The sequence below is a fragment of the Crinia signifera genome, chromosome 4 (assembly GCF_055691185.1).
Source record: "Crinia signifera chromosome 4, ASM5569118v1, whole genome shotgun sequence".
In the NCBI taxonomy this organism is placed as follows: Eukaryota; Metazoa; Chordata; class Amphibia; order Anura; family Myobatrachidae; genus Crinia; species Crinia signifera.
Window position 1 is genome coordinate 184489867 of NC_139220.1, and position 72089 is coordinate 184561955.

The window sequence follows — 72089 nt, forward strand, 5'->3', positions numbered from 1 at the left end:
TATACAACAGAAGAAAAAACAAATATTACAGGTCATCATCAATATGTGTGCAGAGATTTTAGGGCCATTTCTGTACAGGCAACATACTGTACCTAGATTAGGTATGTATTGCAAATGCAGATAAAAGCCACATAAATACGTTTGAAGAGTTAACCGTGATGATTTTCATACGGATTTGATTTTGCCCGTAGCTTGATCAAAAGTTGACACACACACATTCAGTTAGCTGAAACGGAAATTCTTAGACCAAATTCTTGAATGAACATGAAAGTGCCTAAGAAGTATTGAATAAGATTTACTTTATTATACAAAGGTGCACATATTTCAAACAAAGATATCTGTAAAAAAGACATATCTGCTGTTTCATAGTCTATTATTTTATTTGATGTATACTGAGGGATTGTCTAATGTACACAGGCAGGAGGGAAATAATTGAGAACTCAATCAACAGGTTATATCTTAAAATGGTTTAATCATAAACTTGATGCAAGTTTACAGATTACTGTACATTGCCAAATAAGTCTGCAATGGAAAAAAAAATAATTAAAAACAAAACCGAAAAAGCATGCCAAGTCAGCAAACCTTCTACACCCTATAAAAAGTCAATATCAGTCAAATAGTTTTTGGGATTTTGCCTCTTATTCATTGAAGCAGATGTTAAACAAGGCCTTCTAAATTATATGCACACGCATAAAATATATATAATGGGGCATTTATATAACGGGTGGAATCTCGTTTAGCCAAGTCCTGAAAAGTACCACAAAAGATATGATGTGCAATACTAGAGACTGGAATTGGGGGGGGGGGGAGTATGGTTATTTTATGGAATAATTTGTTCTACCTCCAGGAGAAAAGGTTTCCTCACTTAAACTACAGATTCACCTCTATTAAAACAAAAAAGGCATCAAATCAAGCAATCCTCACCTTTAAAGTCTTACTATACAACAATAAGTAATGTTTACTTACAGACTAAACAAATTTGGCAAGGTTTAAAGGGGAAAAAAAACAAAACAAAGAAAAAAAAAAAAAAGTGAAACTAGGCCAGGGCTAATGTAAGTCCACAATGTCTAGAAAGCTCATTGTGCTTGGGGTTTAAGTCATTCTGAACACTGCTCTTCAGAATGACATCTTTATTCGTAAATGTACACACAGTTGCCCATTTCAATTCTTATGTGCCAATTTTCATTAGTTCATAGAACAATTGCAACAACCCGTTAATAAAAAAAAAATGCAACACTAGGAAAACAAGCTTAGTACTCAATTACTTCAAGCTTCATAGTGATGCTCTCCCGTGGGTTAGAATCAGATCCAGCACTAATAGCAAAAGGGAACAGAGGGAGGGTGGAACTGAAAGAAAAGTTCTATCTTTCTATTTCTGTTCTGCCTGAAAAGTTAGTCCAACAAAAAGGACTATATTGAAATAATGACCGTGCTAGAGAGGCTTCGATTGGATCACCGATCTCCAGAAAACTGAAAGAGGATGGAGATGACCAGCATATCTATATAACATCAAATACCATTGTATTCCTGCGATAAATGGAAATACATCCATATTTTACATGTACCCATTTAGAAATTGGCCTGAAAGCATTCATTCTCAAATCGGAAAAACAAAAAAGCAGTTGTAAAATGCTAAACATTTGTTCTTCATTTTTTTTGTTTGCAAAATCATGGCTAATAACTGCAATTTACCACCACACCGTAGAGGTCAAATAGAAACCTAAAGAATTTCAAAACCTTAACCTCAATGATCCTACCATATTATAAACCTATAATGGCTTTTGTAAACCACAAACCCTCCCACAACAAATTTGGCAATGCTCCAACAATGGATTTCAGATTGAGAGCTAGTCAGCTGTTTAACCAGATATTAAAACTGCATTCTTAATCGTAACAAACATCGGTTTGGCTTTAGGGAAACTATACAAAAGCAGTTTATTTTGCAGAACAGTCTGCAAAGAAAAAAACAAAACAAAAAATAGTGAAAGCAATTTACAATAGTCTAATAAAAGTGGAATGGATGTAACTAAGCTATATCTTCTGTTTTAAATAGGACGTTAAAATATTTGGAGTGGCCTCTTCAGTAAAGGCAGCTGCTCTCGAATCCAGAGAAGCAGACGTGGTCTAATATACAGGTCTGACAGTTCTTTATCTAATAACTAACATATGCTGTACAGAGGACCAAAAGGGCATCATTGGATCTGTTTTGGAAAGAAATAGAAAATAAGTTTGTTTAATCTTGGTCCAAGGTGAGTTCAAGTTACCCATCTTCTTTTGGGGGAGTGTACCAGCCTACAGAGAAGAGACAGAAGTCATTACAGAGGTTATGATTTGTCACACCACATCTGCACTAAGAAAGTTACCATATTTTATCAACATGAAAGACAGTCAGAGCTATTATACCAAGCAGTACCGTTTTTCTCATGGATCTGTACTAGTGATTTGTAGGATTGCTGTGCTCGAGCAAGATTATACTGATTCTGGAGGAAAACAAAAAAACAATTAGGATTGTATATTATTAATTTGTAACACACCGTTTACTACAATTAAGTCATACCTTGTTGGCTCCAAATTGCACACGTGCTTTTCCTTTAACCAGGGTCGCGTTGATTTGCATGATAACAGACTCTATTGAATAGGCACTGCTCCAGCCCTAAGACATCAAATCATTAATATATGCACTTTAAAGAGTTCAAGACACAAAACTTTCACAAATTATATTTACGTACTCAGAAAATAAAAAGCTCACAGATAATGGGGTATATTAAATGCAGGGGGTGAGCTGCTGACGGCGAGCTATACGGATAGAAGTGCCAATAAGCTCGCCGTCCGAGTATTCAAATTCTTGAATCCCCCCCACTCAGTTTCCACCTCGCCTGCTCCCTGAGACTAGGTGGAAACGGCAAGTGCGGGCATCAAAATGGCGAGGCTCGCTGCTAAATGGGAATCCTCGCTGCCCTGTGACGGCTAGGATTTCCTCGAAACATAGAATACAGCGAGCAGCCGGCGAGGGAACTGGACAGCTTTTCCTAGCTAACAAAAGCCATCCTCGCTGTACAAACCCCCCTTGCCGCCGCTCACACCGCACATTGAATACCGCCCAAAATATAGCTGGTATAGTTAATTTTAGGTTAATAGCTGTAACGATACATCAGATCTAAAAAAAAAAAGAAAATATTAAGATATGCCCTCCTCACGGTTTAGGATGCTAGAATGAACACTACATAGCCCTAGCCCAGAGTGGACTGGCAGAGCCTTTGCCACAGATTACTCTATCCTGTTTTCCATAGTAAATGGTAAAGGCGGTGCTCCATGTCTAGATTTTATCAAAAAATAAAGAGGAGGAGATCTGCCGGTGCAAGCCAGAAACCTGTTGAAAGCTTGACTATGCCAATTTATTATTCTTCTATTAAAATGTAATTGATTCAAAATACTTGACATTGAGTTTCGACATGCAACAAGATCATTTTTGGCTTCATATTCATGAGAGAAAAGGACTCGTCTTCACTTATCTACCTGTTTAGTAAGCAGCTCCATGCACAGCGCACCCCCACCAAGCACATACCTGGAAAAGAATTAGAAAAGGGAATGTAAAAATGAACATTGGTAACCTGTCCAGGTTTAGCCATTATAACGCTCGGAATACCATACTAGTCCATAATATGAAGTGGAAATTGTTTATGAGGATGGTAATTTTCTTTTCATGTAAACTAGAGGATGCCCAATTACATATCATGGATATAGGGTATATACATTTGCAGGCCCAGATTAACCTACCATGGCTGAAGAAAAATTATTTGCCAATGTAGTTCTAGAATTACAAAATTTTTCCATAATTCTACACATTTTATATGCATGACATCACCAAGTGTCTGGTAACAGCAGCTTGTAGTCATTCACCACAGATCCAATCCAAATCAGGAAGCATGACTGATTAGAGCAGTGATGGCTAACCTTGACACTGCAGCTGTTTTTGAACTACACATCCCAGCATGTCCTGCTACAGTTTTACCATTTGGCCATGGTAAAACTGATGCAGGGCATGCTGGGATGTGTAGTTTAACAGCTGGAGTGTCAAGGTTAGCCATCACTGGAGCAGAGGATTTTAGTTTATTTTAATTGTCACTTTTGGCTAGGCTTCTGCCATGTACTGTAAAGCTTCTGAAACTACACAATTGGCTATAATATAGATTGTATTGCTCTGTTCAATTTTTTTTGCACTCTAACAGCATCTTACAGTCTCTACATATGTTACACAACAATTAAGTAAAAAGGTAACATGTAACCATGTATAATCTAAACATCTTGTAAGTCAGTTGATCCAATACCTGGCAACATGAATACTCACCCTCCAGAAAGTACAGGAGATACCACTCTCACAAACGGAGGGTCAAATGGAAAGTTATCCTACAGTGGAGAGGGAAAAAATACATTATATGGATTACAAAAACAGATCAGTTGGCCATTTAATTTTGAATCGCCATTAAAGATGGATTACATTATGATGGTACATAGTAAAGAGCCCATTGTAAAATATATTGGGAGGGAATGGCCATTTCCACAGGTTTAACCCCTTCCCGCCGCAGCATGTTTTTGCCTTCCTGACAGAGGCCTTTTTTTCAAATCTGACATGTATCACTTAAGTGGGGATAACTTTTTTTTGCTTTTACTTATCCCAGTGATTTTGAGATTGTTTTCCCGTGACACATTGTACTTTAAATTAGTGGTAAATTTTGGTCGATACAATTTTTTTTTTTTTGTGAAAAATACCAAAATGTCGTAAAAAAATGGAACATTTTGCTATTTGCAAAATGTTACATTTTCTGCTTGTGAGACAAATAATCATACCACTCAAAATAGTTAATAACTAACAAAGACCATATCTATACTTTATTAAAAAATCATTATTTTAACCTCCTTTAATTTTTTTTGGACACTAGGGGGCAGCAGCGTCTAATTTTTACACTACACGCAGTTTAACGCTGGTTTTGGCTGTTCATGTTTAAACAGCCAATCACAGCGATCGCCCATGATGGGGGGCATAGCTGCCCCCCCTGGGCAATGAGGGAGGATGTCTGCTGTCAGGGACAGCAGACATCATCCCTCTGTCACCGCGTCTCTGGACGCGGTGGCACTTTAAAGTCATGACGTATATATACGTCATGTGTCGGGAAGTACATCCCGGCCATGACGTATATATACGTCAAATGTCGGGAAGGGGTTAAGAGTGGATAATTGGTCTAGGTGGTAGGGAGGCAAAAGGAAGTAGTGTCTTAAAGCAGACATCCTCAAAGATAAAAATGTCTCAAGTACAATGCAACCATTTGTAATTCCTCACTGTTAAATTTTTTGGTGACTTGCACATCTTTCCCACAATAACCTATGAAATGTGCCCCAGATGGCTGCTTGAAATGGTGCTTTCAAGCCAGGATACACAAGATACTGAATAATTTACACAGTATATCTTGTTGGAACACAAATTATTGTATATATGTACTGTAGATCTTTTCTCCATGTAGTACTTATTTGCACACTAACAAATGCAGAGCACCCATCATGGCTGTCTCATCCGATTCTCTGAAAAACTCATGGTTCTTGTAAGGACCTTGTCTAGAATTTTTCTCATTATGCATCCTCCGTTCCAAGTTTTGCCTATCTTGCCCAATGTATTACCTTGCAGTGTGCCTAAAATGGCTGCCTCACCTGGATCCTTCATTTGTAGGATAAATCATCCTTGCAATTGATAACTCAGAAGCCACACCCTCTGTATTTTCTCCAGTGTCTGTATTTCACACAAAACTAAACTTTCTAAACGGTAATATACTTTTACTATTCTGTATGTTAAGTGCCTTATAAAAAGCCCTATATAAATGATCTGAGATGCGTCGTAAAAACAATCTGCAGGGATCACTAAAGCCTTTTATAGTCCAGTGGTGACCTCTTGTATACTTCCTACGCTTGACCGAACCAGGATATACTGTAGTTTAACAAAAAATTACAGTGTTTGTCTCATTCAGGCAGGTGATTACACGTAACACTGGGAGGTTGACTGAAAGGCATTCAGGGGAATTAGAGGTCTAGATTTTAGCCTAACCGTGCAGAAGTCCCCCCAGTAGAGATTAACATCAGGATAAAGTAGTTATTTAGATTAGTTATGATTATATTAGCACTATAAAGCCACTGAAATATATATATTTTTTAAAAAGGCGATACATTTGCCGCAGTCTCCAAAAATCCAATCTCTAATGCTTTTGCTCTCTAATTGCTCTCGGTTAGAAAAAAAGGCAGCACATTTACAAAACAGTTTCAATTGAAAAACAATGCAGGTTATGTTTGTGATGTGTCAATTTCAACAAGTTTATTTCAGATATTCTTATTGGAGGGGTGATGCAGGGAAATTTTTTTTCAAGAACAATACACCCACCTGACATCTACACATGCTTTACCTTAAAGGAAAAATTCAGTAAAATGCAGTCTATGCCCTCCTTTTCTTTTAAGACCAGAAGGTCACTATGTAATGGGCTGTCTGGATCAACCCTAAAAGAAAGATTATATTAAAATTTTCCAAATTCCATGACACTGCAGTAACATTCCTCATCCTATGTCAGACACTTAACTTGTACATGACTGGACTCATGGCACTACTAGCCTGCCCTTGTCCTCTCTTCCTGTCACCCTTTGACCATTAATATCTATCTAGCCCTCAACTCTGCACTCTAACCTCCCAGTCAAGCCCTTCCCATTCTAGTCACCTCCATATATTTACATTTTTATTCCCTTGCTTACTCTGGAGGCAACGGCTACCTTCATTTACTCTCTGGTCATTCCTTGACTTGATTACAACTTCCTGTTCTCTCCACTCCAACCCATTCTTAATGCTGCTGCCCTACTCTTTTCACTCTAACCACTCTGCATCTACTGCCCCTCTCTGTAGGTAAGCTAGTGTAGCCTCCAACAGAGTCCATCTGAATTAAGTGCCTCAATCTCACTATAAAGCGGTTACCCAATCCTCTCCCATACATCTCTGGCCTCCACTGTCACCCTATCAGATCACATCTTAACCAACCCTTTTATGCCCCAGCATACAGACATTAAGTCAGGTTCTCTATGGTTCCTCACTTTTGCCACTGCCCCCCATGCTTCAAGCTGCTCTGAATGTACGTGCTGCAAACATCAACTGGGGTACAGGTTTCACCCCATGCAGACTTAATATGCACAATAGGTACCTGTGTAGTTTCACGGTGGCAGTTACGTAGTTAGCGTAGCGTCCCTGTCAGAATCAGCATAGTGTTCCAGTGGGCAGCGTAGTCATTAAGCTACGCTAACAGCGTAGCTTAAGCTGCCGCCGTTAAACTACACAAGTAGTCAGTCAGGCGTCCCTGTTAGTATCAGCGCCATGTTCCTGCTCGTTCGCGGCCAGCCGGTGCTTACGTAGTTAGCGTAGTCAGTGAGCGCTTATTACATTGTGTGGGAACCATTGATCATTTGAACCTGCCTGACATGAGAGGGGTGACTGTTCCTGAAAACCCCCCACTATCCATGCCAACCCGAAGCGTGGCGAGCGCAGCGTGGGGACGCGTTACGTGTCCTCACAACCTGTTCATACCCCCACTATCCACGTCGGCGTTGAGTTGATTTTATAAAGTGTGGCAAGCACAGCGAGCCCCGTGACGGGACGCGGAATACATGTGAAGTAATCCGCGTGCGCTCGGCACTCTTCGGGCTCAGTGGCTCGCCACACTTTATAAAATAGAGTCCACGCTGATGTGGATAGTGGGGGTATGAACAGGTCATCCGCTCGCCACGCTTCAGGCTGGTGTGGATAGTGGGGGTTTGAAATGGAGGCATTTGCCAGTATGTAACATGGAGCACTGGCAAATGCCTCCTTTATTGTGCATGAGAAGCACTTGCGGCCGTACCCCCCCTTTGTGCAGGAGACTCACGCTCTACCGAACCCCTAACCCTGTCGGCAGGGTTCCGTACCCTGCCGCAATACTTGCTGAGACGCTTAAACGTCTCAGACAGATGGCGCGCCTCTCCGCCGACATGATCCCCTCTCCGTCTGCATCTGCCAGCAGAGAGGGGATCATGCGGGTGCCGGCGCTGTGAGAGGTGCTCTGTAGACTTTCCAGGGATAGAGCTGCAGCTCCCGGGGACAGTACGGTGACTACGCAGGGCTGCCGCGGAGACACTACGCTTACTACGCTAGGCAGCCGTTGGGCTACGCAGACAACGCAGCTTAGGCTGCAGCCTTGAAACTACACAAGTACAGCACAATTTGTAGATGCATAATTGTTTTTTTATCTAACTTGCTTTTATAATATTCTGCACATTATCTTTATTTGAACTCCATAAAGCCTGTGTCCCCTTTGTGGTGCCCTATAAAAGTTTAATAGGGTACACTTAGTAGAACTTTATTAGATAGAATAATGCTAAATTAATAAAAACAATTAAAGTACAAATGGGTCCACATACAACGATCCTCTATGCTATACAAGTCATACCATACATAACAAGATTTATTTGGACACATCAGTACTGTACTTTGTGTGATAATCTTCATTTCATTAAACATTTACTTTGTATAAAATGAAACCTGTTTTTAAATACTGTATTTGCTGGCGTATAAGACTACTTTTTTCCCCTGAAAAACATGCCTCCAAGTGGGAGGGTCGTCTTATACGCTGGGTGCACTTATATAACAAACTCTATATTTTGAGTGGAAATGTTGGGGGGTCGTCTTATACGCCGGCAAATACGGTAGTTATTTAGCTATCCAAATATAATGAACTATCACGTAACTGAGTAAAATGGGTGTATAAACAGTGACATGGTAAACAGAGCCAGGATACTACTTTCTGTATGACTAACCATTAACAAATAGTATCAGTGCTAGAGTTCAAATCATATCAGACCTTTAGGACATCATAAAGGAAACATCCAACGAGCTTATTGGTTACCCCAAAATCAAACTAGACTCCCCAAAAAGTGCATTTAGCAACAACCAGTTAAATGATCTTACTTTAGCAGCTTAACGTGCCACTCATACAGACTGTCATTTACAAGCTCCACTGAATAAATTCCTGCAAGAAAACAGAACAAAAGTTATTCAACAGTGTCCTGAAAATGAATGATCACCAACAAAATTGTTCTGTAGGAGACTATCTACTAAAGCAATGCATTGTGTAGTCTGTAGAAATGTAGGTTTTCCCAACATCTGGATACATTTAAAACCCAGCTGAATTTAGGACCAAGGGCAGGATCTATGGTCCAGGAAGACCGCAAATGTGCACACTATGAAGGGTAATCAGACACATTGCACTGAATTTGTGGTGGTTTAAAGAAAGCGTATCTGCATTGTAAGCTTGCAGCAGGGCCCTCCTACCTCCAAGTCTGTGTTACCCAGTTTGTTTTATCACTGTCTACTTTTGTAAAGCGCAACGGAATCTGCTGCGCTATATAAGAAGCTGTAAATAAATAAATAAAATAGACCGCACTGCCAATGGCATATAAAAGAAAAAAAAGAAAAGAAAAAGGTTTTGTAAGATAATTTGGGAGTAGTGTTCATAATCTGTACCATGCAGAGATCTTAAATTTTATGTAATGAAGACAACAAGGCAAACATCAATCTCCAGAGTGACCAATAGGTGTTTGGGGTGGAGGGAGGGACAAAACATGAAAAACATGGACTGACATACCCGTTTTATAACTCTGTGACCTGTATATATCCCTGAGCTCTTTCATTAGACGATCAGAAGCTTGTACAGATCCGGACACTGCACCCTAACATAAGAAAAATAATAATTATGCACTTTACTGCCAACGCATTCCCTCCACCAGAGTATTGCAATTTAGACATGCCATGTTGAAATACATAAAACAGCCCAATAGAAAGGCAATTACCATTATGCCACAGAAAATTATTTAGGTAGCTAATTTTGGATGGCCAAGATGCTACATGTTGGCCTACCTCCTCCCACATTGTCTACAGCTTGGACTAGCCCTGGCCAACAGGAGGTAGAGTTCAGACAGTGTACAAGCTCTTTATAAACACCAAACAATTTATGGTGCAATCTTGTAATGCTCACATTTTCAGTTATGAATTTGGTCTAACAATTATAACCTGTAGCTCTTGTATTCCATTGCTCATAATGTTCTTTAACAAGCAGGTTTTACACTGAAAGGCTGGTGATGACACAGTGTATAGATCTACAGTATACAGTGCTGCCACTTACATTAAGATGGTCCTGCCTTTGATTCTTTCGGATCTTCTCCAAGATGGCAAGGTTTTCTTTTTCAATGCCTTCATCTTCTGATTTCTTGCCATCAACTGGCTCCTCTTCCTTCATGTCATAATGGTCCAGATCTTCAATATCCTTAATTATATAAAATGTTAAACTGATTTAGAGCTGATTACTTGACATTGCACCCACTAGTATCCAATTTATAGTAGAGATACTGCTCTAGTATCATTTCTCCCTAATTACGGGTCTAAATTAACTACAGCAGTTTTCCTTTAATGCCAATAGATATTAAACGGTTGTTGAAAAGCCAATTATCCAAACTATCTTCCTAGCTGTCTGGATGCTTAGCAGGTGATCAGGATTCACTCCTCATGGGGAGTGCTCAACTCGAACACTTTAACAACTCCATTGACCAGAAAACCTGTAAGGCTCTCAAAACTTTACAGCTAATGAACAATGATGGTGCATTGTCATATCGTTTTAATGTGCCTCAAAAGGCCCAGTACTTCAGAATTATTCTTATTTCTAAGAACACTAAATGGCAAAAGCTGTGGTAAGATTGCCACTTTCAGCCATTGTGCTACAGGGAAGCTGTAGCCCAGGCAAGATGCTCTTTCAGAGAATTCATGTGGCTTTATGTTTGACCAAGAACATTAATACTTTGGCTAATAACATTGTATTTGTTCTTACTTCGCCCATGTCTTCCTCCTCTTCCTCCTCCGAGGTAACTTCTTCTGTTGTGCCATTCTGCAAAAAGATTCCAAAATTGCTAGAGCTGCATTGCTTGAAATTATAAACTTTATTCATTAAAAAAAAGCAAATCAGGCTTTCAATTGTTTTCCATTATTATTGCAATATGCAGTATATCCACTAGATGACTCACTAGTTAATGTTATGATCAGTACATTCGGTGTGCTACTCCATAATACACTGGTAGACAAATATAGGGACATATGGTACTGGGAAGGGGAGTGTAAATGTAACACATACATTGCAGTTTTTTTATTTCTTTTATCTTATTTTTAAACCCCACAATCATAAGAAAATAAACTTGGGGGGGGGGGGGGGGGGGGGGGGGGAGAGAGAAGGAATTCTTCCCCTCTAAAGTCAGGCAGTATGAAATTTAGCTCCTCTTTCCCAGTGTCCAAGTAACTTCACAAAATGCTTTAAAAGTACACATTAGGTCAGTGGTTCTCAACGTCGGTCCTCAAGGACCCACAACCGTGCACATTTTTCAGGTCTCCACACAGAATCACAGGTGAAATTAGCTCCACCTGTGATCTTTTAAAATGTGTCAGTGAATGAGTGCACCTGCATACCTGCCAGGTGACCTAGAAAACATGTACTGTTGGGGGTACTTGAGGATCGAGGTTGAGAAACACTGTATAAGGTCATCCAAAATGGATGAGAGATCAGTGCTTCCATAAAGATGACTGAAGAAGGAATACACTATAAAGATAATTTGATGTATATAGAAGGGAGTTTCCAAATAATTCTGTAAGTGCACCTAAAACTAGTGTAGCACTTATTGTGGCCATACACTTATGCGATTGGGTGCAACAAGGCCGCCCACCAAAAAAACCACATGCATTCGCTCATGTAATTGATAAATATTACATGCAGCACATAATATCTATTGATAACTCATTTGATGTGCATGCGATTTATCGCACCGATGCAGTCAAAAATCAAATGATTGTATGCAATATCGCCCTAGTGTATGGGCACCATTAGGCTTCGGCCACAGCTAGTAGTAGCAGATGGGAGTGTTTGGGGATGACTGCTGCAGGGAGTGGTAGGGGGGAGAGAGTTAGGGTATGTATGGAGCCCCTGTTGAGATTCAGGATGCTGGGGTTGGTCATTCTGATCGCTGGGATATCGTATGTAACCTTATATTTGCAGGTCAATTTAATTTAATCTTAAATTCTTAGACAGTCCATATTCACCCCTAGTGTGTCTGTTTATGTGTCCACACTGCAGCATTGCACACATAGATCTGGTGTATAACAGACTATTACCTCATACCATGTGGTAGTGTGTGTGTGTGATGCTGCAATGTGGACACATAAGGACAGGCAGGCCAGGGGTGGATATGGGCTGCCTGAACAGTCTAAGAATTGAAAATCAAAATTGAGCTGCAGCAGCTCAGTAGGTCCCCCCCTACCTGACAATGAGGTCAGAAGGGACTGCTGTGGAGAGAAATACCTGTGTCTGCACCGCTCTTCCTTCCTCTCTCAAGCCAGGGGCCTGGACGTGTAGGGAAGGGAAGGAGCTAAGCAAGAGGGGAGAACAGAGCTTGCTGATTACCCTAAATCCGGAGGGGCAGCGTCACTGAGGGACTACGGGTGGGTCTCGTAGCGGCATCATGCAAATGATCAATGTGACTGTCCCTGCAGCTGTCCCACTGTCTTCTGCAGGGACCACCGCTGGTTCTCCTTTTTCCCCATCTAGTGTCCTTATGCTGGCCGCCATTGCAGACAGTGACGTTCTATTTGCGGCCTCACTATCCACTGGATGAGGCCGCAAATAGACAGTCACTGTTGGCCATGGATCACCCACTGAAAGCGGCTCTTTGGTGCAGACCTCAGCTGCCGGTGGGGAGGGGTGGGGCAGGCCGCAGAATGCACCAAGTCTGCATGGCTCCACCTCCTCATCTAGTTTTTTCTAGTGAGTCCCCAGTCCTTATTTTTGAGTAAAATACGCGCTATAGCGTGTTTTTGGGAACCCTTACTTTATATATGACAGCAATTGGCGTTTCTTCCCCCCTACAGGCTCTACAAGAGTACTGAAGAAATGGGCACTGCCACTAAAAAGTATTCACAGTAAGAGCACAATCAAAGTCCACTTTTGGCCACCTAGCCTCTAGTATCTGGTGCAACATAGTGCATACACATATGGAGACCAACCATTCATCATGCCTTTTGAATTGCAACAACCAGAAATATACCAAGATGTAGTAGACTTGATTCCAGCTTTCCTACCCAAAAGGCATGTTAACGGGGCCAATGCATGACCTACTTTTCTAGAAACAGGAAGAGACATAGCTACATTATAAAAGCCTATTTCAGAAATTCCCAGACTACACAATTATAGTCTAGGTCAGTGGTTCCCTAACTGGGGTACATCAGAACACTTGCAGTGGTGCCTTGAGTTGGTGGTCCAGGACCAAAAAAACAGTCCTTAATATATGTGAACAAATAGAAGCAAGTCCTGTCCCTCACCACATAACGGTCCCTAAATTATCACATAAACACAATTTACTTAATTTTATATTTCTTTCTGAAAATTCAAAAATAAATGTTTGGCCTAGGGGTGCCTTGATACATTTTTGATGCTCTAGGGCGCCGTGATTCAAAAACAAAGTGGGTACCACTGGTCAAGGTCATTGGTTCACAAACAGTGCAGTGGCACAGTGGGGTGTCTCGGAGCATTTGCATGGGCGTACATGGTCTAAAACTAATTCAAACTATTTATGGCCTTTTTTATATAGTCAATAGCTTGACAATAGGAAAAAAAACAAAAGCTTAATTTAATGTGTAAAAAAAAAAAATTAAATATATACACACACACACACACACATATAATATATTAAAGTGTACCGTACACTCCTTCCAAAAAATAATTGTTCATTTAGTGGTATCATATGGAAAAACATTCCGGTCATTCATTTCAGCCCATCTAAAAATGATTCTTTCACCCTTTCATGCACATCACTCAGGTAACACAATATTAATGTGTAACATTGCCACAGTGCCCACGCCTTGCAGTTTCTAATTGAAAAGTACAGGTTTGGAAGTGCAATTTTCATCAAGTGTGTACTTATATAACACAGGACTACACATTACAGGACTCATGGCTAATTGAATTACTGCATAAATGGCTCACCACGAGTATGTCATGAGTGTTTGAGTAAAAAAAAAAAAAAAAGTTTACATAGAAACCAGTTAGCTGCTGCTCCCCTATGCTGCTGGTCATTTATTCTGGAAGCATTACCTTCTCACAGTATTGTAATGCGAAGGGCTTTTAATACTAGATACTCTAATTCTAGTGGTGTACTTTAACATGGAAATCTGTTTTAGCCTGCAAAAGATGTTAAAACTGTAGGAAAGAATATTGAATACCTGTCCTGTAGGCAGAGGCTGATCAAGCATTTCGACGTCAGGATGCTGTGGAAGATTATACAATCTGCACAGGTCACAAATCAAACGCTTCAGCTGCTGCAGGAGCTACAGAGAAAAAAAAAATTGACTACTAATCAATTATAGGGAAAATACAAAACATCAAAGTAATCTCTCTATATCGCTCTCCGACTTTTGTAAAAAAAATTATGCAGTTTACAACGTTACATTGGTATTTTAATGCAGCATTTTCATCAGGCTAATGATATACATAAAGTGGGGCAATAAAAGTATTTTGACAGTCACCGATTGTGCAAGTTGACCCACTTAAATAGAGGAGGTCTGCAATTTCCATCAAAGGTACATTTCAACTGTGAGACAGAATGTGGGAGAAAAAAAAACAAAAAACAGACAAAACAAAAAACACAAAAATCCCATTGTATGATTTTAAAACCATTTGTATATTCTTGCGGAAAATACATTTTTGAACACCTACAGTGGAGGCGCCCATACACGGTACAATTATTGTATACAATCTGAACTAGATCGCATAGCATAGGTTTTGCAATACAGTGAGAGTATGTGCAGCACATACTTTTTAAGCTGTGCGATGAGATATGCGACGGGAGTGCACATATCATCACACCCAGCAATTGTACCATGTATGGGCACCTCAACCAGCACGATTTTGGGTTCTCACAAACCAGTTAGTACTTTAAGAAGCTCTTCTATCCTCCAAACTTTACCTGTATTAATGCCACCAGTTTGAACTGGTTATCTGTATAAAATACACCGGTCCACACCCTCAGTCAGATTGAAACCATGGCCAAGATCAGAGAGTTGTCTAAGAACACCAGGGACAAAATAGTAGAGCTGCACAAGGCTGGGATGAGCTACTGGACAATATGCAAGCAGCTAGGCGCAATTATATTTATAAAAAAAAAAAAAAAAAGGGGGGGGGGGGGAATACAAGATCACTGACCATCTCCCTCAACCTGGGGCTCCATGCAAGATCTCACTTCATGGGGTATCAATAATCTGGAGAACTGTGAGGCTCAGCCCAGAACTACACAGGGGGGGACCTGGTTAATAACCTCAAGAGAGCTGGGACCACAGTCACAAAGGTTACCATTAGTAACACTACGTCATCATGAATTCAAAAACTGCAGCGCCCTTAAGCCAGCACTTGTCCAGTCTCATCTAAAGTTTGCCAGAGACCATCTGGATGATCCAGAGGAGGATTGGGAGAATGTCATGTGGTCAGATGAGAGCAAAATAGAACTTTTTGGTATAAACTCCACTTGCCATGTTTGGAGGTAGAAGAATCATCCCAAAAACACCATACCCACTGTGAAGCATGGGGGTGGAATCATGCTTTGGGGCTGTTTTTTTTTTTTTTTGCAAAGGGGACAGGACAACTGATCCGTATTAAGGAGAGGATGAATGGGACCATGCATCGTGCGATTTTGGCTGAAAATCTCCTTCCTTCAGTAAGAGCATTGAAGATGGAATGTGGCTGGGTCTTCCAGCATGACAATGACCCCAAACACACCACCCGGGTAACTAAGTAATGGCTCTGTAAGAAGCATTTCAAGGTCCTGGAGTGGCCTAGCCAGTCGCCAGATCTCAACCCAATCGAAAACTGTAAAGGGAGTCGAAAGTCTGTGTTGCCTGGCGACAGCCCCAAAACATGACAAATCTAGAGAAAAACTGCATGGAAGAGTGGGCCAAAATACCTGCAACAGTGTGTGCGAACCTGGTCAATAACTACAGGAAACGTTTGACCTCTAATTGCCAACGAAGGTTATATTATAAAATACTGAGTTTAACTTTTTGATTGTCCAAATATTTATTTTCGGCAAGAATATACAAATAAATTGTTATACCAATAAATTATACAATGTGATTTCCTGTTTTTCCCCACACATTCTGTCTCTCACAGTTGAAGTGTACTTATGGTGGAAATTGCAGACCTCATCTTTTTAAGCGGGTCAATCGGTGGCTGTGCAAATACATTTTTGCTCCACTGTATAGAAAATTCTCTTGTAATATCCCAACCAACCAATATGTCATATGCCTGCAGTATGATGGATTGGTGATGTATATTATGGATTATGTGGGCACAGACTGCAGTATTTTGAATACAGGCAGTGCTAGGTCATATTAGACATACACAAAAGTTAGTTCTTCTACACGAAATTATGTCACCTATATTTTAATCCATGGCGCAAACGAATGAAAACCGGGAATAAAAAACACAAGTTCTTGTGACATATGCATCCTAGTACAGACAAGTGTACTGAGAACGACTGATAAGATCAGTATTTTATAAAAACTGAAAAAGCACTTATTAATTAAACAGGACAAGGCGCCTGAAGGCCACACCCTTAAAGCATGCAGTAGAAAGAATTCTGGAGGGACAAAGATCTAACATTCAAGGGATTTACCCCCACTGATCCCAAATATGGTATGTAGGATTTTTATAAATGTTTCTCCATGGTCAGCAGTCTTATTAACCATTGCTTGACACAATTGGCTAGAGAGGCACTACAGCTCAAGTGAAGCTCTGTCAATGACTTGAAAGCATGGAGAGAGACAGAAGAGATATTTGTAAATAAAAACATGGAGTATATTAAATGGTGTGGATACTGTAGCTCGCCGTCAAGAGTATTCAAAGGCGTCCCCCTTGCCAAAAACAAGCCATCCTCACCATACAAACCCAATAGCCAGCGGCATTGAATATGCCCTTAAGTTTCTCTATGTTAATCCCCAGCGGTAAATTTCTGCACATAAAGATGGTACCATTGGTGCCATCTCTTATGCAGTTCCACACGCCATCCAAAACATCACAAGGTAGACACAGCATTAACTAAAAGTCCCTCCCCAGAAAATAAACATTTAGGACAGAGACAAAGGAGGTTATGGAATAGCTTTAGAAATGAAGGAACCAGCGTAGGCCTCCACATTTGAAGCCCCAATTAGTTATAAGGCAAAACCAGTGACGGCCCAAGGTAGTATCCTTAATACAATAAAGGAGCGGTTTTCTCAGTGTAATACCATCTGGATACAGACAGTCGGGATTTAATACTAGCCAACCCCTTACATAGAAATTTTCAGAAAAATAGACACTTTTGCTGTAACTCTTGTCAGTATGTATTTTTCTGTATGAAATTCTCACACGTCTAGTCATTCCAAGACACTTTAAGACTATTATCCCACAGTAAGAAAAAAAAAAAATGTGTCCAGGAAAAAAATCTCAGTCGTGGAGTAGGTGACAGCTATTTCATGGGCAATTTCAATGGCTGATATGAGCACAAACTGAGGAAACAAATGTACTTTGGCATGACAAGAAATTGGAGCATTAAATAAAAAGTTTGACACTAATCTTTTTGCAATTTGGGGGAAAGCAATTCTGCAGTAAACATAATAGGCAAATAATTTCCCACAACATGCTTACAGATGCAGGACACAGGAATGGATACCACAGAAAACCGTTTTGTTAGAATTACCGTTATTAACAGGTCCATAGGCTCCGCAGATTACCTTGGGGATTTCGGTGGTTGGGAACAAACCGGGCACCAAATAGTTAGCTTTTCAGACTAAGAATGCACTGGATCCCTTTCAATTATAACCCAGCCCATACAGTTCAGTAAACAAGCACAAGGCAGAAGGACAGATAGAAGAATGGAACGCCTTAAGAAATACATTTAGAAAAGGAGAACTAGTGGTCAGATTTAAATAGTAATTCCCCACAAGCCAGGTGCATCAGGGTGGGAGCTCTGTGGAGCCTATGGACCTCAAAGAAATAGTGTAACAAAGGTAGGTCTACCATAGCTGGTTTCCTTCTGCAGGATCCATAGGCTCCACAGATTACCTTAGGCATGTCTGAAATCAGTATCGCCTAAGGGAGGGGATATGGGATGCTCCTGAGAAGAACGGAGAACGAAGTTGCCCAAACGCTGATTCGCGGGAGGCAAAAACATATTGAATAAAAACAGATGAGAGCATGGATAGACTACTACGTGGCACAACTGTTCAGCAGATGCTCGACGACCAGCCGCCCACAAAGGTCCCACAGACCGAGTGATATGAGCCTTGAGCACCACAGGCAGATCTGCTTCCATGTATGCTTGAGCAATAGCCACACAAAGCCATCTAGCCAAGGCCTGCTTGTTAGCAGGTCAAACTCTTGTGAAAACCATACAAAACAAAGAGAATCAGATTTATGGATAGATTCAGTTCACTCCATGTAAATCTCAAGTACTCACACCACATCCTTGGGAGACATAACCAGTGTGCCATTTATCACCTAAACAGGGAGGCATTGAGCTGACTGATTCCTGGCAGGAGGAGAAGTAAAGCCCCGCACAACCGCACTTTCCTGGAGATCAAAGCCATCTTGCACCTGCACTTTATGACCTGCTAACCGTGGAGAATCCGGAAATCCATTGTAACTGGTCGAGGAGAGCCGGGTGGTGAGACCCTGAATGTGGTGAGTTTGTGACTATAATACTATCACCAATCGGGTGTTACATGCTTGTTTTATTATATGTAATGTGAGTTTAATGTCGAAATAATCCATTCCCTTTAATCGGAGGTGCTGCACTACTGGTTATCCTTTCTTTTCCAGAAAAAGTCTCAAAGGTTCTGATATTGAAGGGACTATCATTCACCAAGTGGTGATAAGGATTTGGACATTAACCCCTTCACGACATTGCCTTTTAAGGTAATTTTTTTTTTTTTTTCCTCCTTGTGTTCAAATAAGCGTAACTTTTTTAATTTTCCGGCTATATAGACACATGAGGGCTTTTTTTTTGCGGGACAAGTTGTACTTTCTAATGGTACCATTTACTATACCGTATAATATTCTGGGGAATCAGGAAATAATTCAATGTGGGGTAAAAAAAAAAAAAAACGCAATTCCACAATTTTGCGCTGGTTACGGTTTTTTTGGAGTTCATAGTTCGTTTAAAATGATGGGTTATCTTTATTCTATGGGTCGTTACGATTCCGGTGATACCAAACTTATATAGTTTTCGTTACATTTTACCACTAAAAAAAAAAATAGAAAATGTTACGGTTTTTCGAATTTGCGTCGCGTCGCCATGTTCTGCGGCTTATAACTTTTTTATTTTTCCACCTACGGACCTGGGTGAGGGCTCATTTTTTGCGGGCTGAAGTGTACTTTTTAATTAATACCATTATGGGATATGGGCGACTTTCTGATCTCTTTTAGCTATTTTTTTTTGGGTAGGCGATGCGACCAAAAAGCGTAGTTTTGGCGTTGGGGATTATTTTCCGTTTACGCCTTTAACCGTGCGGGATAACTAATGTTATATTTTAATAGATCGGACTTTTAGGAACGCGGCGATACCAAATATGTTTATTTTTTTTATTATTTATTTATTTTTATTTGGGAAATGGGGAAAGGGGGGTGATTTGAACTTTTAATATTTTATTATTTTTTTTTTATTTTTAAACTTTATTTTTTTTTTTTTTTTACTTTTACTACAAGGCCCCCTAGTGTACTTGACCACTAGGGGGCGCGATCGCCTGTACTAGGTTCAGCCATAGAGCTCTATGGCTGAACGTAGTGATTTTTTTCACTTCCTATTACATCCTGCCTGAGGCAGGATGTAATAGGTATGAATACACGGACAGCACAGGGGTCTACATTAGACCCCTGGCTACCATGGCAACCGATCGGCACCCTCCGATCGTGCTGCGGGGGGCCCCGATCGGCGCCGGAGGGGGGCGCCCCCCCTCCGATCAGCTATTTAAGCACTGCGGGCGCTTTGCCCGCGGTGCTTAAAGGGTTAAACGGCCGCGATCGGCGAACTCGCCGCTCGTGGCCGTGAGTGCAGGGACATGGCTGTAATATACAGCCATTACCTGCTCTCTATCAAGCCAGCTCACTCCGTGAGCTGGCTTGATTCACCCCCAACCGACATATGACGTATATATACGTCATATGTCGTGAAGGGGTTAAAGGACACTTGCCCATATATGTGTAAGTGTCATTTTGAGCAATTGGGCTGAGCGCCGTAAACACTATAAAATTTGCTGTTTTGTATACCTTGTGGGGAAGAGTATTGTCAGACCTCTTCAAATATAGCGTTGGCTGCTGGCTATCCATCCAGCGCACTGTGTAAAAAATCTTTTGGTTTACTGCTAAAACCCTTTTTACGTCAAGAAAGGAATCTAGGACACAAGGGCATGAGTTTAGATTAGAAGAAAGAAGATTTTGTTCCCTTAGAAGAAAAAAATTCTTTATGGTCAAAGCAGTCAGTCAAACTGTGGAACTCTCTTCCTGGAGAAGTGGTGTCGGCAGACACAATAAATAAATTTAAAATAAGGTTGGACAAACACTTATTGGATAAAACCATCCAAGGGTACAAATAAGAATCACAATCTGTCTTTAAAAATATCAGAACATACTATACAACAGGGGTCTTCAACCCATGGCCCGCGGGCCACGAGTGGCCCGCGGAGCTGATCTCAGTGGCCCCCTGCCCGCCGGCCCGCCATGCACAGGATTTTTTTTTTTTTTTAAGTAAAAGAAAATGCTTCCGAGGGAGGCAGTGTAATGGAGTCCCCTTGGGTGCCGCCTAGCCGATTTCCATTGGCTGCAGGCAGGGCAGAGGAGTTTATCCAGCGCGGCTGAGGGAGGAGGAGGCACGTCTGGTCACGAGCTGGGGAGTTGGGACCCGGCGAAGCTGCGGGAGGAGGAGACGCAGCTGGCGGGAGCAGGGGACCCGGCACTGGAACTGCAGGAGGAGGAGGCACAGCAGGCGGAAGGGACCCGGCGAAACTGCAGGAGGAGGCATGGATGGTGGAAGCAGGTGACCCGTCAAAGCTGCAGGATGAGGAGGTACATCTGGCGGGAGCAGGGGACCTGGCAAAGCTGCAGGCATTACTGGGGGCATTGTGTGTGGGGCATTACTGGGGGCATTGTGTGTGAGGGGCACTGCTGGGGCATTGTGTGTGAGGGGCACTGCTGGGGCATTGTGTGTGAGGGGCACTGCTGGGGCATTGTGTGTGAGGGGCACTGCTGGGGAATTGTGTGTGAGGGGCACTGCTGGGGAATTGTGTGTGAGGGGCATTGCTGGGGCATTGTGTGTGAGGGGCATTGCTGGGGCATTGTGTGTGATGGGTACTGCTGGGGCATTGTGTGTGAGGGGCACTGCTGGGGCATTGTGTGTGAGGGGCACTGCTGGGGCATTGTGTGAGGGGCACTGCTGGGGCATTGTGTGAGGGGCACTGCTGGGGCATCATATGTATAAGCAGGAGTACTGCTGGCATTATGGTCTGTGGCATAATGGGCATCAGTGTGGGGCATAATGTTCAATGGGCATAATTTTGTGTGGATTAATGTGTAATGGGCATCACGGTGCGGCATAATGTGTAATGGGCATTATGGTGTATGACATAATGTACAACAGGTATTACGGTGTGTGGCACAATGTCTAATGGACACTATGGTGTGATGCACAATGTGTAATGGGCATTACGGATACACAGTGTAACAGTGTATATTGATTTAAGTAGCCTTTCATTGTTTGGGTTTGATCTGTGAGGCGTACTATTTCACTGTGTGGGCCTTCATGTTTATATGTCATTGTGCAGCCTTCAGTCAACTTAAGCGTGAGGACAACAACCATTCCTGCGGTAACCAATGTCTGGTCATGCAGGTTGCAAAAGAGGTGTCAGGTAATTGTTTTCCTGCTAGTTCACACTCGTTATAATTAGACCACGCCCCTTATAATTAGGTCACACCCGTTTTTGGGAGCGCGCCTAAGGCGCGTGCAATTTATTCAATATCAAATTATATATGGGGGGGGGGGGGGCACATATTTTACGGTTTGCACTGGAACCTAAATTGGCTGCTGATAACTATTAGGGTGTGTGTGTGTGTGTGTGTGGGGTTATGTGCTGAGTATGGGCGGCTGTGCCAACTATCTATGAAGGACTGTGCTGACGTTATAGGGGAGCTGTGATTCTATGGTGCTGTCCGAAATTCCGTAGGCGATTTTAGTGGCCCTCGGGCTTCACTGGATTTTTTTAGGTGGCCCACGCTGTCTTAAAGGTTGAAGACCCCTGCTATACAACAAGGGATAAGCTATTAAAACCTAGGTTGAACTCAATGGACGCAAGTCTTTATTCAGCCTTATCTTACTATGTAACTATGTAACATTCAAAAGTACATGAGGGATAGGAGAAAGAAAGTTTCTACATGCGAAATCTAGAGACCAAAATCACAATGGCCAGCAGGAAGAGTCTCTTCAGTCAGCTTAAATCAACAGAGTCCAATGGTTCAATCAGAGCTGCTTGTAACCACTGTAGAAAGACAAGTCCGACAGAGAAACCAGTGCAACAAATTGAGGCTGAATACAAAGGATCCCCTGAAAAAAACAAAACCTTCTGATATCTGTCAGAAACAATTTTTCTCTAGAACCACACAACAAATACCTGTACTTTGAGGGATACTAGTTGAAGAAATAAGTCCAATCCTGCCTGAAGAAAATCCGCTGTAAGGAGGATTGTATTGCCTTAGTGAAAACCACTGGAAATGTGTGACAACCTGTAATAAATCCATGCTGAGGCAGGTTTGCCTGCTTTAAGCAGAGTCTGGACAGACAAACTCAAGAAGCCCTTAGATTGCAAAAAGGGATGTCTCAAGATCCACACCATTAAAGACAGCCGTTTCAGATCCTGGTGCAGACTGATCCTTTGTTAACAGATCCTGCCCTTAAAAGGTAGCCTGAGAGGAGTGTAGATTGATAGATCCTGCAGATCTGCATGCCTCATCATTCATGGGGAGTATTGTGCCTTCCCTCCCGCTTGAACTTGCACAGTACTCTCGGAAGAAGTGAAACTGGAGGGAAGATGTATACCAGACGAAAATCCCACCACACTGCCAGACCGTCTACAAACGGTTGCTGAGGGATCCCTGGACCTGGACACTGGTAGCTTGTGATGCCATGAGATCCACTTCTGGTTGACTCCAACTGTCCACTAAATCCTGAAAGACCTCTGAATGAAGACACCACTTACCTGAGTATGTCCTATTGGATTAGGCAATCCGCTTCCCAAATGAGGATTCCTGGCATGAACCATGCCAATACTGATGACACTGCCCACTTGAGGATGTGCACCATCTCTCATGGCAACTAGACTCCACATGCCTGCCTGACAATGGAGGTCAGCTACTGTAGTCACATTGTGGGATTGGACCTGTGCAGGCTGACCCTGAAGAAAGTTCTGTGCTTCACCAAGTACCCTAAACATTCAAGTATGTTGATGGACAGGCGCCTCTAGAGTACTGTCCAACATCCCTGTCAGGACTATTGGCTGGTCATTGCTCCCCACCCCAGGAGTCTGGCAACCTTGGTAGTACCAATCTGAGATCTAAAATGGGATGGCCCCTGTCCAAGTGGGAGCCACCACAAAAGCTACAGCTAAACCTCTCAAGACAACTCTTGTCAAAGCTCTGAGGAGAGGATGTGCTTTCTGTTCTATCATGATAAAATCAGGCGCGATAGAGGTCTGGAGTGAAATGGTGCATATTCCGCCTTGTCGAATGTGAAGACTTTGGCCCCTAATACCTGCTTGGCTGAATGTACTGACAGCATTGAAGAATACTACATAGACTAGAGTGGTGTACCTTTATTGTCTGCCGGCAGAAACAGCTTTTGAGCCCGAGAACCTAGGATAAACACCCAGAAAATTCTTTGAGATGCAGCCAGGGAAAATTTCTTCCAGTTGATAATCCAACCATACCTTGCAGGTAAAGCAATCGATGTAGATGCGGTTAACCTAGCCAGGCTCAGTAGATCAACAAGGTAGTGGAAAATCCAGATTCCCTGATGCCTGAGATGATCAGCAATGACTGCCATAAACTTAGTAAAGTCTGAGGGGACATGTATTTGCACTTTTGGCTTGCGTCTTAGCAAGCAATTTCTTTATTCAGGGACATGTAGAGCCCCAAGATCAGAGCCTGAAACAAATACTGCTGGTGAAGAATGGCAAACCTGAGAAGGCGATCTATCAGCGTCATGATAGGTACATGCAAGTATGCATCCTGAATGTTCAGTGATGCCAGAAAGTCCCCAGGTTCCGATGCCAGGACAATGGAATGGAGGGTTTACAGGCAAAACCTGGGCATTCTGACAAAGCCTTGAGGTTCATTGTGGGTGGAAAAAAAACATTTGGTTTGTGCAACACAGCATGGAGTAAAACCCACTCCGATGTTCAAGTAATGGAACTGGTATTGTAACGGTTTTGGAAGTTACTATAGTGGCTACCATTTTGTCTAGCCCAGAGCTAAACAAAATCTCTCCTGAAAAAGGCAAGGATTTCAAAACATTCTTGAAATCGGAGACCGCCCTCTAAGAGCGTAAGCCAGGGCATCCTTCTAGCAGCCATAGAAGTTGCTGATACCTTTGAAGTACATTTTCCTGTATCCAGAGCTGCTTCCCAAATATACAAGGCTGCCTTTTCAATAAGAGAAATACATGACTGCCTTTCAGAGCGTCTACCCAGCCTTTAATGTTTTTTGCTACCCAAGAAGTAGCCATGACTAGGCGAGTAGAAGCACCTGCCTTTTCCTTTACTTTGCATCCTTAAAGCTGATGGAACAAAAACCTGGTAGTATCTGAATGACAGTTTTTGGTAATTTTCCAGCATTTCAAAGCAAATGGTCAATGTAATTTGCCCTTATCCATTACCAGGTTTTTGGTCCAACCAGCCAGATCAGACAATAAATCTGGAGATGTATGGCCAGCTTAAGAGGATGTAGAATAGGGGTGGCCAAACCGGTCCTCCATATCTACCAACGGTACAGTTTTCCAAAACAACTAGCTGGTGCACAGCTGTAGTCAATACTAACTGACATTTTCAAACATGCAGCATTCCTACTATAGACCCACAGGTTGCCTGAGAAACTTGAACTGTTCGTAAGGGCCCCATACATCAGCAATTAATTGTGACAATTTTCAGATATGGAGATGATTGCGACAATTAATTTTAATTTTTTTTATCTGGCCAAAAAAATCCCTGTATCTGGAAATTCATAAATTGTGATGCTGATGTATGGGGCCCAGTAGATCTTGAGGACAGGCTTGGCCATCCCCGATTTAGAAGGTATGGACAATGTAGAGCTCTTCTACTGTAGATGCTCCTATAGACTGGCTAGTGGTTAACTTCCCACATTCTCCCTCTAGGAGCTGGTATACAGAAGCCAGCATTTTTGGTAACAAACTTTGCTTTCCCGGCACCTGAAGAAACACTGGACATAGTCACCAGTGCTGTGTCACCAGTGGAATTGATGAAGCTGCAGCACCATGGTCTTTGCCAACCAGTGTAATCAGCTATGATATATATATAAAAAAAAAAAAAGCTTGAGGCTGCAACAGCAGTCTCCTATAAACACAGTGTGTCTGGCTGCTGCCAGCACCATAACAAAACTGTAAGGGTTGGGGGTATAGGGGTCCTAGTGCATTCTGGGACCGAAAAGATGTAACTGTTTGGTGCCTGGTTCATTCCAAACCACCTAATATGTGGAGCCTATGGATAAAGGTTATTTGAAAAAATTCAGATTCCTGAAGGGAGAAGTGTGGCTGCATATTGATTACTCCAGAGTTTCTTGTCTGAAATTACCTCCATCTGCTTTAAATCATCAGATTTTAACACTTGACAAATACTAAAATTTAACTCACCAGTGTGTTGCTTTTTTTGATTTCTTCTAAACGTTCCAACACGGATGTCAGATTTGGGTCATCTGAATCCACAAACCATATTGGTGCAGAAGAAGGGTAGGATTCCTACAGGAAGAGACAATTCATTGTACCATAAACATGTACAAAATGGGACAAGCAAAAAAACAAATGGGACAGTGGAAAGGCTTAAGTGCAGTGTTTATGCAGAAATGAAAATATAACTATCATATGAGCGTGACAAAGTGAGCTGTTTTCTGTGGGCAGAATTTCTGTGACTAGTGCTCTGTACACACTATGAGGCTGTGGCCATTGTCTATATCGGCAGCCGCAAGTACATACATACTTGCTGGTGGGAGGAAGCAATGGTCAAAATGAGCGATATTGTTCATTCCATTGGCCAACATTAATTCATTCCATGTTCATTCCATTGGCCAATTCATTCATGAACATTCAAAGCCACAGCTTGAGGTCATCAAAGATTGTTTCTCAGAAGCATAGTACACATGTGCCTGGCAGTAAATGGGTTGTTCATCCCTTCACGGATAATGAATACCAGTTTATGTCCAGGTTTGAATCAGTCGAAAGTTTTCAGAGAAAATATTTACCACTTCAGAAGTCAATACCCCACAGTATTGCTGCTTAGTGGGTTGTTGAACAAAACATAGGGGCAGATTTATTAAGCTTGGTGAAGTGATCAAGTGGAAGGTGATATCATAGAGGCCAATCAACTACTGTCAAGTTACAGACTGGGTCTAATAAATGACAGTTGGGAGCTGAGAGGCTGCTGTGTTAACACCTTCCACTTTATCACTTCACCAGACTTAATTCTGCCTCTCAGTTTTCAGACCAGCAGGCAGGTGCACAGGCAGAGTTATCCAACTGTCAGATTTTCAAAAAGCTCAGTGGTGATGCATTGGTTGGCTTATGCAGCCCACACACTTGCCGATGCCAGCGGTGCGATGCTGTACGATGGGGTGCGCGCTCCCGCGGCACCTCATCGTACAGTACAAAAAGTATGTGCTGCACATACTTTTTGTACTAGCTTTTTCTAGCACAGCATCGCATCGTATGCACAAGGCATACGATGCGATGCTGTGTGTGCTAGTTAAGCCCACAACGCACGCTGGAATCGGTGCGTCTGTGGGCTGCATTATGCTTTGCCACAATTCCGAAACTAAGCACCAAATTAAAATGCCAATTTAATTCTGCACGTCTACAGACCAAGGGCTTTAATTTGGTATACACTGTCTCTGTCAGTCAGAGGCCCATTACTTTAATATAGATTCTGATTTTAATTTTTAAAGTAGTGGCTTAGCTTTGTACTTCAGTAAAGGTATTTGGTACTTGTTTCCTAGCACGGCGCCCAATATTTTGCTAGTAGTACATCTTAAGTCCCCCATACACGGTCCGTTTTGTACTTTTAAAGTACACATTGTATTGGATCGCATGCCTTGTGCATGCACTGTGATCCGATGTGTACCTAGTACAAAAAGTATGTGCAGCACATATTTGCAGATGTACAAGAGCTATCTTACAGTGCATCATTTTTCAGAGCATATACTACATATTTAAACAGCAGAATACATATGGACTTATTTTAAAATAACTGCACAACTTCAAGTTTATTAGCCCATTCTTGTAAAAATGAGACCATGTCTTCACAGCCGGTTTCTTGTTATCGCCTCCAAGCACTAATGCTAGGTACACACTACAACAATTTTGATCGTGAGATCGTGCAATGGTCGCATGAACTGTTGGAGCACATGATCTGCATCTGATCCGATCTGTATCCAGTTGAATGAATCTTTTACAGATCCTACCTTCAGCAAGTAGGATCTGTAAAACAACCAGTGGGGATGCACATTGGATTTAAACTGCCAAATCCTTTCCTTAAATTTACCTACAATCAACATACAACCGGTCAGCAATAAATTGAAATTGGGGGAATTGAGGCCAAATCGTTCTGGTGTGTACACTACACTGGTCTCCGTATTTTCACACCAACAAACCTAATCCTTTTTGTCCACTAATACCAATTTCAATCAAAAGTCTATCTCATACCAGTAGGGGATTGAGGGTTGGGCTAACCCCTTTCATAAATGAGTGACAATTCGTAGGTGGTCCCATACACTTTCAGTATTCAGTGGGTTCTTGAATAGGAGATCACCTCCAAGCACTACTGTATCTGGCCAATCCATTTATTTAGGTATTACCTGGGTCATCAAGACCCAGGTCGCACTTGTCAGACCTAAGCCGGGTCATCTAAACGGGTTAGAAGTCCTGGGAAAACCCTTCCCAGTGAACAGTGTTTAATCGCAGTTAGATCCTTTCAGACATAAGCCAGACCTGGGCTGATGAATGTTTACATGCAAAAACTGTGGCTTTAGGCTTAGGTCTGAAAGGGGTATAACTGGGGTCCCCTTCCAAAAATCCCAAATCCCTGCTTGCTATTACTAGCTATACAGAATTTCTTTATCCTACCATTTATGGTGTTTGGGTAATGTGTTTATGGCTAATGTTTAAAATACATGTACTTGTGTTCTTTTCACCATTGAACAGAACTTTGAATATATAGATTTATTATGAGAGAGAGAGTTCACTATATATGTATTTATTAAAACATGACAAAGGAATTGAACATAATATAGATAAGGTTCACTGGAACAGGGACTTGGGTGAATGCTCAAATATTCTCTGAAGCGCTGCTAAATGTGTGCACGATGTCTGCTAAAAAAACAAAACAAAAAAACACGTTCACACCTTCTCAAATATACAAACGCTCCCACACTAGAATAGATCTAGTAAGAGGTGCATGTATCCAAGTAATACACTAGGTTCTGGTAAGGGATATTAAAAACATAGGAAAACACAATATTTGCAAACATGAAGTGTCCCTTAGTCATAGTAGAATTCTTGATACCTATAACAGGACACTGTCAAAGTCCTCAGTAGCTTTATAACACTTCATTTGGTATACTAAAAAGGTATCAGAAGTTAAATGTGCGATCTCTTATTACTCAAAAGTGCACACATTGGTTGAAGGTAAAATTTTATTCAGGTGCACTTGGACTGGCTGAAATTCATCATAATGCACAGTACACAAAACACCCAATCGAGCTTTATTTCTTAGTAGCTAGATCACGGTATACCTTAGCAGCTCATACAGCTAATGGGATAGTTTGCAGTGAGTGGGTAAATAGCAGTCTCCAGCTGACAATACACTGGCAGGAAGGCTGATCATGGTGTGTATATACGGAGGGTCCCTGTGGTAATGCAGGCCCGGAAGCCAGCAGATACATGTACTGCGTACACAGCGGTAGCATGGGGCATCAGGGCCAGACTCCAGCTGGAAGGGGCACGGTGTGAGCGCTATGTGCGGGCAGGACGTGCCCATTGTGTATATACACACCGTGATATTGCAGTGGATGGTCAGGGCACCCCCGCTGCTCTGGATGAACACACAGTGCAGCTCGTCCAGTCTCCAGCTGATGATCCGGAACCTCTCGTGCTCTTTCCCGAAGATAGACTCGAGGAGCCGCAGCTCGGCCTTCAGCCCAGACACCGACATCTTGGCCTCATTTCCGCCCGGCGGAGGCCCGAGGAGACAGCGGTGTCATTCCCGGGGCCCGAGCTCTCCGCCCGGCTGTACGGAAGATGGTGGCGGCCTGTCTTTGTATGCGGAGCGACGCCACCGAGGGACACGGAACGGAAGGCTTCCGGCGCAGTGACGTAACGGACGGGGTCTTTACCGATGGGAGCCGCGTCTGCGCGCTGGTGATAAAGCGTCGCTGCTACTGGCGCATGCGCCCTCTGTTGCTGGACGGCTCAACTGCTGCTGCGAGTCTGCGAGACTGCGACTCGTCGTCGTCAGCGGCTGCTGAGCAGCGGGAGAGTGTGGTGGGCTGCGTGCCCCGGTCCTTTGGGCAGGATAAAAAGCCCTGACATGCGTGAATTATAGATATGTTGTTTGGTGGCTATCGGATTAACCATGGATCATAAAGTCCCTCTAACAATAAAAACAAAACCTTTAATGTGTTGGCCATTACAATGCCGAAAGTTTGTTTGTGTCAAAATGTTGTCAGTCAACCTAGTGCATGTCGACTTTTTTTTTTTGCCAATGTCGACCTAGTGTGTGTAAAGCTTTGGGGGGTTTACCTACTGACTGTTGATCTAGAGCAGGCATGTCCAAAGTCTGGCCCAGGGGCCAATTGCGGCCCGTGCCATCATTTCAAGTGGCCTCCAGCCAGAAGCGTGCGGAGCATCAGATGCAGGATGCACAGCACAGGACACTAAGGGTGAGATGTATCAAATGGAAAATGCGGTAAAACCCCGGTTTTACCGCATTTTTCAATATATCAAAAATGATACCGCACTGAAGGGTATCGCCACCTTTGGGTGGTGGAAGCCTATGGGCTTCTTTTCGCCGCCGACGCAAACCCGCCGATTCGCCAACCCTCCCTCTGGCTCACCTTCCTGAAGGGTCCTCCTGGACCCCGGAAGGTAAGCCCTGCCTCCCCCTAGTGAAGCAGCCGGACATCCTTCCGGCTGCAGGGGGGAGAAGGAAGCGCCGGGGACAGCATGCATAGCTGTCCCCGGCGTGAGGGGAGAGCGTGGCGGCAGGGAGGTGACGGAGTGCACCGTACACCGGTGTGCGGGGGGTCTCCGTCACCTCCCTGCCGCCACGCTCTCCTCTCATGCCGGGGACAGCTATGCATGCTGTCCCCGGCGCTTCCTCCTCCCCCCTGCAGCCGGAAGGATGTCCGGCTGCTTCACTAGGGGGAGGCAGGGCTTACCTTCCGGGGTCCAGGAGGACCCTTCAGGAAGGTAAGCCAGAGGGGGGGGGGGGTCGGCGAGGCGGTGGGTTTGCGTCGGCGGGCGGCGAAAAGAAGCCCACAGGCTTCTATAGGGTATCACCACCCAAAGGTGGCGATACCCTTCAGTGCGGTATCATTTTTGATACATTGGAAAATGCGGTAAAACCGGGGTTTTGCCGTATTTTCCATTTGATACATCTCGCCCTAAAGGTGGGGTCCCGGCGAGCGTGCCTTTACCTTGCTGTCTGCAGCAGTGAGGAGGTGGCGGCCGCCACCACAGTGAGTGTGCGTCCAACCCCTGGACATTCAGAGAAGGGGGGGCAAGCTACGGGACAGAGTTAATGGGTGTAAAGTGGGGAACATGCAGTGAATGGGGGGCATACAGTGAAGGAGGGGCAGGCTGGGGGACATACAGAGAAAGATGGTCAGGCAGGGGATATAATATGAAGGGGCAGGCTGGGGAACATACAGTGAATGGTAGCACACTGGGGGACATAAAGTGAATGGGGGCAGAAGGGGGGATGATTCTGATGCGATTAATGATTCAAAGAATGTCACGCTGAATGGTCGGCCCCCACACATTTTCACCTCACCAAATCTGGCCCTTGTCGCAAAAAGTTTGGACACCCCTGATCTAGAGTCTAGATGTGGGGAACCTCAGGCCCGGGGGCCGTAGCCGGTCTCAGTGGCCCTCCCAGCCGCCCGGCGGCTTTGCCGGGAGTCAAGTACAGGTGAATTCTCGTGAGAGGTCGGTAGTTCTCGTGAGATTTCTCTTGAGCAGCAGCAGACGGAGACTGTCAGTTCTATTCAGCGGTAGCCGCTGGAGCGTAGGACGGCTGCAGCAGGACAATTTGTAAGAGAAAATTTTACATATGGAACCTGAAGGATTTTTTTCCCCTATACAAATGGCCCTTGGCACAAAAAGGTTCCCCACCTATGATCTAGACACTGGGGGAAATTTACTAACCTGGCCGATCCGCTGTAAGAACGGGATCAGCCACGATTGGCCATATTTGCCTGAGAACTCAGCAAATTCACAATTCTGTTGAGTTCTCAGGATTTGTATTTTCCAATGGTGAAGTAATTTGTATTTGGCTGCCAAATATCCAGGCAGTCAAATAAGGAAGACCCTGAAGCATCACAGATCCTGCGATGCTTATTTCATACCTCCCAACTGTCCCGCTTATCGCGGGAACGTCCCGATATTTTGGGACATTCCCGCGTCCCTCCTGCCGCCGGCAGTGTCCCGCGGCGGGGGGGGGGGGGCAGTTGGGAGTCCCCCCTGTAGTCCGTGAATAGACGCTGTGTGCACAGCGTTTATTCTTGCAGGCAGGGGGGCTGCTGGGCATGCCCCACAGCGGCGAAAAATGGGGGCGTGGCCTCGTGGCAGTGCCGCAATTATAGACCACGCCCCTTCCCAATAGGCCACGCCCCCGAAAAACCCGCTACGCGCCGGAGGCGCGCACCCTGTCCCGACTCGCATATACAGAAGTTGGGAGGTATGTTATTTGTATAAAAATAAGAATTCTCCAAGTCCCTAAATTTGGGGAGGCTTGCTGGGACTTAGGCCCTTATTCTGCTCTGTGCGGATTTTTCCGCATGCGGTCGGACCGCCGATGGTTTCCGACTGCGCATGTGCAGAGGTCACTCTGCGCATGTGCAGGCGATTTCGCCGCACGGATTCTTTATACGCCGCACAGGGGGCGTAGAGGGGCGTGAGGGGCTACTTAGCCTCATTACCCTATGCATACGCCCCCCGTTTCATGGGCGTTCCCATGCAAACGCGGGGCGTATGCATGGTAATGAGGCCGTGACGCGTGGGTACGGGGCGGGCATCTGACATCGCCGGATGTCAGCTGCCCGCCCCCATACATGTTTTCACACGGACAAGTGTCCGTGTGGTCTTGTGTTGCGGGACCTGGTGGAGCGTGCGGCCCTGCATTCGATGTTCGGCGACCATCGAATGCAGGGGCAGCTCCCAAGACGGAGGAGGCGTATCCCCGTCCAATTTCATGCGGATCGCCACATATCCGCGTACGGACGGCAGGTGGCGATCCGTATGGAAGGCGGGGATTCGCCTGCACGGTCGCGGCCGCATATTCTGATCGGGCCGCACCGATCAGAATAAGGCCCTTAAAGCAGAAGAATCCAGTACTTTTCTTTATTTTGCCCTTTAACTGCTTTCAACCTGGAATCCACCACCCAGGGCGCAGGAGATAGTTATACATGCTGTTTTTTTTTATGTATTTTTTTTACATATTTTTTACACCTCTGATCCGTGCAGGCTTCATCAAATACGCATGGAAAATAATTCACATTTTCTATTCATATTTTATGCTGAATTCACAACCGAATTCAGAATTATGAATGATAGTAAATGTGCTGACCACCATAGAACAGTATGGCCATATGCGCCTGTGTTCTATCGATGTAACATAGGGGCCGATTTGTCCCCATCCCCGATGTTTGGGGTTTGCACATGCGCGAATATGTGCATACAAAAACCCGGGAGCAAACGGCTTTGGCCCGACTTTCGCTCCAGGGGGGGGGGTGGAATGGGAGCAGCAGGGGAATGCTCAGTGTTTTATGGGCATCCCCATAAACCCCTGTAACGCAGGTGTGTCAGTGCCTGCTTGGGTAGGCGGGTGACATCACATGACGTCAGCGTTGTCTCCGAATTTGGAGATCAGTGTCTAAATGAAAAGTCATTCAATGCTGTGCGACCATGAAATGATTTTCCACCTGTGTTATTATCCACATCCCCTCACACAGTTTGGGGGGGGGGGGGGAGTGCAGACTGTGGCTTTAGAGGGTAAGCTGAGGGGTATCTGGTCCAATGGTCGACAGTGTCAAGGTTGACAGTCAATATGTTGACCATTAGCTGTTGACAGGCAATAGGTCAACACATGAACAGGGTCGATATGATCTAGGTCAACATATCCAAATGATTGACACATTAATGGTGAACAGAGAAAGAGTCAACATGGGTTTTCCTTGATTTCTTAAACCGGAAAATATGGAAAAAGTTGGAAGCACTGCACTGATATGAAGAGCTGGTACCATGGACTGAAAAGCATGCACCAATAGTGATATAAAAATATTTGTAATAATAATAATAAAAGTTATATTGTTCTGAGGTGGCCACCAATCGATTTATAACAATTACATTAATCGGTACTTGTGTATTATCTGGGTCGATATATCACATCGCATGCCACTAATTAAGGCATGCAATGCAATGGTACCCGATTTTCCCTTGAAATGATCGGGAGGTGCTAATAAAGTACAAATTGCATCACATTGTATGCCATTGTATGGCATGCGATTTAACACATCCCGCCCATTCGTAATCCCGCCCTCTGCCACATCTGGCAGAATTTCACTCTGAGGGGAATTTGTGAGGAGAGAAGAAGTGTGTTGCTGAGCTGGTGTTTTTGTGAGGTGTCGTGACCGCCACCTCTGCTCTCACCCACCTGGCATTATGCTGGGTAGGGACTGCATTGTAAAAGAGTCACAAGATGGGTCGCACCCGGGTTGGAGCCGCATCCAAAATCCTGGGTGTGACCCGGTTTTCAGTGTAAAAGAAGGCGACCCGGGTTTAACCTTTCTTTAATCTCATAACAGTTATGTGCTCTGATGCCTTATTACTTTATAGGAGCTGTATCAGTAGCATCCTGGGAGCTGCATATTTCTCATAATGGCCACCACATCCTACATCCTTCTTCTGGCACGCAGCTCCCGTTTTCTATTTGCTTGCCATATTCCATTTGCATACCTCCCAACATTGGTGGCAGTGGAGGAGGCACACTTGCATGCAGCAGAGGAACTACTAACTAGTAGTTTTACAAAGGCTCTAGCTCCATTTAAAGGGAAAACTGTTTAAGGTTTGGGGGGTTAGACTCATTTTTAATGGGCTATTAAATTGCCTGTTCCTAGAACAGAAGCATCCTTGAGAGACTTATTTACTTGTTACTGCGTTATCAGTCTTGTACATGAGGTTTGTGATGTTCACGGCCATTTGGAGATGATTGCTTCAATTCCTTCTGTTCCCCTACCAGTCTCACCTCCTTTTGTAGTGGTTGCTGCACCAAACAATGGCCCTTATTCAGATCTGATCGCAGTACAAATTTGTTCTCAAAATAGGCAAAGCCATGTGCACTGCAGGTGGCGCAGATGTAACACATGCAGAGAGAGTTAAATTTGGGTAGGGTGTGTTGAAACTGAAATCTAAATTGCAGTGTAAAAATAATGCAGCCAGTATTTACCCTGCACAGAAACAAAATAACTCACACAAATCTAACTTTCTCTATACATGTTACATCTGCCCCACCTGCAGTGTACATGGTTTTGCCCATTTTGAGAACAAATTTGTACTGTGATCAGATCTGAATAAGGGCCAATGTGTGACACCACTAACTGTAGATATCAGAATAGTTTGAAGAGGATTCTCACATACATGGCTCTCTCTAACTCCATTGCTCCCTACATCTCCAACCCATTTCCCTACATACTCCCTCCCGCCCACTACAGTCAGCCAATGAGCATCGCCTCTCCTCCACCGTTATCACTGCATTCCATGCTCGTATCCAATATTTTGCACGTAATGCCCTCTTTCAATGGAACGAGTTTCCTCGCTTTAGTAGACTCTCCCTGACCTTGCAAAAGAGGCGCTGAAAATCCACCTGTTCATCAAAGTGTACCCTTTGTAATAAGGCTGTTCTCCGACATAACCACCTTGTGTCTTGGCCATCCCTGCCATGCTCACTTTCTGTTCCTTGGAGCAGGGCCCTCTTCCCTCCTGTTCTCACAGCCCCTTCTCTTGCACTTCAATTACAGCACTCTACTACTCCGCCAATATTTATATCTGCAACTCTTCGCACTCATAATCGCTCATCTCTTCCAATGACAACCCTACACGAGGTAGTAGATAGACAACTCCTTTGATTCCCTATATCTCAGCTGTATTGTGTATTGAGAATTCTGGTGCTAATTCTTTCCTGTGCTCCGTTGTAGGGTCTCAGTTGCTGCAATGTTTAGTTCCGTGTACCCTGTATTCAGTGGCGGGCTGGCCTGGGGGGCAGGGTGCCCCCAGACCACTCGGTTGCCTTTTGTTTTGGGCCACTTTAAAATGCTTGAAGGGCCCTGGTGGTCCAGTGTGTCCTGCGGCTACTGCCGTGGCTGCGACCCGTCAATAGTCCAGCTGCCGCGGCAGTCACGCAGCCGGGAACGAGTTTCCGAGCAGTGGCCGTAAGAGAGCATTTATTTATTTATTTACAGTTTCTTATATAGCGCAGTAGATTCCGTTGCGCTTTACAATAGTAGACAGTGATAAAACAAACTGGGTAACAACAGACAGACTTGGAGGTAGGAGGGCCCTGCTGCAGGCTTACAATCTATAGGGATATAGGAGGGAAACACAAGGACAGGCACCAGTAATAGCATAGCAGTCCCACCAAGTTACAAGTCCAGAAGGGAAGCTATAAAATAGATAAGTGCCTCAGAGGATTATGCATGTAGAACTTAAATATGATAGGCTTGCCTGAAGAGGTGAGTTTTCAGAGAACACTTGAAAGTTTGGAGGCTAGCGGAGAGTCTTATTGTGCGTAGAAGGGCATTCCATAGGATGGGAGCAGCCCGATGAAAGTCCTGTAATAGTGAATGGGAGCTGGTGATCCGTGCAGAAGAGAGACGCAGATCATGTGCAGAGCGGAGTGGTCGAGATGGGATATATTTTGTAATAAGTAAAGAGATATATGCTGGTGCAGAATGGTTAATAGCTTTATATGCTAGTAGAAGTGTTTTATATTGAATACGGTAAGATACAGGCAACCAATGGAGGGACTGGCAGAGTGGATCAGCAAACGATGAGCGTCTTGCAAGGAAGATCAGCCTAGCAGCAGCATTTAAAATGGATTGTAGTGGTGAGAGTCTGTTCTTGGGAGGACCAGTTAGGAGACTATTGCAATAATCAATGTGGGATATGCTGAGCAGCGGGCAGGAGACAGTGCTGGACAGCAGGAGAGGATGCAGAAGCAAGCAGTGGCCGGGGAATGGCAGGAAGCAGGTGCTGAACAGTGGCCCGGGGAGCGAGAGCTGAACAGCGGCTGGTGCTGGGGCCAGGAGACCCGCTGATGCTAGTGGGAAGACTTGCCTCACCTCCCCACCCACTCCTCTTCCCCCTTACCTCACCACATCACCCCACGTAATCTCACTCCCTCTGGCCCCATCACCCCCTCTTCTCCCCCCAGCACCTCTCCTATCACCTCACCCCCTTCACATGTAACCCCTGGCCACTTCACCCCCTCTCGCCGTCACCTCACCCCTTGGCCCCCCCAGCACCTCACCCTCTCTATCACCCCCTCTCACCTAACCCTTGGTAACCTAACCCCTGGTCACCTAACCCCCCTCTCACCCCTCAGTCAACTCACCCTCCCAGTCAACTTAATGGCATGCCCCTTTTTAGCGACCACCCCCCTTTCTGGGCCTGTGCGCTGTACTTGCCCCCTGGGCTAAACGTTGCCAGCCAGCCCCGGCCTGTATTGTACTAATGTGTGTCCTATGTGCGGCACTTTGTACCACTTGTGGTGCCTTATAAATAAAATGTAATAATAATAATAATAATAATGGATTTATTTCAGCATTAGCTGCAGTTTTGCTAAAATAGCAAAACTACAACTGCTTTCGTTTGCATGCTGGGAGTCTGCCTCCCCCATGTTTCAGGTTGCAATGGCTGTGTGTGACATCACGCAACTGCTCCAAAAATGGTCTAGACACTCCTGTCCGGGCCACGCTCCTTTAATGCCTAAAATAATGCATCACCACCCTGTCTATGGCCGCTGCTTCCAGAATGCGATCGCACTTTGACACCTACGCATGCTCAGGTCCAGTAAGATCCTGTCCTCTGTGGCTACTTCAGAAGAAGGTCATTTTCCCTCCTTTGCTAATTTTTTCAGTTTTCTCTTGCATGGCTGACCTTTCAGCAAATCTTGGTGATGGCCTAGTGTACCATTGAAGGTGAGGCCTTCCAAGCTTGTACAGATGCATCTCCCCACAATGACATCTTGAATAATATTTTCCTTCTTTCAGACACGTCAAAGTTATCTGTTTTGGTCAGGAGGTGTCTGTGGCTGCAATCATGCCACAACAAGGAGCTTCTAGAGGTGGTTACCTTTGTGGGGAGTTGCTGTTTGGGCTGGAGCTGGAAAGTATCATCGCTCAGGCAACAGGAGGTAAGAGACCAAATCTTCCTGGCAGTTCACCCCAGGCCAGTTTTACTTTTACTGTCCTGGGAATCGCGTGCTCCTCTTAGCAGGAGACGCTCAGTGACTTTTGGGGCTTTATAACCATGGAAGCTAGACCCCAGGTCCCCAAATGATGAGCAGGAAGTATGATGGCTCCTGTATCTTTCCAGACTCTATGGTGGTGGGAGTCCTGTCTCCTCCTGTCCAGGAAATATGGTTCTGTTTGGTCATGAGCAATGTTCCCTCTAATTTTACGAAGGCTGTGTGCGGCTAAAGATTTTGGCTGTGCAACTTTGGAAGGAAATTTAAATTTTTGTGCGTCACATATATAAAACTGGAAAATGACGTTCAGCATTTGTGTTAACTTAACTTCAAAATTATATTAAACTGTTAAACATTCAAAACACAGCACACAATGTAGTTAATGGGTGAAACACACATTAATTTAGTCCATAACTGCAAAAAAGGACCACTGCTGCTTTGTGCGCTCTGTTGTAATGTCTGTGCGCACGCTCGGCGAGTTGTGTGCGCGCGCACGAGCGCACAGCTTAGAGGGAACACTGGTCATGAGTCCAGAGTTTCCTGGCCTGGGGATGCGTTCTTAAGTTGGTAGGTCCTTTACAGGTATGTACTGGTTTTTATATCTACTTGCAAAGGACAAAGTCAAATGGGCTGCCTTACTACAGGTGGTACACTCTCTCCTGGCCTCGGGAGTGTTTGGTGGGAAGTATGTTGGGGGATTTGGTCCAACTTTTCCTTAGGACAAGTCGGACTAGTGTAGTCGGACTAGTGGACTAGAGGGGCCTTAAAGGTCTACTTTTTAAATATATCCATGTTTAGCCACAGGTGACTTAATTAGTACACTAACATATCACCCAACATGACCCTCTCCAGGAGGGACAGAATACTATATTTCTGGACTTCTCTTTTAATTTAGGATCACTATAACTTGTGGGAAAACTCCTTTCTTATCAATGAACCTGTTTAAAACAGGTGATGTCATTTCTAAATGAAGAGAAATGTCCAGGAACAGAGCATTGTGTCCATCCTGGAGAGGGTCATATTGGGAGGTATGCCTCAGTCAGTTTGATTTAACCATCTCTGCTGGGCTATGGATATATTTGAAACCTGCACCATTAAGGGGCATACACACTGTCACACCTGGGGTCTGAGTCAACGTGACGAAGGCCTCAGGCGTAGGCTCGGACCGATGTAAAAATTGGGGAGGCTTGATCAGAACTTTGTACGTAAACAGACTCGTAGTGCACCCAGAGGCAGTAAACAAGCAGAGGTAAAAGTACAACCAGTTTTATTATGGAAGCTGGAAACAGAAAGTTGTACTTGGCAACTGTCGACATGGTAACGTTTGCAATTGGTAACAGGTAATGACAATAATGGAAGCAAGATGACAGTTACAGTGCAAAGCACTGATGAAGTCCATAAAGTCTATGAGCCAATAACCACAGCGTGGTAATGCGTTATGTGGAGTTGCTTGAACTGTGGAATACTTGGAATGTTGGTTATAATGTGGAACGATGGTAGGACATGGAATGCGGAACGATGTTGGCACATCGACTGGAATGCGGAACGATGTTGGAAATTCGACAGGAGCTAGGCTGGAGACTACTGAGGTGAGTAGCACTTGCTAGACTCAGGAACACAGGAGCTGGAATACCTGGAACTTGAACACACACAGCAGCAGCAAAGACACAACTGAATCACAGGTGACAATTGAAACACTAGCAATGTGTCTTGGATTTTCCAGCATACCTATTCCCACTAAGAAGCTGGGATAGGCTGGGCAATTATGACAGGGAACCAGACTACACATGATTGGCAAAAGGAAGGAGAGGGAAAGTGGACTCTTTTTGTGGGGCACTCTTGAAAATATGATAGATTATTAAAATGTAACTTTTATTACATTTTATTCCATAAAATATTCATGGACTGACACACTAGTGGATGTCCAACAAACAAATAAGACAGACAATAGGACTAACAAACATAGATTGCAGTGAGCTTGAAAATAATATGCTATGCAATATAAATTGGAAGGGTGAGTTCTTCTGTAGTGAAGCTATCGAGTGTATTCAATATATACACTGAGGTTCTTTCACTCTAGAACTCAAATTGCGAGAATGTGCCTAGTCGGGCAGATAGCTCTCTTGACTAGGAATCGTCTGAAGGGAAATATAATAATAAAGGGGTGGTATTCCCTTGTTTGACTGCAATGTGTAAGAAGCACTTAGGACAGGTATTCTATATATAATCTTTACATGCGATTATAGATAAGTGAAAAGCTCAAAAGATTGTGCAGCAAACTTGCACCAATTTGCACTGTGCTACCAAATGACTAAATTGTGCAGAACAAGAAAAATATACATATACAGTGGGTTGTACCAATCTTGCAATTGTATACAGATTAGCTTGAATGGTTGTGCAATAGATTGCACCAATTCACCGTATGTCACCTGTTGACACAATTGAACTAGACAAGAATTGTACAGTGGATTGTCTCAATTTTAAACTCTATGGAACCAAGGCGATATCAGATTGTACCAAACAGATTAAACAATCAGGATGTAACAAACAGTTGGTCAGATTGGTTCAACAATAAATTGCGCCAATTTGCGCCATATACTCCGTAGGTTGGATCAATTTGCTCTCTACGTTCTATGCACTACAAATTGTGACATATTGGCAGAGAAAATAAATTGTATCAATTTGTGCCATACGAATTTGTTCCAATTTACACTGGAAGATTTGGTTAGGTTAGATAGTAATATGTACAAAGATGAGTTATGTGTTCAGTGGATTGAACACTGATACACATGATTGGCAGCAGAACATCTCACACAGAGCTAGGACTACCACAGGTGCTAATTACTAGCAAGAATAAGGTGCCTATTGGATTATTGCGATTGACCTTTACCTTAACGTAAATCTGCTTACACCTAGAAATAAATCACACGGACACCTTATAGTAAAAATAAACACGCGGACAACAACTGAATAAGTTTAAAAGTTCAACAGTATTTATTGTTGGTATGACCCTATTGAAAGGGATGGCCAGGAGAGCGCTTGGAGACCAGCTAAGTCACAAATGTTAACAATGGCGGTGACTACAACTTGTAGCCAGGGAGATGAACCGCCCCCCATTGAATTCAAGGCACAGCCCGCACTGTGACGGTCTTACCGGCCCTCCTATTGCATGGTGAGGACAGTTCAAGGAAGTGGCCATTGTCCCCCCTCGGGGGCAGGACTCACCAGCCGTCCTGGCAGAGGGTGGCAATACCGCACAGTGACCTCCTGCACCTCAAACTTGACCGCTGGTCGAGAGCGCCCTCCCGCCAATTAAAATAAATTTTCGTGAAGCCAAATTGTGTGAAGGCCGAAAGGCCGGGTGGTAATTGAAGAAAGCAAGGGAGGGAGGGTGGGAATCAGGACTCAAAGAGGAAGTAGGATACCCTGACTACCCTTTCTATAACCCTGCCTAAGCTACCACCCATTCTACACCTGATTGGCTACACGTAACTACCATGGATTCCGGGTAAGAAACTCTTCAACTAACTTTATTCACACAATCACAAAATTCATCAGGCTCTTAAATGCCCTCATGCCTATACAGCCCTCGCTTAATCTAGTCTCTCTAGGAAGCATGATTGCAGTCTAATTGTAGCTGGCTGGAATACACAGAAGTGAGTAGCAAAATGACAGGCCAGCTACACAGGCTTCAGACAGGATTGTGACACACACTGGGCGATTTCAGCCCCTTTTCTAAGCGATCTGACTAGATCGCTTAGAGAGCAGCAGCAGGCGTAAGACCCCACAGTACCCACAGGCAGTGCATATCAGGCAGCACTGGCCCCTTCTTGTCCCTACACGTGCAGCAGCCACAGATAGCTCAGCCCATGGCACACGGTTGCAAACTACCCAGATTTAATTCCTCACATTGGGCCTTAAGACTTAAAAGAGACACTTCATCACCTCCCACTACAAAGGCATGTGAGCACAGGAGGCTGCAGGAAAAGCCATTTTTCAGGATACCTTACTGTCAGCAGCACAAAGAGCCAGAGACTGTTCAAGTAGGTTTTGTTTAGTCACAGCACCCTCCATTGGAAGCCTATGCTGTACATCAGGGGTGGGGAACCTTTTTTGTGCCAAGGGCCGTTTGTATGGGGAAAAAATCCTTCGGGGGCCATATGTAAAAATGTCTCTTACAAATTGTCCTGCTGCAGCCGTCCCACGCTTCGGCGGCTGCCGCTGAATAGGACTGACAGTCTCCAGTTGCTGTTGATTAAGAGGAATCCTGTGAGAACTACTGACCTCTCGCGAGAATTCCCCTTTACTTGACTCCCGGCAAAGCCGCCTGGGGGGTGGGAGAGCCACTCAGAAGGCTACGGGGGCCGCATATGGCCCCAGGGCCTGAGGTTCCCCACCCCTGCTGTACATTGTAAATAACTGCTCCATAGCACCACCTGTTGGAAGCTTATGCTTTACACTACAAGTGCCTATTCAATGATACAAATTTGGATTACAAATACTGTGCAAAGTTTTGCTTCACCTTATGGCATAGCTACCTTCCCTCCTGCATGCTGCAGGAGACTCCCTGAAATAGCAACAATCTCCCTCTCTCCCTGATTAGTCTAACAATCTCCCCCATTTTACCTAGCCCACATTACACTGTTACATTTATGGGGAAAAAAGGAATGAGAGAAAGATACATTTACATTGAATCATCAGCACAATTTCTCAGCATTGTAGCGAGTATAGTAGCTGTTACTAACTTCTTTGGGGCTCATCTACATTTGGATATGTAATTTTAGAAGATTCCTCTCAGAGGTAGCAGCACACACACACCCACACTTCTAGGTGCCACGTTCACAATCTCTTTTCACAATCTCTCCATATACGGAACTAGACACGCCCTTTGGGTGAAGCATGAAACGGCCCCTCAATGGGGTGCTGTGCAAAATTACTTAACTACCAACTATAATCTCCCTGAAACTAGTTTTTTCGAAAGTAGGCAAGTATGCCTTACGGTTTCATCTGGAAAACATTAACTGGCACGTGACTGATGTAGCATCACCTTGCGGACAGTTGAGATATTACAGCCTTTCAGTGACCTTGTTATTTACCTTAATATATTGGTTTGTGATGTTTATATTTGAATGTTTACCATTATATGTGCTTTATGCAAGGATTTATGTACCTTTGTAGTTACTGTTATTAAGTCCACAATAATAACGGCAGATTAAGTTCTGGATAAATGCATAATAAATCAGGAATTTAGAGTGGTCACATTGGCATAAGCAAATAAAGTCCTGGATCTACTGGATAATAAAAGTAGGTTAACATGATGAGTGACCAAAAGTTCCTTTGCTGGCAGATACAAAATGCAGGAGCAGAAGTAACCAGTGAAGGTTGATGATGCAGCACTGATACCCCTTTCACACTGCAGCTATAACACAGTAATCTGCCAATTTTTAACCATTTCAAAACGGTTATAGCTGCAGTGTGAAAGTGCCAGTTTTAAATTACTGGTTCAAGAAAATCGGTAATTCAAAACAGTTAAAAAGAAGGATACTACATGGTTCAGACCCGTTCTTTTTGCAGTGTGAATGGGTCTGAATTGGTATTTTGTATCCCACACTAGTCCCCAACTCCTTGCCAAGCTCCCCCCTCCTAGGGCTGTCATTTCGTATGGGCTTAATGGGCACTTTCCAGGGGCCCCAGGTGTATAAGGGCCCTATCCTGATAGCTGAGGATCCCCTTTTTCCAGGGATAACAGAATTTTGAAAATCGGCCGTGGGGAACCGGAGATCTCCAACTTCAAAGCAGCAGTCCACATCCGACCTGTTAATTGCAATTCCCAGTCATATTTATCAGGTTCTCTCTGACACAGTTTTTCTGAGAGTATATTCCAAAAGCTGGGACTCTCCCCTTTCTGTGGACACTAGCGACTTGTCTCTATCATGCCCAGAACCAGAGATATCAGCCTTACAGCAGCCAGTCCCTGCTCCCAGGGCCGGCGCTACCCACTCAGCAGCTCCTGCAAAGCAGGGAGGCGCCATGCTGAAAAGGCGCTGTCTCCCTCCCTGCTCTGCTAAAGCTGCCTCAGACCTCACTGTCACTGCCTCCTGCACGCTGCCAACAGTACCTGTCTGACAGCGGGCGGGCGGCAGTATAAAGAGCTGCTCCCTGCACTGCGAGTGCACACAGCCTGCATGCCGCCTGCAGCCTGCAGTGCCTGTCTGACAGCGGGTGGCAGTTTTGACACGGACACTTGCGCTGAGGCATGTAGCGCTGTCTGTGAATGCCTGGATGACATGTCATGTCCGGATCCACCCCCTACCCATTGCTCCCTGCGCCTGTCAGCTGTCAATCAAATGACGAACAGGCAGCAGCGCCGACTCCCCTTCCTTCCCTCTTCTCAGTGTGCTGTGCCTGTGCCACTGTCAGTCCTCAACACTCCACCCCCTCTATCTCATCGCCTCTTCTTCCATCTCTCCCCTCCTTTCCCCCTCAGTCACAAGAGGGGTGGCCATACACGCTGCAATAGCAGCGTGCGATGCGATGTGCACTCCAGCGGGCATCGCATCGCACAGTACAGAAAGTATGTGCTGCACATACTTTTTGTACTGCTTTTGGATCGCATTGCACACACATTGCATGCATGCCGTGTGATGCGATCTAGCCCATAACGTATGCGATTCTCGCAGCATGTACGGACACCTTTAGTGCCTGAAACATTTTGCGGACACAGCACTGAGATGGTGTATGCAGTGGCGTAACTATAAAATTTGCTCCCCCAAGCCAAATAAATTTCTGGTGCCCCCCCCCCCCCCGCATTAAAAATGTGCCCCTCCAATAGATATAAAAAAAAAGAATGTGTACATTACAAAAGGGGTGTGGCCTCGGTTTAAGGTGTAATGCCCATTACACATTGTGCCACACACCGTAATGGTCATTACAAATAATGCTACACACCGTAATGCCCATAACACATTGGCCCTTATTCTGATCGGTGCGGATATTCCCGCATTCTTACGGTGCGGTCCGCACGCCACGGTGTTTTGCCGCGTGCGGCCATCGTCCGTAGAAACGCCCACGGGTCCTCCGCATTCGGACGGACTCACTCTTTAAGAACAGGGCGTGTTTACGGACGACATACAAAGCATGCGTGTGCGGGAGAAACACTCCGATTCGGCACGGTATTACAGAGTATTACAGAGTATGCTCGGGAATACCGCATCCGAACGGGAGCCAAGCGGTGCTACCGCACGTAAGCGGAGTATTTACGCCAAACAACCCACTATGAAGTATCTTCTGCTATACATCACATGACCCACTTATTCAATTACCTATCCTCATAAAAAAATGCTTATTTGGAATTGGAATCAATTAGATTCCAATATATCCTTACAAGCATGCCTAACACATGCATTGCACACATTAACCCTTACAGCAATTGAAGTGCAATGGTTTCAATTAAAGCACTGACAAGCGTCCTATTAGTGAGTAATGAGTAAAGGAGTCGATTCTATTGGGTTCAGGTGTTAATGGTTGTAGTCATTAGGCGTACGTTCGCCTACCGCATGAACGAGTGGTGTCCGCAAAGCAATAGTACACTTGTGGACACCGCACATTTCTGCCCTTTTTGATCGCGTGCATTCGGAGTGGTTTCCGAATGTACGCCCCCCAACATAAGTGTACTCCCCCGTGTCCGCCCATGTTTCCGCCCCGTTTTGCCCACTTTGAAACTACGCCCATGTGTCATTCCGCATGACGCCCATAATACGCCCCTATTTCCCGACTGATAGCGGTGAACAGTTTTGGACGGGATTTGCCCGAACTGGTACCGAGTCAAGGCGTGGCACATGCGCGTAGCGTTCTCCACGCATGCGCAGACGCCATAAAGACGCGATCCGTAAGTACGCGGTAAAGTCCGCGTCAATCAGAATAAGGGCCATTATGCTATACCATGATACCCATTACACAATAAGCAAGAGACCATAATGATCAAAAACACAATATGAACACACTGATTATTCGGAAAAAATTACCTTATTCAGGACCATTTGTAGGGCAGCGTTCCTTCCCTTGGGATTTGTTGTTTGCGCATGTGCATTTCTGCGCATGTGCATACGCTGGGTGCGTGCAGCCACGGTGATAAAACTGGTCCTTGTGGACAGATGGCGGGGTGGTGATCCATTAGCATATAAGAACACCCAGCGTTTCATAGGCGTTCCCATGACAATGCTGGGCGTTCTCATGCTAATGAGACCATGATGCGGGTGTGAGGGGCGGGCAGCAGGGTTAGGTTTAGGCACTAGTGGGGGCACTGTGGGGTTAGGCTCTGTGGGAAAGGGGAGGTTAGGCTTAGGCTGTGGAGACGGGGGATTAGGTTTAGGTACTTAGAATGGGAGTTAGGGTTAGGCTGTGGGGTAGGGGTTGCTAGGTTTAGGTGGCGGGTTATGGGGGTTAAGTATAGGCACTATCAGGGAGCGTTACGCTGCTACAAGGGGGATAGGATAAGAGGGGTCGGGATTCTCCAGATCGGTATTCTGGGGTCGGTCTTTTGATCTCCGCCATTGCCACCTCTGGGATATTGAATGTATCCTTAATCACATTTCCTATTTGGATTATCATATATCACCATATGCAGACATGGTGCACAAGGGACTGCTATGCCTGGGTGCACCTCATCTCCTTGCTGGTATACACAGCACAGTGCCATCCTACAGGGACAGATGGCTGGAACGGGCAGGCTGGTGGCAATGTACCTGGCGCAACCAGGCTAGGGATGCGGCCTATCACCAGGTGATGGTTATGCACAGTATGGCACTTCAGAAACTTATAAATATTTAGCTTTTAATGTCAATGTTTTGGGATGAAGTAGCCCGTACTTTTTAGTTTATAAAGGATTCCCACTAGGTTGCAGCCAGGGCTCTTAGGTGCCAGTAAGAAATCGCGGTACTTATGTAATATCTGGACTTCCGTTTTTCTTATGAGACCGTGTCCCCTCGCGGGGCTCGCTGCGCTCACCACGCTTCGGGCACGGTGGCTCGCTGCGCTCGCCACACTATATAAAATCAACTCCATGCGTAGTTAGATAGTAGGGGTATGAAAAAATGGGGTGCATTTAACATGGGAGTCCAGATAATACATAAGTACCGAAATCGCTACTAGAGTGGCCTAGAAGGGGGCATAGCCAGCTAGGGAGAGGCGGAACCATAGGTGTCAGTTTTGGAGGTGTTCCCTGCACTTCTGTAGGTGCTGGACTTTTCTTAATGTAAATTGATGTCGTGCCCATGTACACGGAATCTATTGAAGCGGCAGCAATTGGAACAGGACACTGTGGCTCCTGGGTGTAACAGCACCAGGCAGGCTACTTTAGCAGGGCAATGCATTTAGAATATATATATATATATATATATATATATATATACAGTATGTATTGAACAGGTATGCATTTATTTAAATAAATAAAAAATGTATACAGATATTAGTATATAAATGCCATCTGGTGTAAAGGTACAATAAACTCCCCCTTCCCCCACCACCCTCTCCTCCAGGCACTCACCTGACTTCTGAGAGTTAGTGTCTGGTCCCATTGAAAGGGCAAGCCAGCATTAGTTAATATCATGGTCAAACTGCTCTGCCCGGGGGACCAAAGCAGCTGGGAGTGTAGTGAGAAAGTGCTGCAACTTCCGCAAGATATGTGCTGCCAGAGTGTATTTGCAGCCCCAAACAGAAGCACTTTACAACCCCGGCCCTGCACAGGGTGAGCAGGAGCCTGAGCCGACGTCAGACAGCCTCTACGCTGTCATGCAGAGCAGAGCTGAGCCATAGGAGTAAGAGCGGCTCAGCTCTGCTCTGCATGACAGCATCCGAGCTCCAATAGCGCAGTGCTGAGCTGCGGGGAAGGATACCGACAGCAGCCACACAGCGCTATGAAAGCTTCTGCTCACTGGACCAGAGGCGCCGATGGAGAGGTAGAAGGGGGGATAGCGCCGACAGTGAGTAAGGGGGAGCCGCTGTTCAAGCAGCCACTTGCCGCAGCCTGCACTGTGCTGTCATACAGGTTGACAGGCACGGTGCGTGCAGTAGCAGCGGCGCACAGCGACGGCCTTGACAGGGTGAGATGGTACACACAGCACTGAGCCTGGCCTACAAGCTCAGCCATCTTGTTGCCGGACCCGGCGCCCACGCAGCCCCCGCTCCCCCAAGCAGCAGCGGGGGCTGCCTTACACTATTTACGCCACTGGGTGTATGCATACATGTACATGCACCCTAGATCCTCCATAGGATCGCATGTTGCATACGCTCCCACAATCGGACTGCAGCTTGTTGCAATGGCAATGTGAAAGGGCGCAAAATTTGTGGTTTGCAGGAGGGCGCCGGACACCCTAGCACCGGCCCTGCCTGCTCCAGCTCCAAACGTCTGGTGTACAGTTTTAAATTTTTGTCAATGGATTGCTCTGGCTCCTGATCTCTGATCCCCAAGTTCCCTGCACCTCCTGAAAGTTGGGACTCTAGGTTTTTATACTATTGAAGGCAGTGGTCGAAGTGGGGCGGTATACGGGGGTATGCCATACCGCCACTTTAATCTGAAGATAAAAAAAAAAATTTTTTTTTCCCCCTCAGGATGCTCTCTGATCACTCAGCAGCGCATATTGTGCTTTTGTAATACCCCTGCACAACGGGGCAGTCTGGCAGGGGACGTTGATGGACAGGGGGGTGTCCGAAGGTGCGCACTATATTCACTCTTTACTTTTCCATACCCCCACTTCAAAATTTCCATACCCCCACTTCAAAATTTCCACTTCGACCACTGATTGAAGGCTAAGAAATGTATTTCTAGATAATGGCGATATCTGCAGTCAAACAAGCTGCGCTTCCACCGGAAAATGACGAATATTAAGCCCACTCAGTGGCGTAACTAGCTTTTGGGCGCCCCCCGCCGTTAAAGGGAGGGCGCCCACCCACGCACCCCGCCGCACCAACCCCCGCCCGCCCCACCGCATCAACCCTCGCCCGCCCCGCCGCACCAACCCTCGCCCGCCCCGCCGCACGAACCCCAGCCTCGCCGCCCATGCAATCCCCCGCAGTCTTACCTGCGCTCAGTACGCGCTGGTCCCGGCTCCATTCTTCTGCTATGAGGACCACCACAAAATGTCCGCCCCCCTGCAGCAGACAGTTTCAGAGAACTGTCTGCTAGATAGGGGAGGACATTTTGTTGTGGTCCTCATAGCAGAAGAAGGGAGCCGGGACCAGCGCATACTGAAGACACTGACAGGTAAAGACTGCGGGGGATGGCGGCGGGGCGGCGGGGTGTAAGTATAGGACTGCAGCCCCCGGCGCCCGCACATGCACAGCGCCCCCCGCGGTCACAGGGGCTGCGGTGCTATAGTTACGCCCCTGAGCCCACTCCATTATCCAACCCTCCCCTGCGTATAAAACACCCCCTACCTCCCTGGAAGACATTTACAAGGGACCTGTCATTCAGCTCAGTGCCCCCTCCCACAAGTTAGTGTTCACCCTCCCACCACCTGTGCAGTACAGGAGTAATTAGCAGAAGTTACTGCTCCAGGTCCTACATGTTGAATGGAAGATAGAGCACCCCCTGCCACCCGTGGGACATCAAAGCTGCTGATGATAGCACCCCCACCCCTAGGAGGGGAGAATGTGTAAGGGCCTCAGTGCATTGCTTTGCCCAGGGGCCCACACTGCTGTTAAGACGGCCCTGCCCCATCCCCTGGTACTGGCCAGTGCATGGGGGTGCAGCATGAGTGAACTGGTACACACAGCTTTGCAGGTCAGTATTGGGTGCTGGAATACAAGGGTCAGGGACAAAGTACCTCTGACCTAAGAGCAGGGCTATTTTTCTGCAGGCTCCAGCAGGAACTGTGGCCCTTATTCTAGTTCACTCTTTCTGACAAAATATTTCTTAGATGGACAAAACCATGTGCACTGCAGGTGAGGCAGGTGAGGCAGGTGTAAAACCCCATCCAAATCTAATTATCTCTGCACAAGTAACACCTGCCTCACCTGCAGTGCACATGGTTTTGTCCATCTAAGAAATATTTTGTCAGAAAGAGTGAACTAGAATAAGGGCCACAGTTCCTGCTGGAGCCTGCAGAAAAATAGCCCTGCCTAAGAGCGCTTGGTATGTTATGCTTCCTTAAAGCAGCTGCTTGGATGGGGTAGGTCAGTCCCCAAAGACACACAAAAACGAGAACAAAACTACAGAAAGCAGCGCTGGGAATTAATGATGGGTGAATCAATGCGTTTAAAAAATACAAATTTAATAAAAAGTGCAAATTGAGTAAAGAACATTCACAATAAAAATATATGCATAAAACAATGGCAATGTATATGTAAAAGGTGGAGGATTAGTCATCCAGATCTCACGTGGTTAAGATTATCCACAATCAGGGTTGTTGTGACCTGCAATGTCCACACACTCTTTAGTCTTTGTAGAGGAAGTCCCAGGGAAACACAGCAATTGAAGGTTTAATAAATCGGCTGAGGGAGTGGCTGATGTTGGAGCCTACCTTCTACCTCACCGTATTTTGTATCCGCATTGGGAGATGCGTGGCTGGGGAGCTTCCAAAAAAGTGGGGACCTTGTGGTCAGGTAAATGGTTAGATGATTATCCAATGAAACACCCTGGATCCAGAAAAGTGAAGCAGCACCACCAACGCGTTTCAGTGGACTAACGCCAGCTTTATCAAGGTGTGGGGTGCTGTCCATTTATAAAACGGGCAGGGGGTCCTGATTAAACTAGCTAGTGTGAACACTACGCTAAATCCTTTGCTATTGAGTTATTTTCTGCCAATAGTACTACTTTAATTTCTAATAAAAGGTTTCAGGGTTTCAGGGTTTCCCAAACTTGATTTTTAATGCATCCTAACACTCTACAGGGGAGATGTATGAAACAGTGATAAGAGCGGAGAAGTGCACTAATGGAGAAGTTACCCATGGCAACCATTTAGCTGCTACCTATATTTAATAGAAAACACTTGGTAAAATGTATTTCAAAGCTGATTGGCTGCCATGGACAAATTCCACTGGGACCCTTCAATCTTTTCACTGCAGCTGAAGCCACCTCAAAAGGCAGATTGCCGCGGAGGTGGCACCCTCACTGTATCTGGTTAGCACCCAGTGTCACTACTGCAACAATGGCTGGCGTGCCCTTTGGACATGCCGGCCATGCATCCTGTAGGCTCTACAGCCACTCCAGGTGGGTTGTTGGATGTACAGGGTGCACTTATACCCATTTACTGGGGAAAGTTTTATCATCAATTTCCTGGCCTACAGTATGTGTACTTCTGAAAAAAATACTTTTCTATCTCCCTCTGTGTAAAAGATGTGCAAAATATCCGCTAAAAATGCCAGCATAGCTCACATTTGTTATATAACTTCAAATAAAAAATGTGTAAAAAAAGATAATATTTTCTATATAAGGTAAACAGTACAGGTCATTATGATGAATACAAATGTTTGCTTTGCAATTTTCACACCTATTTTGACTTATTCACTGGGTACTCTAAAGGGGTGTATACACACAGTGCGATCCTTCTAAGTGATTTTGTCTACATAGTCAAAATTGCTTAGAAAGTTAGTAAAGATCTCTGTCAAGGTTAGACAAATCTCCCTATAATATCGCTTAGTAAAAAAAGAGTTGCCAGGCAAGAATATTTTGACTAGATCGCTGTCTGTCTAGTCAAAATCGCTGCTATTCACTGCTGAGGGAGATATTCACTAGGCGATCTGCAATGAATACCAAACAAGTATGTTTATTCTAGTATAGTCAAAATCACCCATAGACAAAATCGCTGGTGCATTTAGTCAAATCGCTTAGTCAAATACACTGTTGTATCTAGTCAAATCGCTTAGTCGCTCACTAGCAAAAATCGTTCCGTGTGTACACCCCTTAAGGATTCGACCTTAATTAGGAAATGCCTAAAATTAGAAAGAAAATTAGCTGTGTACTTGAATGAGCACATCTCACAAGTTCAGAAAATGTAAGATTTACATAGGCAAATGTGTAAGCCCCAGAAGAGAAGGGGTTAATGCAGCCCTAACAGGCGCGCTCCAGGGTGTGGGGGGTTAATCTGCCCCACTACGATAGCCTGACTGACAGGCCAGGAGGAACACTGATTGGAGGGGACAATGAGGAAGAGGAGGTCCCGAGGTGAAGGAAGAGGATAGGGGGCAGCGTGCAACGAGCGGCGCGAGGAGAAGTGCCCACCGCTGCCGGAGGAGACCGGAGACGTGACCCCCGCCGACCTCTGGGGAAGAGTGAAGAGACGCGGCGCGTCTGTACTGCCGGGCAGGGAGTGACAGCGCGGCAGAGCTGTAACCCCCGCTGACCTCCCCTGCCGCTGAGCGCCGGAATGTTCCCAGCCGCAGCAGCACCGTCAGGTGACCCCCGCTGACCCCCCAGACAGACGCGGGGAGCCGTGGACAGCGGGAGGAGAGTGACGCTGAGCCCCGTCGACTGCTGATAAGAGGAAAGAGGGAGAGGGCTGGGCAAAAGCCGCAGCAGCAGCACCATACAGCTACACCCCCCCCCCTGAGAGCAGCCCCAGACGCAGCAGCAGCCTTGCCCACACAGCTTCCCCAACCCCATGTGCCTGCAGCCCATAGAGGGACACAAGAGTGGAGAGGAGGGACAACAGGGCCCAGCAGTAATTGCCCGCAGAGCGAGCTAAGAGCCGGGAGGGAAGACAGCAGAGCCCAGCAGTAATTACAGCCAGCCGGGGGACGCAGTGTAGCGGAGTGTGGCAACGCCTGGCGCCCACACTAGCAGTCCCATCTGAGGTGCACTGTGACCGGTGAAGACTTGCCCGCATCCCGCTGGACCCGACATTGTGCCACAGGTACCCTGCCCCTATCTAGAGTTGGCCACTTGAGGACTGCAGTGGTTGTCACGGTGCCTAGTGTTACCCGGTGCATCGCTGCCAGGACTCCCTTATTATCACGCCAGGTGGGCGGGCAGATTTGCACAACGTACTGTGTGGCATACACCATAGAAGTTAAGTCACCCATCGTGTGCTAGTTCACTTGCCTGGATTTGAACCTCAGGTTATTGGAGCAACAGTGCCACCCGGTGGCCAAGAGGATCAAAGTACAGAACCCCATAGACATAACTAAATCCTATGCATAGGTTTTTGTTGCGGACTGACCGGTCTTAGCTAACGATAGTACCCGGGTACATAGGCTTAGGTGGTGCGAAGTAATATTTCATGATGTGTGTGTTGCGATAGGTAGCGGTTAAGATAAAGCCTAACTATTGCTGTGTTAGTGATAATCATAAATAATGTCCGTTACTGTCCTAGAGCTACTGTCCTGGTTGTATTCCAAATGATGTTTGCACTTTGATATTGTTTTATACGGTTACGTGGTGTTCACCCCATTCCAAGGTACAAAACCCAGCTGGCGCCCCTCGTTGCAGGCCCAGAATAAAGCATCAATTGAGAAAGTGTGTCGATTGATTTGTGTACCCATCCTATAGTACGAGAAGACTCCAGACCGTGAACCGGAGGAGACTAGTGGGACCGATTCCAGTCGTACCAAGTGAGGTAAAGCCCCTTTCGGTGCCTACAAATGCAGGGGGGGGGGGGGGGGGGTGGTGGTGTTTCTGGTTGCCCGGAAACCCCCCTCCTCTTAGCAAGTGCCTTAAATTATGACAACAATAGAACTGGTATATAATATGATCAATAGAGCTGCCACTATGCAGTGTAAGGGGCAGGGCAGAGCTGCTGCACATGCTCAGTGTTCCAACTTCTATCACATTTACTGTATGTGTGGATCTGAGCCCTCAAACATCACAATGGACCAGAGAGCAGCTGCCAGAAGGAAGAGACAGGAGCCTTACCATGAAGTGGGAGATTGTGAGATTAGTGCAGTACTGGTCCTATTATGTTTGTGTATTTATTATTTATTTATTAACAATTTCTTATATAGCGCATACATATTCCGCAGCGCTTTACAGAGTATAGTTGATCATTCACATCATTCCCTGCCCCAGTGGAGCTTACAATCTACATGTACACACACACAGACATTCTAGGGTTAATTTTTGTTAGGAGCCAAATAACCTACCAGTATATTTTTGGAATGTGGGAGGAAACCGGAGTACCCGGAGGAATCCCACGCAAGTACGGGAAACTATACAAACTCCACACAGTTAGGGCCATGGTGGGTATCGAACCCATGACCTCAGCGCTGTGAGGCAGTAATGCTAACCATTACACTGTCCGTGATGCCCAAATTATTATGATATTTGTTTAACCTTTTCCTGACCACTTATCATATTTAAATGTTTGAAACAGCCTATACTGTAGACCAGGCATGTCCAAAGTCAGGCCCAAGGGCCAATTGTGGCCCGTGCTGTGATTTCAAGTGGCCCGCAGCCTCCAGCTGGAAGCGGGCAGAGCATCAGATGTGGGAAACGCAGCACAGGACACTAAAGGTGGGGCCCCGGCGAGCGCGCCTTTACCTTGCTGTCTGCTGCAGTGAGGAGGTGCCGGCCACCACAGTCAGATGTGTTTGGCGTCCTACCCCTGCTGCTGCAATCGTATATCACCCTACTCCACAATCACAGTGACAGCAGTGTTTGGGGAGGGGGGCAGCAAGAGGAAGCTTGCTCCCGTAACATGCAGAGCGGAGGAGGGCAGCAGCGGGAGCCCAAGCATCTCCTCTCCTTGCAGTGCCTGCTTTGCCTCTCCTTCCTCTGGCTCACACAAGGGGCTGGAAAACATACAGAGAAGGAAGGGGGCAGAGTGGGGGACATACAGTGAAGGAGGGTCAGGCTGGGGGACCTACAGTGAATGGAGGCAGTGATGGCCATTCAGAGAAGGGGGAGCAGGGGCAGGCTGGGGGACATACAGTAAATGGGGGCAGAGTGGGGTACATACATTAAGAGAAGGGGGAAGGCTGGGGAACATACAGTGAATGGGGGACATACAGTGAAGCAGGGGCAGGCTGGGGGACATACAGTGAATGGGGCAGGCTGGGGGAAATACAGTGAAGGGGTAGGCTGCGGGACATAGAGTGAATGGGGGCAGAGTGGGGGACCAATCTGATGTGATTAATGATTCAAAGAATGTCAGGCGTAATGGTCGGCCCCCAGACATTTACACTTCTCTAAATCTGGCCCTCGTCGCAAAAAGGTTGGACACCCCTGCTATGCTATAGACCATTTGTACTGTTAAATATTTGATACTGTATTTCATACAGTATCCCGTGTATAAAAAGACCAATTTTCAGTGCTGTTACAACTCCCCCAAACTCCTGTACTTACTCCAATGTGCTGCAGAGTGGGAGATTTTGGAATACATTTCGAAACCCCCCTCTATAAATCCTGCATTTGCCACTGTTTTACATCCAGGCCTTTGGAAGAATAAAGCCTATGCCATCTCCAACGTACCAAAGAGTATTGTGTTATATATATATTAGTCAGCAGGTGGCATTAGAGTAGTACAAATGGGATTTCTATGAATATTTACTTCTGACTTGCAGTCCTGTAAATCTGAAATAGAATCCAACCTATAATGCATTGCAGTCATATAAACAAGGTGGCTGATGATTCTAGTCTAGAACATTGTATGTGATAAAAAGGTTAGTCAGCTTCTGAAATGTTTCATACTACTGTAGCCATCACATCATTAAGTTTTTATAATAAAGGAACATGAAATTGCAATTTATATCCGATAGTACTTCTGTTTTATTCAAGGTATGAAGCTCTGCTGTCATGTGTTACAAGAACTGTACTGTCATACCAAGCCAAGATCTTCATTCCGTGTCATTGCTTTTAATAGGAATCACATGCAACTGTCAGGTCTATGTTAAACAGGGGTTGTGTCTCGTTAAATGTAGAGAAATCAATTGACACGGACAGCCGCTTCTGAGAAATAAGTGTGTTAATGAGGTTTTGCTTAGAAGTCCAGTGTTTAATTAAACTGCCCATTCTGTTATAAAACAAATTGCAGTTTACAGAAGAGTGACTTTGTTGCTTTGGATATGTCATATATTCGCTTCACAGCATGTTTAAAAAGTGGGTCTGGTGACATAGTAAATAACAGCCAAGTAAGCTCACTTGCCTGCTGGAATAAGGATTTACTATTAAGCCTGATTTCTTTTTTTAAGAATGCAGTTTAAAATGGCTGAATTGACTATCATATCAATGAGTTTTTGGTTCCCTTTTTATGAATGAAGTAAAAATGTACTGGATTGCTGTTTTAATGGTATTGAAAAATGTTTCTACTTGCCCTTTTTTCAATAGATTGGAATTTGTGACCTGGATATTTTGGCAGCCCGTTCCAGTTGTAGAATGAAGGTAATGTCCTAACAGTGCTGCTAAATGTGGCATGTATTCTTAGCATCTTGGCTACTTTTCCCACCTCAGCACTTCTGGAAGATATGAAGAAGAAATGGGATGCGGTCATCTATTAGAATGAACTTAGGTCTACAGTCATTAGGTCGACCCCACTAGGTCGACTGGCAGGAAGGTCAACCTGACTTAAGGTCGACATGGGCCAAGGTCGACATGACTTAAGGTCGAATTTGCATAAAGGTCGACATGAGGAAGGTTGACTGGTCATAAGGTCGACATGGGTTTTTCACTGTTTTTTGAGCCGACATGTGCCGACAGGCGGTATTTCATGCCCTACCATCCACTAGGGCGTGGTGGGAGAATAAAATAGTGTGCCGAGCGCAGCGAGGCACCGTGCCCGAAGCATTGCGAGCGAAGCGAGCGATGCGAGGGTCCGATTCTCATTGCCAACTGTGTCCATGTCGACTGTGGCGACAATCGGATCAAAAAACAGTGAAAAACCCATGTCGACCTTATGACCAGTCGACCTTCCTCATGTCGACCTTTATGCAAATTCGACCTTATGTCATGTCGACCTTGGCCCATGTCGACCTTAAGTCAGGTCGACCTTCCTGCCAGTCGACCTAGTGGGGTCGACCTAATGACTGTAGACCTAAATGCAGTCTGACGAATGATCCCATTCCGAAGAAATACAGTAGCAGCAGTTTATCAGTTTTTTACTCCTGTGCTCCAGGAGATCACGGGAGGTTAAAGTAGGAAGGGCCAAGGCATATCAAAATTAATATATTCATTACAGTATGTCACGGGAGTATGGGGTCATGATAAGGTCATTTATAATGAATTGCATCATTGTGCTTCCGACCAGCGGCGGCTGCAGCACACACCATGAAATGCAGTGAGGTATGGCTAAGCACATATATATACATGTATGAATATCATGTATGTAATCTTTCTGCTGGATAGGAGTCTGGGGGTGGGATTAACACATAGTTGCCGACTTTTGAGCTGCCCTCTCCGGGAGAGGGCAGCCAGCTCTGTCAGGCAGGGCTATTTCCATGACTGGAAAAAGAGGCGGTCCGGGGGCGTGGCCACACAGATGATGCCCTGTTGGGGGCATGTCTACAGCGTCACGGCATGTTAGCCCCGCCCCCCGCCGTGCAATGCGGTATTTCAGTCATTGCACTGCGGGGGGCGGGGCTAAAATGCCGCGATCGCGGCATTTTACCTGCGGACCCCCCGCCAAGGGACACATGACATGACATCGCAGGAGCTGGGGGGGATATGCGGGAGGATTGCCACCCTTTCCGGGGGACCGGGAGGGGGACCCGATTTCCGGGACCCTCCCGGCCATTCCGGGAGGGTAGGCAACCCTAGATTAACAGTGTGTAACGGCTTATGCAGAGTCCCGGACGACACACTGTGCCTGATGCACTGAGCTCTGGCGATCCCCTGGGGATCGATCCAGCACAAAAATTACATATATGATAACATGCAGAGCATAACTCTGGGAGGCAATGGAGTTCTCTGCTGCCGGGCTCCTGCTCCAAAGGGGGCAGCTCTCCTCGACCTCGCCTGCGAGTTTGAAACAGTTAATTGAAAGCCATCTGTGTCTGTATCGTCTATGTGGCTGACTCCCCCTCCTAGCAGGACACTTTTTATTCTAAACATAATTTTTGCAAGTTTCACACCCTGTATTAGAACCCATGGCCTGTTCCACTAGAAGGAGATACCTTACTGATGGCGGTTTTTGCTCCTGCATAGGAAGCCTGCAAATTCTATCTATATGAACATTACATACATTACATGCATTTATATAAGATGCTGTATGTATGTTTTATTTCTCTTATGTGTGTGTTTTATTTCACTATTTGTTCATTTGTAGAACTACCAGCGGGCCCTTTAATGCCCTGCATACTGGGACATGTGGTTCTCTTTTTTGCTGGGGGGGGGGGGGGGGCGCCCTCATGCCATTTAAAAAAATATATATTATTATCATTTTTTTTGCACCGATCTGACTGATCCGTGCAATGCTGCTGCTTCATACGTAAATATGGCTGGCACTACGAATGGATACGACCAGCTACGCCATTGGAAAATATGAATATGGGAAATATGGCAGATTAGTACATTTGCTTATTCCCGTATTCCTATTTTTCCCAAAATACGGCCAATTTCGGTCGTATCAATCGTAATCAGTATCGGCCGTATCCCAGGACCTTAGTAAATTTCCCCCAGCATGTGCCAAAGGTGCATGCTGAAAAAAGGGTGTATAATGCCTGTAGTAGTAACATACCCACCAACTGTACCTTTTTGGCAGGTATAGTCCTTTTTTTAATGTCCTGTACCTTTTTTGGGGTCTCCAACTACCCATTTTAAATATAGGAAAGGGTGTGTGGCCATTCCCCCTTTACCAATTTGTACTGGTTTTTGCTATTCATATGATGGAGGGTATGTAGTAAAGCCACTTATACACAGTATGTGCCCAGTAGCAGCAGTGCCATACCTAGACATTTTGATGCCATGTGCCAGAAAAAGGAATTGGAGTGCCCCCACACCAAAAATAGGCACAATGGAGCAAACATGCATGGTGTGGCTTCATGGGGAAGGGGCGTTTCCACATAATAGTTCCAATTCAAATTACACAACACATTGTGCCAGCTAGAGCCCCTTAGGCACACTGCGCAAGGTGGAGCCCCTTAGACACACTGCACCAGGATTATGCATACCGTAATGCCCATTATACACTATGCTGCAAACCGTAATACCTATTACATATCATGCTACACACTTTAATGCCTATTATATATTATACCACACACCATATGGCCCATTACATATTTTGACACACCTTATAATGCCTATTATACATTATACCCCACACGTAATCTCTATTACATATTATTATGCCACACATCTTAATGCCCAGTACACATTATACCACAAACCAAAATGCTCATTACATATTATATCACACACCATAAGGGTATGGGTCATTAGGTCGTCACTGTCTAGGCTGACAGTTAATAGGTCGACCACTATTGACTCTATGAAAATAATGATTCCTAAACTTTCTCCCTTTCATCAGTCACCTGCAAAGGTGTTTTATCATGTCCTTTTAAAAAATATATATTTTTGTCATGTTTCTGTTCAGGGTATATCACACTACTTTACAATCATCTGCTTTACCATATCTGCAGCAGGCCCTTTGATGGCCTCCCATTGTGTAACCTTTGTAGTGCGCCCAACATGGCTGCCTCGACTAGCACTTGTGGATGGGGTGATAAATTAGGGTTACCACCTTTTTGTTGAGAGATTCCCGGACATTGGCCCGCCCCTTGACACACCCACTGACCCATCCCAGCCCCACCCCCAGACCCGCCCCCAGACCCGCCTTATGTTGATTTTTTTTAAACCTTTGCTTCCATTTCATTCTTGATTTTGCATACCATAATTCCAGTTACATGTTATATCACATACATTAATGGCCATTACAAGTTATGCCACACATCGTGATGCTAATTCCGTGTTATGCCATATACCGCAATGGCCATTACACATTATGCCAGGACTCAACAGAATTTTTGCACAGGATGGACAACATGGACAGTGCGAGCCGAAGGCGCGCGTCAAATTTTTGACATAATCCCGACACACCGCAAACCCATTATATAGTATACCACATGCCATAATGGCCATTACAAGTTATGCCACACATCGTGATGCCAATTACGTGTTATGCCATGTACTGCAATGGCCATTACACATTATGCCAGGACTCAACAATTTTTTTGCAAAGGATGGACAACATGGACAGTGCGCGCCGAAGGCGCGCAGCAAAATTTTTGACATAATGCCGACACACCGCACACCCATTATATAGTATACCACATGCCATAATGGCCATTACAAGTTATGCCACACATCGTGATGCCAATTACGTGTTATGCCATGTACTGCAATGGCCATTACACATTATGCCAGGACTCAACAATTTTTTTGCAAAGGATGGACAACATGGACAGTGCGCGCCGAAGGCGCGCAGCAAAATTTTTGACATAATGCCGACACACCGCACACCCATTATATAGTATACCACATGCCATAATGGCCATTACAAGTTATGCCACACATCGTGATGCCAATCACGATGTATTATTCCATGTACTGCAATGGCCATTAGACATTATGCCAGGACTCAACCAAATTTTTGCACAGGATGGAAAACATGGACAGTGCGCGCCGAAGGCGCGCAGCAAAATTTTTGTCATAATGCTGACACACCGCACACCCATTATATAGTATACCACATGCCATAATGGCCATTACATTTTATGCCACACACCGTAATGCCCATTGCACGTTTTAATGAACTTTGTAATTCCGATTACTCATAAGCCCACACATGATGCCCATGACATACTATATAACACACCGTAATGCCCATTACATACTATATAACACACCGTAATGCCCATTACATACTATATAACACTGCAATGCCCATTACATACTATATAACACACCGTAATGCCCATGATATACTATATAACACCGCAATGCCCATTACATACTATATAACACTGCAATGCCCATTACATACTATATAACACTACGCAATGCCCTTGACATACTATATAGCACCGCAATGCCCATGACATACTATATAACACCGCAATGCCCATTACATACTATATAACACTGCAATGCCCATTACATACTATATAACACTACGCAATGCCCTTGACATACTATATAGCACCGCAATGCCCATGTCATACTATATAACACCGCAATGCCCATGTCATACTATATAACACTAAGCAATGCCCATGTCATACTATATAACACTAAGCAATGCCCATGACATACTGTATAACACACCATACACATTTGACACATAAGTGCCACTTACCTATATGCTCAATGCCAGGGGCTTCATGCCGATGCCAAGGTGGACTGAATTTGCTCGTTGCCGAGGGGGATAGATCTGTGCCTCTGTGCTCGTTGCCGAGTGGGATAGATCTGTGCCTCTGCTCGTTGCCGAGGGGGATAGATCTGTGCCAGTGTGCTCGTTGCCGAGGGGGATTGATCTGTGCCAGTGTGCTCGTTGCCGAGGGGGATTGATCTGTGCCTCTGTGCTCGTTGCCGAGGGGGATTGATCTGTGCCTCTGTGCTCGTTGCCGAGGGGGATAGATCTGTGCCTCTGTGCTCGTTGCCGAGGGGGATTGATCTGTGCCAGTGTGCTCGTTGCCGAGGGGGATTGATCTGTGCCAGTGTGCTCGTTGCCGAGGGGGATTGATCTGTGCCAGTGTGCTCGTTGCCGAGGGGGATTGATCTGTGCCTCTGTGCTCGTTGCCGAGGGGGATTGATCTGTGCCAGTGTGCTCGTTGCCGAGGGGGATTGATCTGTGCCAGTGTGCTCGTTGCCGAGGGGGATTGATCTGTGCCAGTGTGCTCGTTGCTGAGGGGGATTGATCTGTGCCTCTGTGCTCGTTGCCGAGGGGGATTGATCTGTGCCAGTGTGCTCGTTGCCGAGGGGGATTGATCTGTGCCAGTGTGCTCGTTGCCGAGGGGGATTGATCTGTGCCTCTGTGTTTGTTGCCGAGGGGGATTGATCTGTGCCTCTGTGCTCGTTGCCGAGGGGGATAGATCTGTGCCTCTGTGCTCGTTGCCGAGGGGGATTGATCTGTGCCAGTGTGCTCGTTGCCGAGGGGGATTGATCTGTGCCAGTGTGCTCGTTGCCGAGGGGGATTGATCTGTGCCAGTGTGCTCGTTGCCGAGGGGGATTGATCTGTGCCTCTGTGCTCGTTGCCGAGGGGGATTGATCTGTGCCAGTGTGCTCGTTGCCGAGGGGGATTGATCTGTGCCAGTGTGCTCGTTGCCGAGGGGGATTGATCTGTGCCAGTGTGCTCGTTGCCAAGGGGGATAGAAACCCCCTCCCCCGCCTGCGGGAGGCAGACAGGCTTGTCAGTGTGCCTGTGCCTGCCTGCCCGTCCCCTCACGTCTCCCCCGCTGTATTCGCGGGAGAGACGTGCTGCTGTGCTGTATGATTTTAACATTTCTAACTCCCGCTGCTGGACCGCTAGCCAATGGCCGTTCGCGGTCCAGCAGCCAATCAACTGGTGGCTGCTGGACCGCGAGCGGCCATTGGCTAGCGGTCCAGCAGCATATGCAGCACCGCAGCAGCACGTCTCTCCCGCATACACAGCGGGGGAGACTTGAGGGGACGGGAGCAGGGCAGCGGGGGAGCGGGGAGACAAGGGGGCGGCGGCGGCGGCGGGCGGGTTATTCCCGGACTATGTATAGTCCGGGAAAGCCACCCGTCCGGACTCCGGACGCCGGTCTTAATTACCGGACTGTCCGGAGTAATCCCGGACGGGTGGTAACCCTATGATAAATACATGGACCTGAGTGTCTTGTTGGAACCCTATTCTACACTGAAATCACCCATTTTGTGTAATTTCTTCTATGAGTAACCTATTCCACTTGGGAAATCCTACACAATGCTCCCAAGTTGGCTGCCTTACCTGGTAACTTGTTAGGGTGATATACATAACCCATGGAAATTATTATCCAAAATGCCTGCACCAATCATGCATTATGCCTACATTTGTGCCTAAGTTGGGAGGCATGAGATAAATGACAAATGGTTGTTATCTGGCGGCAAATTCTATGTTTCTATTCAGCACATGTGCAGGATGGGTTCAGTGCATGCATATACGCCCCACCACCAGATATGCACGCAAATTATCTCTGATGTGCAGCCGGCACCGGGCATCTCTGCACTGCTCTGCATTCCCTAATATGTGTTTGCCCTCTTGTCTGTTTTACTATTACATTGTACTAGCAACTTTCCAGTTAGGATGGACTTATGACCTAATAAAAATAATTATAAAATGGGGGTGCCAAATTACTGTTTTGCCCTGGGTGATAAGAATCCTAGATTCAGACCTGATTTGCTTACCATTATGTATGCACACAAATATCTACTGATAGCTGCTTCTCATACCTCCACCACCAATGCTTCTCTCCTACTCCTTCAACTGTGACACTGCTGGCACATGCCCAGTGAGAAGATCACATTTTGGAGCCCCAATATGTTGGCCTTGGCACTCTTTCCCAGGATTGTGGATGGGCCCATTACCAAGTCACCAGACAGGTACATTTAACTAAATAGCTGCATAACACCACTATACAGTATATTGCATAAGTTGTACTTACCAGTAGCCGACCACCTATGTCCTCCTAGAACCACCATTGACTTAAAATAAAAGCTCCTTTCAGCAAATATCATGGCCACACCGTGTACATTTCTCCACTTGTTATTCTTTGCCTTGACTTTTTATCCAGTCAGCCCCTGTTACCCACTGCCTCCCTTGTCACTCATTCTCTTCTCTTGTCACCCTCTGACTCCCCCTGTCATCCTCTACCTCCTCCTGTTATCCTCTGCCTTACTCTGGAGACCTACAATCTGCTTTAAACATTGTTTTTTTTTTAGCAAATAACACAGTTGCATCACAGTTGTGTGTTTCTCCCTTTTTACCTTTTCTTCTCTCCAGTCAACTTCTCTCTGTCACCTTCTTCTTCCTCCTGCCACCCTTTGCCTTACCTCCCCCAAGCACTCTCTTCCTCCTCCTGTCACCGTTGTCCTCCTTTAACTCTCTTCTTTCATCTGTCACCTGTCTTCCTAACCTGTCCTGCTGATATATGGAACAATGGGCCTAATTCATGTTTGTATGCAAATTCAATTGCAATTTGTGGTTTTCTCAGCTACAGGACTTCTAACTTAAGTAAGTGAAGCTGCTGCCTAGGAGCAAAACAAGAAACCCACAGATGCCATCGCAAAAATGAGGAACATCAGGGCTAAGGGTTGGTCTATGGCTATGCTGACTGGACACAGCAGCCTTAGCACATACGAGCTCACGCCTGACGGCAGGTACACATCCATGATACACCTGCGTTTTGCCAACCACTACCTGTGATCTCCCAGTTGATACATCCAAATGGCCACTTTCTGTCAATTACTTTGCAATGTAATTCTTATTGCAAGCTATATCGCAGTGGCACCTTGGCACATGCACATTGTGGCTGCAGCACATAAGCAGTCTGCTGACAATTGCTCCATTGCATACATTTAGGCCCAGTATGTGGATTTACTTTCTATTCTGTGGAGCTGTAAACCATTTCCTATTTGGAGCATATGTGGGCATATGCAATCAGTGTCTGCTCGATCTTACTGGACATCAATCTTTATCACTGCACTTTGGATAGTCCATTACCCCCTGGTGGTCTTATAGTGAACCCAAATGGTGCGAAAATTAATTTGTTTAGATATTAATTTAATGTTTCTCTTGACAGATATATAAGCTCCGCTTGGTAAGATTATTTTTACTCTAGCGCTACAGACTTGTCATACATTTCATCACATACCAGTTCTGTTTATCAGAATCAGTGGAGTAATAGAAGACGCTGATTGATCTGGTCAACCTTACATCCCTCTATTCTTAAATACTTTATTTCTGTCATCAAGATGGCATTTTGCACAGGCAAATCCAGACATAAAGAAACATCATCATGACAGATACATGAGTTAGATGCCAACCACCTGAGGGCAATGATGGCTTCTCTGTGGCATAACAGGTTGTTGATCATCTGCTTGGATTGTCCATAACTTTGACTGTTTGCTGCTTGTCCGGACCTGTGACATTATTTTGACCCATCCTTTGGATTATGCTTTGGTAGTTCCTTGTTTGTCCGTTACTGAACCTACTTATACTATGGAACTCTAATATTTGACTTTGTAGAATAATTTGCCTTGCTTTGACTGTGGTTCTACCTCCTGTTAATGAGGTCATATTTTACATTGGGCATTCATAAAGTTGGTATACCTGGGAAGGAAGCCAAATGCATTGCTATCTCTTAGAACGTCATGCCAATGTTTATTTTCATATGTTGTGTTTTTCAGGATGTATGAGACAAATTTGAAGCCTAAACTTTGGTGTTTATTCAATGCAGCCGACCGGGGGTTTAAACGGCGGGGATCGCTGAAAACAAGTGATCCTAGCCGTTTAACCCCATTGTCGGCTGCTCACCGTATTATCCATTCCAGGGAAATCCTCGCTGTCCAAGGACGGTATGGATATTCCCAAACAGCGAGGCTCCCAGTTTATGCAGGGACATTACACACGCCGTTTTCTCCTCGCTCCTAAAGCAAGGGGGATTCGGCGTGTGCCAGTGACGTGCAGTCAGGGGAGGCAGAGCCTCACCTGTTATAACTAATAAAAAAATAAATCAAACATGATATTTATAACACACAATAACATATGCTGATGTTATAAATATCTTATTTGACTTTTTTCTTTATTAATTCTTTGATGGGAGTCCGTGGGGACAGTGCGGGGAGGCTGGGCGGCAGCGGGAGCTGTGCCTCAGGCAGACAATAGAAAACTGTCAGGCAGCTGGGGGCGGGCATAATGCGCAGGGAGAGAAATGAGGCTGGGAAGCCCATTGGAATTATATGGGGAAGCGGCATCTACTCCTCTGCCTCAATGACAGGGACGGATGCCCCAGTCACTGAGACAGATGTGATAGGACAGCGGAGCAGGCTGTCACTCACTGATAGCCTGTATCCGCTGTCCAGGAGCTTCAGTGTGTCAGTGAGTGTCTGCACGCAGGGAGGAACAGCAACACCGACATGTAAGTGTTTAGTTAATGCACCTAAAGTCACACACACACACACTTTTATATTAAAAAAAAAGCCAAATCCCCCCCCCCCCCCCCACTACAAACACATTGATTTTTATTTAGTAACCCCCTAGCCTAGCTAGCCTAGCACACATTTTATTTCATTATCCCCCCGCTCCCCCCTTGCAGCCCAGCGCGGCTGCGGTAGCGGGCTGCGGGCATTAGATAATAAATAATTGCCTTATAATAATTAATTATTTTGTGCTCCCCCCCATGTTGGTACTTTAACTTTAATTCAGATAGGAGTATGATTTTTATTTCTCCATGTCCCCGGCGGCTCCTGCATCTCGGCGCGGCGGCGCGGCTATCACACACAGTCGGGGTGATAGCTGATAGCGGAGGCTAAATGCCCGCTATCACCCCGCAGGCCGCCGATGATCAGAGCTGCAGAACGGCGGTGCGGCTGGAGCTATGAGCCGGCTACGCGCTACCACACAGTACAGACTGTGTGTGATAGCCGCGCCGCCGCGCCGAGATGCAGGAGCCGCCGGGGACATGGAGAAATAAAAATCATACTCCTATCTGAATTAAAGTTAAAGTACCAACATGGGGGGAGCACAAAATAATTAATTATTATAAGGCAATTAGAATGATTTCTGCGCCGTGGGGGCAGCCGCAGCAGGGAAGAAATATGTCGGGCATAAGTATTTATTTTCTGTAAAGAAGCAGGGAAATGTACTGTATGTTACTGTTCAATTTCAATTAAATGGTTAACCTATTGGGTCTATACTGTAAGTGTGTAAATCTTACTCTGATACTAGCCAGTGCCTCACCAGTCATTGACCTCACCGCACGTCACTGGCGTGTGCAGGGGGTCAGTTGAATACTGACCCTGCTTGCTGTGACAGTGAGCAGGCAGCACTGCTTGCTGTCACAGCTCGCAGAAAGCATTGAATACACCCCATAGTCAGAGTCCAGCTTTATGTGCTCATTTTAAGCTGAGGCCATGGCCTGTTGGAATATAGAATTTCTCTAATATACCTACCAGTGGGAAAAAAAAGGTGTATATTTTTTAGGGCACTAGGTATAGTGTAGTTAGTTAAGGAATTACCAACGGAGTCATCACACTTTCCTACTTAGTAAGAGTGAGGTGTAATTGATTTGTTCCAATAACTGGACATAGTACTAGAATGGAGGATGCTATAATTATTAATGAAATGAGTTATTGATTTAATAACTGATGGAGCAGCCTTTCTCAATTACATTTTCTTTCCTGTTTGGGAATTGTTAGTGAAGCCAAGGTTATATTGTGCACCCCTATGCTGCTTAGCACTAGGCTCAGTCTATGGGCCTTATTTTGGTTCACTCTTTCTGACAAAATACTTCTTAGATGGACAAAACCATGTGCACTGCAGGGGGGCAGATGTAACATGTGCTGAGAGAATTAGATTCGGGTGAGTAATTTTGTTTCTGTGCAGGGAAAATACTGGCTGCTATATTTTTAAACTTCAATATAGATCTCACTTTGAAGTAAAACCCCACCCAAATCTAACTCTCTCTGCACATTTTGCATATGCTCCCCTGCAGTGCACATGGTTTTGTCCATCTAAGAAGGATTTTGTCAGAAAGAGTGGACCAAAATAAGGCCCAATGTCCCAGTATTTTCTAGCAAAAGTCCTCAGAGAACACTAAAGCCCCATACACACTAGTTGACCTCACCGACGCCAATACTGGCAGCGGTGGGGGCCCAGCAGCGGGTGCTGGCATTGGAAAGTGCATACATACTTGCCGATGCCGGCTCTGAGGCGAACAATGGCGGGGGGAGCTATGGCCGTGCTGTCGCTACAGCATGGTCATCATTAATGAGGACTTCCCTCACCTGGACATGCTGGACGAGGTCCATAATGACGCACAGGGGTGCGCATCATTAAGTACATCAAACGCACACACTAGAAGATAAAGTAAAATATTTCTTTCAGAATGGGCTTTAACAGTGCATGTTTTTTCTAGCTTCATGCTGGAGCACAGGCAGGTATTTATTTTTAACAGAAAAGCACACTTTTAAAGATCCAGGGGTAGTACTAATTATTTCACTTGTGATTCTGGGCCTTATTCTGGTTAGGTCGGTGAAACGTACATACGGCCCGTCACACCGTACGTTTAACGTACGCTCGCGGTGAGCGAAAGTCCGCCCACAGAACAGCCGCACACGGACGGTCACAAACACCGTCAATGGGGAGTGGCGTACACTTGAGCGTACGCCACCGTGTACGGACAGATCTCCCTCTTAGCCACCGATACCTGGCGTACATCAGAGTGTACGGCAAAGTGCACGGACGGATCTTGTCCGTTTTCCCACCGACACCTTCCGTATATCTGAGCGTACGCCACATTGCAAGTAGAAATTGAGTCCAAAAACATAATTGTTGCTCTTAGATTTGGTTTATGTGTCTTTTCCATAATTAAAAACTGGTATGTTTGTGTTACAGTGAAAAAGTTGATACATGTCGACTCCTGTGAATTGAGTGTCCTGCTTTTTAAAGTAGAAAAAAACACTTTCTGAATGGAGATGGTTACAAAATAACTACCTTGACATATATAACCAGGTCTTAGAATGAATATTACCTAAAATTAAACCAACCTTTACATGTTGAAGTTTAGAAAGGTAAGGTTTCAATGTGTTTGAGGGCTGTGTGTGGCTTGCAGGTAGTGAAATAATGGTTTTCACTTAATAGCCTGCAGCATTGCTTATTACATTCAGGTGTATGTGTTTGACTAGTAATCAGCGTTAAAGCATTAAAGACCCAGGCGTCCGCTCTCATACGGTATCTCTAGGGGTGGTCTGGAGCTATCTTTGGCGTCCGCCTGTTTTTGGGCCAAAATGCACAGTGCGTTCGCCGATCTAGGCGGTTGTGGCACCGTGCAGTTTGTGTGCACACCCCTGTGTACACCCATGTTTACGCCTCATTATTCCGGCCGCTCCAATAGAAACGCCCACATGCCGCCCACAATGACCGTACTCTTGCGGACAGGTTTTTTCGCACGGAGAGACCCATCCGTGAACGGTGTGAGGTCGCCGCACATGCGCATTGCGAAAGCTACGCATGCGCAGATGAGAAAAAAGCTTGATCCGCCCATATACGGTCCCACCGTACCAAGCAGAATAAACCCCTCTGTGAGGAGACCTGAAAATCCTGCACTGTTCTGCTGGTTACATATCATACTTGCCTACTCACAAGGGCCCTTATTCTGATCGGTGCGGATATTCCCGAATTCTTACGGTGCGGCCCGCACGCCACGGTGTTCTGCCGCGTGCGGCCATCGTCCGTAGAAACGCCCACGTGTCCTCCGCATTCGGACGGACTCACTCTTTAAGAACAGGGCGTGTTTACGGACGACATACAAACCATGCGTGTGCGGGAGAAACACTCCGATTCTGCACGGTATTACAGAGTATTACAGAGTATGCACGGGAATACCGCATCCGAACGGGAGCCAAGCGGTGCTACCGCACGTAAGCGGTGTATTTACGCCAAAAAACCCACTATTATGTCTATTCTGCAATACATCACATGACCCACTTATTCAATTACCTATCCTCATACAAAAATGCTTATTTGGAATTGGAATCAATTAGATGCCAATATATCCTTACAAGCATGCCTAACACATGCATTGCACACATTAACCCTTACAGCAATTGAAGTGCAATGGTTTGTATTAGACCCTGTGTAAAAGATTATAAACAATCTACACATATACTGTTTAATGTGCAAATAAAACCAACAACTGTGAACTTGCATAAACCATTTATTTGAATGCAAAATTAACATTTAAATAAAAAAATATAAAATAATAAATTAGATAAGTAGATCTCGCAGGTCCTGGAGATCGGCTAGTAATAGCCGCAAATGGTGCTCCGCCCGCAGGAGGGCCCCACGAACCCCCTCATCTGCCGGTGTGGTGTCATCTGTGGGCATGTCAAAGGGGCAAAAATTAGTCATGATATTCATGCATACATTTCACATACTGCGACATAAATTGCACAAATGCTAGGTGACATGTGTATATATATATATATATATATATATATATATATATATATATATGTAGAGAGATAGAGACACACATAGATAAATAGATATGACACACACATATATACATACATGCAAACTTATTTACTACATACTGTGTTTTTTTCCCTCTACCCTTTACTCTGCAGAAGACATAACAGTTATAGTGTTTCTTCTCATTCACAACCCACCCATGACTAACCAATGACAAGCATGTCATGGCCTCCGTCAATAAGAACTTGTCACAATCTCCTCAGTCTAAGTTCAGTGATGGTTCGTGGCATGGGAGTTATGCAAATGTCAGGAATGCACAGTACACATCCTCAAAATCATAATTCAGTCTAAACCAACCTACAATTCTGTGAGGGCCAAAAAACAATCTGAACTACAGGGGGTGTTTAGGTAGAGGAGGCTCCAGGGACACTGGCAACTTGTGACTCCATTCCAAGGTAGGCCGGCCCATACTCCATTTATAGCATACATCCTATAGTTTATAAATAACATTCAACAACAATATAGATTCCACTATATGATGGGTCAGAATCGAGCCTTGCAGCAGGTTAATTTAATCCACAAATGATCCACTCATCCCTTTACTCCAGGATCCTGTTTAACTACAACGGTTATGTGGCAGTCAAAATGGAGCTCCAAGCCATCCCACAAACCTGTGTAATTCAGAGGTGTCCTGGATGAAAGGGATGCCTTGGACACCCCATCTAACCCGTACCTGTATCTGTAGCTACCCACTTTGAGTTCTGTATTAATAGTATTGTACCAAATTTTTTCTTCACCACTGCTACATAACAAATACCAGTACAACTACTTCATGAATGATGCATTATGTAAACATACCGATCTGATGGGACTCCGGTGCCTCACACGCCTCCTCCCCCTCGGATTCGTCCAACTCCGGGGCAACCGTGGCCTCCTCAGCCACCTCCTCCGCCAGCTCCTCCGCCACCATCACCTCCTCCACCTCCTCCTCCTCCGCCACCAACACCTCCTCCACCTCCTCCTCTGCCACCAACTCCTCTTCCACCTCCTCCACCACCACCTCCTCAGGCACCTCCTCCTCCTCAACCACCTCCTCCACCATCTCCTCCACCTCCTCCACCATCTCCTCCACCATCTCCTCCACCTCCTCCACTTGCTCCTCCACCATTTCCTCCTCCTCCTCCACTTGCTCCTCCTCCACCCTCGCCGCCACCTCCTCATCACGCTCTTGGAGCTCTTCCTCGGCCAGGGCTGCCTCGGCCTGTTCCCGTGCCTGTCGTGCTCGGGCTCGTGCTGTGTGGTAGAAAAAAAAATCATGGTCAATGTCGGGTCATTGGGGCACATGTATTAATCCATAACAAGCCATACATGGAAGGGTGATAATGTTGGCAAACGATGCTTGAAAGTAGCTCCTTACTGGTAATGGACTCCAAAATGTGACATTTAAGTTATTAAGTGATTGTTAGTAATTTGTTCAATCATTACAACCCTGCCATTTATCAATATTGAACACATATTCGATCTGGCACATTGTATGCATCAGAATCATGAATGCTATGTCATTACATATAAAAGCCACATGACTGCATGTTAACCAGGAAGAAGCACACATAACAGTCTATGGACTTTTAAACCCATGGACACCCACTTATCATGAGACACATTTTATTGTTTATATATGCTATGATGTCAGTGCGAAATTTCCTAGCTAAAATACTCACAATCAGCTATTTCGCCCCTAATCTGCTGTAAAAGCTGGGGCTGGCGCCTGCGGAGGTCCGACCACCGCCTCTCTAGCTGCCCGATGGTCCTCCGCACCCGAGTGCGTGCGAAAATCCTGCGCCCTGCCGCAGCAT

The 72089-nt window shown here is 45.4% G+C and overlaps 1 protein-coding gene across 1 annotated transcript; it reads right to left on the bottom strand.

The window, feature by feature from the left end:
* Positions 1 to 282: 282 nt before the first annotated feature.
* On the bottom strand, positions 283 to 29890 carry UBE2Q2 (ubiquitin conjugating enzyme E2 Q2). The gene is made up of 13 exons (XM_083183167.1): positions 29489 to 29890; positions 26080 to 26184; positions 14366 to 14470; positions 10935 to 10991; positions 10236 to 10376; positions 9699 to 9783; positions 9023 to 9083; positions 6447 to 6537; positions 4349 to 4407; positions 3517 to 3565; positions 2558 to 2653; positions 2414 to 2480; positions 283 to 2292 (listed from the first exon to the last, which is right to left on the bottom strand). Exons 1-13 carry the CDS (start codon positions 29645 to 29647, stop codon positions 2261 to 2263), a joined length of 1107 nt encoding a protein of 368 aa, XP_083039293.1. The 5' UTR covers positions 29648 to 29890; the 3' UTR covers positions 283 to 2260.
* Between the last annotated feature and the right edge of the window lie 42199 nt (positions 29891 to 72089).

Excerpts from the sequence above, each read along its gene's own strand:
- UBE2Q2 (XM_083183167.1), bottom strand. The coding sequence starts at position 29,647 with ATGTCGGTGTCTGGGCTGAAGGCCGAGCTGCGGCTCCTCGAGTCTATC. Across the intron at positions 6,538-9,022 it reads TGGCACGTTAAGCTGCTAAA|GGTTGATCCAGACAGCCCAT; the intron begins GTAAGATCATTT and ends TCTTTCTTTTAG. Across the intron at positions 2,654-3,516 it reads TGGAGCTGCTTACTAAACAG|GGCTGGAGCAGTGCCTATTC; the intron begins GTAGATAAGTGA and ends TTGATGTCTTAG.